The 60,948-nt window shown below is 42.1% G+C and overlaps 2 protein-coding genes across 3 annotated transcripts; both read left to right on the top strand.

Moving 5' to 3' along the window:
- Positions 1 to 2,449: 2,449 nt before the first annotated feature.
- susd1 (sushi domain containing 1) lies at positions 2,450 to 42,863 on the top strand. Its single transcript, XM_034171289.1, has 15 exons — positions 2,450 to 2,789; positions 4,104 to 4,244; positions 7,390 to 7,545; positions 9,599 to 9,751; positions 10,415 to 10,594; positions 15,453 to 15,632; positions 19,514 to 19,693; positions 25,527 to 25,691; positions 31,124 to 31,218; positions 31,626 to 31,812; positions 31,910 to 32,003; positions 33,260 to 33,503; positions 40,419 to 40,458; positions 41,104 to 41,197; positions 42,795 to 42,863. Exons 1-15 carry the CDS (start codon positions 2,732 to 2,734, stop codon positions 42,811 to 42,813), a joined length of 1,986 nt encoding a protein of 661 aa, XP_034027180.1. The 5' UTR covers positions 2,450 to 2,731; the 3' UTR covers positions 42,814 to 42,863.
- Positions 42,864 to 43,044: 181 nt separating this feature from the next.
- On the top strand, positions 43,045 to 54,911 carry zbtb26 (zinc finger and BTB domain containing 26). Of its 2 annotated transcripts, none has more exons than XM_034171287.1 (2): positions 43,045 to 43,097; positions 53,215 to 54,911. In XM_034171287.1, exon 2 carries the CDS (start codon positions 53,249 to 53,251, stop codon positions 54,554 to 54,556), a length of 1,308 nt encoding a protein of 435 aa, XP_034027178.1. In that variant the 5' UTR covers positions 43,045 to 43,097; positions 53,215 to 53,248; the 3' UTR covers positions 54,557 to 54,911. The 2 variants fall into 2 exon arrangements, with proteins under 2 accessions (XP_034027178.1, XP_034027177.1); XM_034171286.1 differs by having other exon boundaries at positions 43,060 to 43,112.
- Positions 54,912 to 60,948: the final 6,037 nt, after the last annotated feature.

Below are 60,948 nucleotides of genomic sequence, written 5' to 3'. Positions count from 1 at the left end.
CATTACTGAGGTATTACCTAGATTTACAGAATTCGACTGTATCTCACTAGGCGTGCTGACGAAACTTGTAATGTCTACAAAAAGCACAACCTGTTTATTTGATCCTATACCAACAAAACGGTTTAAGGACCTGTGGCCCAATTATTAATCTCTCATTAGCTTCTGGATCTGTTCCTAAATGTTTCAAATCTGCAGTGATTAAACCATTACTTAAGAAACCTAATCTTAACCCTAGTGTATTGAAAAACTACTGGCTGATATCAAATCTATCATTTTGCTCTAAAATTCTGGAAAAAGTGGTGTCACGGCAGCTTGTGGACTATCTTACTGAGAATAATCTCTTTTAACCACTGCAGTCTGCTTTTAGATTACCTTTCACTGCTATGCTGATGATACTCAGTTATACATGCTGATAACTGCTGGTAATCTCATCCACATAAAATCCTTAGAAGATTGCCTTGCATCAGTGAGAAGGTGGATGTTTAGCAATGTCCTGCTTTTAAACTCTAATAAGACTGAAATGATGGTTCTTGGTCCAGTGAGACATCATTTTGACCAGTTAACGCTTAGTCTAGGCTCGTGTGTCATACATCACACTGACAAAGTGAGGAACCTTGCGGTAATCTTTGATCCTACATTGTCCTTTGACCTCCACATTAGAAATACTACGAGGACTGCTTTCTTCCACCTGCGAAATACAGTGAAGTTTCGTCCCATCCTGTCTATGGCTGATGCTGAGACCTTGATTCATGCATTTATCTCTTCTAGATTGGACTACTGCAATGTTCTATTTTCTGGTTTACCGCAGTCCAGCATTAGGGCTCTCCAGTTGGTTCAAAATGCTGCTGCCAGACTTTTGACACGAAGCAGAAAGTTTGACCACATTACACCCATTTTGGCATCTCTTTACTGGCTTCCTGTCACAGTGAGATCAGATTTTAAGGTTCTGCTACTAGTCTATAAAATTGTTCATGGACTGGCACCTCCCTACCTAGCTGACCTTATTAAACCTTACGTACCAGCCCGGGCTTTGTGTTCTCAGGGTGCAGGACTACTTTGTGTCCCTAAGGTGAATAAGAAGTCTGTGGATCATAGCCCTTTCTCTTATCGTGCCCCTGTTCTGTGGAATGATCTCCCTGCATCAATAAAACTGTCAGATTCTGTGGAAACTTTCAAGTCCAGACTTAAGACACTAGCTAGCATACCGGTATAGCATAGTTCTATGCTTTTAACTCTTTTAATTCATTTTATTAGGAAACGGAGCGTGCCGCGGCCTCAACTTCACCTAAAGTCTGGGTCTTTTAGTGAAGCTTAGGGCTAGTGGCCGGTGATCACCTTAGTATTTCCTGTTTTTCTTGTCGTTTAATGCTGGCAAATTATACTGTATTTCTTGTCTTTCTGATGCCTGGTTCTGTTTTTACTCTCTGTTTAAGGTGCAGCTCCATCCAGACATGGGTGTGGTATTTGTGCTGAAAACCCTTCTGTCCTGTGCACCAACAGCATTTCCTGTATATTTGTTTTGTGAATTGTTCTGTAATTTGTGACTGTATCATGGCCCAAGCGGAGGGTCACCCCTTTGAGTCTGGACTGCTTGAGGTTTCTTCCTCAGAGGGAGTTTTTCATTACCACTGTTGCTCTAGGGGTTAGTAAGGTTAGACCTTACTTGTGTGAAGCGCCTTGAGGTGACTCTGTTGTGATTTGGTGCTATATAAATGAAAATAAATCGAAATTGAATTGAAATTGCAAATTCTCCAATCCGAGCTGAAACTATCCAGACTGACTTCTTTGAACACCTTCTGGTCTATTTTACAAGACTGCGAATGAGATTCTATCTGATTCAATAAAGGTTATTATTCTAACAATGAATGGATTTATTTTCATACGTTTAGAATGAGCCCTTCATATCTACATGGGAGTGCCCCCCCTCCCCCCTCGGAGGCTGCCATGTTGATATAGTAGATAACAAGTTTGAGAACCCTATTTTTGGAGGATCATACATGTTGCTTATGATAAGTCAAGGGAGCAAAAACGTGAAGGGAAACAAACTCTTGACCTCTAAGAGTATAACACAATCTAAAACCTCACCATTAGATGACACTAAATCCTACACACTGTAGCTTTAAATGGTAAAATGGTAAATGGACTGCATTTATATAGCAATTTTCCATCTGCATCAGATGCTCAAAGCGCTTTACCATAACAGCAGCTTTAAGGTCATAGACGTGTTTTTAATAAACTTTTTTTTTTTTTTTTTGGAGAGTTTTAAATAATTTCCTTCACTTTTCTCATTGATGATCCACTGGGTCAGGGGATGCCAATATATTAATAAACCAACAAACTCCCTGTCAGGTCAAGTGTCATCACACATCGCCAGCCTAGAAGGCGCCATGTTTTTAAAAGGGCTTCCTCCAGGTTCGTTGGGCCAAATATAGCTGTTATCAGCCACCACAGCATGAGTGTGCAGTTCAGCGGTGCAGCAACGGAGTGTATCATCAGCACATGTGCAGTCGGACTGAAAGTCTCACAGAGTGACAGGATGATGAAAGCCACAAAACTGTAAGAAGGCCATTGAGAGAAGGAGTCGTTTTCCTGACCTCAGCTCACCCACTCAGACAATCCTGGTTATCAAATTCAGTCAGGGTCATCAGCGTCCTTGAGACGGAAACACAGTGTCTTCACAGCGATCAGGAGGATGAGCGCCTGAAGGGGAGAAAACAGGCGCTCAGTGAGGATGGACAAGAGGAACAAAACCGTGATGGTGATGATGTTTATTCTTTGTGCTATTTCAGGTAAGCGCATAAATTTATGTGTCGTAGTTTTTCCTTTGATGTGTTCATGGGACTCGGAGAACGTCAGTATTACCAAAGACATGTAGGTTAGGTGAATTGGAAACTTTAGAATTGTCCAGGTCTCCTTTGTAAAAGAGATCTCAGGTTAAAGAAAGGTTCAGTTTAAATTACAAAGTGATGTGTGGCCGGATGACACACTGGCCACACACACTTAATAATCCAAGATGAATTCAATACAAACTAGAACGGCACTCAGTGTGCATCTGGGAATTAGCAGCATTATTGCATGTCTGTAATTCTACATCTCACACTACAGGCATTTTGTTGTCAAAATGTACGGCACATCTTGGAGTAAAATAAACTCCCTGTCTTCATCACACCCAGGATTCAAGTGTACCGGCTGCTACTCCATGTACAATCTGGGCTGGTCCACTTTATACTTCAGGGAATTATATTTTTAGGTGAGGAATTTCATACCCGCCTGCCTCACCTGGACAAGTCCAGAACCCTCCTCCAGGTGCCAGGTTTTGGCCCCAATGACCTTGACCACAAAGATGAACTTTAACAAATTTGACCTCCGATTGGGGAATTGCAGAACATACTTTCAAGTGTGTGCCAAATTTGGGACAAACTGCCATGAAGAACTTCAACTTTGACCTTTAAATTTTGACATTGACCCCACTGATTGATCTTTGGGAAATCTGTAATTCAATTGGAAATTCTAGAACCCATCTACATTATGAGCGCAAAGTTTGATGGACATTATAGTGAAAATCAAAATTTTGAGCTTTGACCCTTAACCAAAGGGTCAAGGGTCGAGCCAAAGGTCTAGGACCCTGGACCTTTTCACACACCAAGTTTGTTGGAACTCAGGTCAAGGACCTGGGAGGAGTAGTATGGTTGTGTTACACATTTGGTACAACTGGTATAAATGGTACATGTCATTGTATTTTGTATAGCCTAATTGTTGATCTATGTTGCATTATTGTTATTTTAAAATATATATTTATTGTTGGGGAAAAAACTCAAAACATTAACATACAGACTTATTTATGAAAATGCAAAAAGGTATAGTCTAGAGTAGCAGAGCATAGTCTGCCCTAGGTACTCTAGGTCTAAGATATGCCCCCTGGTATAAACTAGCCTGTGACCTTGGCTAGAGCATAATTGGGTGTAGTTTGGCAGGTGGGGGTAATCTGGCCTGATAAACCGTGTTTCACCAAGTTCATTATTTTTGTTGTGAGAAATTGTCTTAAATGTGGATAAATATCACCGTGTAAATATATCAGAGACTGATGGAGTGTTCCCTTGCAGACACAGAGGCAGAGTACCTCACTCGGGATGTATGCACCACATGTCATGCTAATGCTACATGTGAGGACAAGTTTGACGGCTCCGGAAAAGTCTGTAACTGCAAATATGGCTTTGTTGGAAATGGAATAACCTTCTGTCAAGGTAAGAAAAACAAATTTGTAGACCTATGAATTTATGGACATCAACTACAGTCAATGGCGGTTACAACCAAGTTCAGGTGGAGGGGGGCGGAGCCAGATACATTAGAGATCATGTTCTCTCAACAAATGTAATCACTGTACACTGAAAAAGAGAGAAAACCTAAAAAAAAAAAAAACCCCTGCTTTTATTGATTATGCTCAAATTAATTGAGTATGTCTAAATTAAATTAACAAGTTGGCATAAATATTATTTGTTAAGTTGTATCAACTTAATTAATTTGAGTGTTATCAAGTGAAGCACTTTTTATTGTTGGTCTAATATTTTAAGTGTAGTAATTTCTTTTGGCTTGGGGTTGTTACAGCAGATCTGATATGGATCTGCATGTTGATTTGACAGGTTTTATGCCTGATGTCCTTCCTGACGCAACTCTAAATGTACTTAGCCACAGGTCAAATACATGTGGAGAAAACCGCTTTTTAATGCCAATTTTCTTTTTCCTCCACCAAGGAGGTTATGTTTTCGGCCGCGTTTGTTTGTTTGTCTGTCTGTCAGCAGGATAACTCAAAAAGTTTTGAACGGATTTTGATGAAATTTTGTGACAAGAGGAACAAGTGATTCAATTTTAGTGGTGATCCGGATCACAATCCGGATCCCGATGCTAATGCGTTAGCATGTCTATGGCATTTTCAATGTTAAAAGTTAGCAAAAGTTAGACAAAAAGAAATAGATCACTGTGCCAAGGAGGGAATCTCTTTAGGGTCAGTGATCCTATGGCCTTGTTTAGAGAAGTGTTTCAGAAATGTTAAAAAATTCATATATTTTCAGTTTAGTTGAATAATAAATTGAATTTTGTCTCTTATTTGTTTTTGTCTATAAGCACATGCAATATCAATATCAGTGCTCAGATGACAGTAGCTTCTGGGAAAAGTGCAAGTTGCAATAAACTGTGATGCCAAGAATGAAGACACTATGGCAGATACGTATGTAGGGTATGTAAAAAAAAAAAAAAGAATATCGTGGAAAAAGTTCAATATTTTTTGGTTGGGTATTTCAGAAAGTGAAAATTTTATATATTCACATTACATTTACACTAAAATGTTTCATCATTATTTTTTTATTTTGATTTTGCTAATCATAGCCTATAGCTCCAAAAATAAAAGACAAACATATCTCAAAATATTAGACTATTTATTTTCAAGTTTGAGTAACTTGCTATTTATACAATATGAAAACCAAGAATCTCTCAGTCTGGTTCAGTACACACAACAGCAATCACAGGGAAGACTATTGACTGAACACTTGTCCATAAGACACTCACTGACCCTCCACAAGGAGGATAAACCACAGAAGGTTATAGCTCGAAGGGTTTGCTGACTGGAAGGGAAAACTGTGGTTGGAAAAGATGCACAAGCAACAGGGATTACCGCAGTCTTGAGAAGATTCTCAAGCAAAGCAATAACTTGGAGGAACTTCAGAAGTCAGTGCATCAAGAGCCACCACACACAAATGTGTCCAAGGCATTTAATATATACCGTAATTTCTGGACTATAGCATGCACCTGAATATTAGCCGTACCCACCAATTTTAAAAGAAATTGTACATAAATAAGACACACTTGTCTATAAGCCATGGGTCTCCACATTGTAACGTGAGATATTTACACGGAAAGATGTTAGACAGAAACATTTTTTAACTTTTAATGAAATACGTACCGTAAATGCTTTTTTCCCTGAAGATGACACATAAATATTGATGCGCACGTCATTCAGTGTGCGCACGGCGTTACGCAGCATCTCCACTCCACAAGGAGAACTGAGTAATTTTAACTTTTTCTTGAGATTTTATTGCGTGCAGCCAGGATCAGATGGAGTCTGTGGTAAATGAGACGTTAATGAGGCGCTGTGACTTTTTCGACTTGTTGCGCCAAGACAGAGAACCGGTGTTGAAGGGTGGGGGGTGATGGCTTCACTCCGCTGACTGATCTCACGGCTCAACTCTGGAGCAAAGTGCTGGAGAGGGACTTTTCTCCACTAAAATGACCAGGTAAGACCTGATATTTACACTGTGTGTGAATTTACACGCATGAGGAGCGCAGCTTTTAAGAAATCAATTGACAGCATCAATTGACGTATTTCGACTTGCGAAAAAGCGTGTAAAAATCCATGAATTGGCCACATCATTGTAAAAGCTGCAGTGTTCAAAGCGTGTGAAAAAAGTAGCAGCTTATATTCCGGAAATTACGGTAGTCATAATGTACAAAATGTTAGAACAGACTAAGACCGTGTAGATGTACACAGATCTCAGGTCCTGCTCCTGGAAATGAATCACGGACATCAGACAGGGACTGTTTGGTCTCAATGGGATAGAGGAGGTAGCGTCTAGGTCAGTGACTGCAAGCAGCAGAGCGGTGAGTTAGAACTGGCATTTTTAAAACAACATCCATGTTTCCTATTGGTGCTGAGTTGATTAGTTAAAAGGTGGACCCACTGCTTCCTCTTAGAGATTACAGCTGTTATTGATTGGGTGACTCTGCATGAACAATTGAAATCTGACTCTTCATGGCAGAACTTACACAACACTACATTTCCAGAATTCACCGACATATGTGTGCGAAGTTTGACCTGAATTGGGTTGAAAATTTTATTCTCTAACCTGAACTCCAGTGATGTAGACCTTTGCCAAAACAAACCCTTTAACAGCAATTCTGTGGTTGTCCTTCATCCACAAATCACGTCTGGTACAATTTAGCCACACTGACCTGGAATGAGTAGTCTAACAGCAGACAGACATGCGCTCGAGCTCGACACCAATTAATGATCTTTGGCAAAAGCCTCCTCTGGTAAATTCTGGAACCTGCCTGCATATATGTGCCACGTTTGTACCAAACTGGGTTTAAAATGAAATTTGTTGACTTTGAACTTGATCTACATATATGTGTGTCAAATTTCTGGTGTTGACCTTCGTATATAGACCAAGTTTTGTAGAAGTCTGGTAAAGAGTCTAGAATGAACAGACAGGCAGACACACAGACAGACAGATATTTCTTAAATTACAGTGTGAGTGTTACTGGTAATAAAATAGAGGCTGTAAACTGATGAAGTGCAATCTGCCATTAAACCTTTAAACTCTTTTCCCCTTTTTCCAGACAAAGATGAGTGTCAGATTGGAACCAGTAAGATCTGTGGGCCGCACACCACCTGTCATAACACGTATGGCAGCTACTACTGCAGGTGCCTGAGCGGCTACAGTCCTTCAAACAACATGAGCATCTTCATCCCAAACGATGGGACCCATTGTCAGGGTGCGTGCATAGAACACAAGCGTCTTCATTCCAAGCGATGGGAGTCACTGTCCCCTAACCCAAACCCTAACCCGGGGTGCAAGTCTGCAGCCTCCCAAAGCTGACATCAAGTCAGATATTCTCATAGCAAACTTACTGATGTTATCATTAGATAAAAATGACACCTGCTGTTAGGTTAGATCCACAAATATTTGGACATTGACACTTGAAAGCAAATATGTATCAGGTTTGACTGGCAAGGCAGGCTGGACACAAATGCTAGACGCCGATACACAGCTCAATACAGTAAAGACGTTTATTGGAATTGTTTGCTGGGGTCGGTATACAGAAAGGCAGTCCAGGAAGAGCAACAATACAAAAAACCTCAGGCTTAGGCGTGGTCGAGGTGGTCAAAAAACACGATGCGGCAACAGCAGCAAGGCAAAAGTACAAACTGAGCTGGAAGGAAGGCACAAGGCACATCAATCTGGCAAGGGACAAGAGAAAACTGTGAGGCTTATAAAGCACCCAGGTGATGAACTGCAAAAGAAGAACAGGTGGGAGGTGAAACTTCCAGAACCGGGGTGTGGCCAGACAGAGAGGAACACCCACCACCAAGAACCCAGAGAGAAAGACAAGAAAGAGCAGGACAGAGAAAAACCAAGCAGAAGGACAGAGCAAGAAAACAGACCGATAACAAATACCAACAAAACAAGAATAAAACAGAACACATACCAAACAAAAGTCCAAATCCTGACAATATGAAGACAAAGTTAAAGAAGATATTTACATTCACATGAGGTGAAGAATACAATAGAATAGTGTTTATTGTCATTGTATTGGGGGGGGGGGGGATGTGCTCCTGTAGAGCTACTGTACACCTCGAAAGAAAGAGACAAGACATCTTGTATAATATATATATATATATATATATATATATACACTCAACAAAAATATAAACGCAACACTTTTGGTTTTGCTCCCATTTTGTATGAGATGAACTCAAAGATCTAAAACTTTTTCCACATACACAATATCACCATTTCCCTCAAATATTGTTCACAAACCAGTCTAAATCTGTGATAGTGAGCACTTCTCCTTTGCTGAGATAATCCATCCCACCTCACAGGTGTGCCATATCAAGATGCTGATTAGACACCATGATTAGTGCACAGGTGTGCCTTAGACTGCCCACAATAAAAGGCCACTCTGAAAGGTGCAGTTTTATCACACAGCACAATGCCACAGATGTTGCAAGATTTGATGGAGCGTGCAATTGGCATGCTGACAGCAGGAATGTCAACCAGAGCTGTTGCTCGTGTATTGAATGTTCATTTCTCTACCATAAGCCGTCTCCAAAGGCGTTTCAGAGAATTTGGCAGTACATCCAACCAGCCTCACAACCGCAGACCACGTGTAACCACACCAGCCCAGGACCTCCACATCCAGCATGTTCACCTCCAAGATCGTCTGAGACCAGCCACTCGGACAGCTGCTGGAACAATCGGTTTGCATAACCAAAGAATTTCTGCACAAATTGTCAGAAACCGTCTCAGGGAAGCTCATCTGCATGCTCGTCGTCCTCATCGGGGTCTCGACCTGACTCCAGTTCATCATCGTAACCGACTTGAGTGGGCAAATGCTCACATTCGCTGCCGTTTGGCACGTTGGAGAGGTGTTCTCTTCACGGATGATGCGAAGGAGATGTGTTGCACTGCATGAGGCAAATGGTGGTCACACCAGATACTGACTGGTATCCCCCCCAATAAAACAAAACTGCACCTTTCAGAGTGGCCTTTTGTTGTGGGCAGTCTAAGGCACACCTGTGCACTAATCATGGTGTCTAATCAGCATCTTGATATGGCACACCTGTGAGGTGGGATGGATTATCTCAGCAAAGGAGAAGTGCTCACTATCACAGATTTCGACTGGTTTGTGAACAATATTTGAGGGAAATGGTGATATTGTGTATGTGGAAAAAGTTTTAGATCTTTGAGTTCATCTCATACAAAATGGGAGCATATATATATACATCGTACACATTATCTGACCTTTTCTCTGTGTTTCCTCACAGATATTAATGAGTGCAGGATCTCTGGCCTGTGTGGAAGTGGAGCTCTGTGCAGGAACCTGGATGGCACGTTTGAGTGCAGCTGTCAGCCGGGATACAGAGTCCAAAACGGGGCCGACCCTTTTCAACCGCACACAGACACAGCTTCCTGCAAAGGTACATTAGAGGGATTTTTAGTTTGTATTATAAATCAATTAACTGCTGCAGAATACTATTTAGAATATTGTGAAGTGATTCTGGAATAACAACAAAATAAAAACCTTTTCTCCTCTAATATTAGTGTTTTATAGTAACCAATTCCTCAAAAAAACCATTACAAATGAGTTTGACCTTTCAAGGCCACCCAATATGAAGGGTAATGTGACCGATAGAAAGGTGAGATATGAATTTATATTGGCATTATATAGTGATCATATCTGTAACTACTAACTCAAACTGGACATTCTAAATATCATCACTATTCAGAACTGAGACACAACTTTGACTTTTGTCTGTGACCTTGACCTTTGACTAATTCTTATCAAAACTTATCCTTTGCTGACCTGCAACCATTTCACCAAGTTTGGACCACTTCTGAACAAAACCAATGAGTACTGTTCACACACACACACACATGCGCGCGCACACACACGCAAACACAGGGCTGAAAAAAAAAAAAACTCCCGCTACATGCTGCTGACTCAGAACGCTTCTTCCTCTTGCAGCCGTGTACTGAAATGATGGCTGTGGGAATGAAAGACATTTTGCTGGTGTCCCACAGACAGTGTGGATCTGGTGTGTGTGTGTGTGAGACCTGGCCTGTGTTCTTCTCACACTCAGTCACTGACTGCGGCCGCCCCCCCTCGGTGGAGGACACGGTGCTGCTGTCCGTCACAGGCACCACGTATGGCAGCACGGCAGTGTTTGGGTGTGACGAAGGCTTCAAGTGGACGGGTGGGGACAACACGTCTGTGTGCGGAGACAATGGACTGTGGACCAGACCAACCGTCCTCTGTGAAGGTATCAAACACAGGCCTCTGTTATTTTCTCATCCACCTGTCAACAGTATAAAACAACAATAACAACAGCTAGTTGTGAAATTTCCGAGACCACTCCACTAATCAGATGTGTGGTACCATCACACAGACACCTGAAGGTACAGCACTCATTAAAGTGCACATTTCACAGACATGTATCTGGGTCCAGACTCAGCAAGTGCTGAGACAACAAGACGCACAGGAGTCACAGAGTCAGTCAGTCGGAAAAATTTAAGGATCTTGTTGACTTAAAAATTGCACTTATTATGTGGAAGGATAAGCAAGGAACTTTGACAGATGATGTCCAAAATGAATTTAGTCTTGTTTTCAGACAACTATGAAAGTGGCCCTCTGTTTATGGAGTTCAACTCTGGAATGTGCTGAATGAAGAAATTAAATGTTGTACAAAAGTCTATACATTCAAAAGGATGTATAAGGATAAAATTATGAAAGAATATAGTAAATTAGAAGAAAAGTGAATGTAACTTAAAATGTAAGATAATCATGTTACAGTTTTTTACAACCGCTGTGACCCGTTGTTCAATACCTTTAACGCCTTTTCAAAATCCTTCACACAGTTACCACAACATCAGCCTGTGTGGGCTGCACAGTTAACACAATTCTTCTTCTTTTGACACAAAATGCAAACATTTTACATGTTTAAAATTAGTTTCAACTCCTTTTACACACAAGCTCAATCAAGACCAAAACAGTAGGTGTTAACTGGTGAATTTTCAATTGCTTTCACACGGTTTGTCAAAACAGAAAACCTCATGTTCAAAACTAATGGATTGAAGATGACATTGATCATAGCTGATTCCTGTCTCATCCAGCTCAGGTGCTGGGCTTCTTTTGATCACATCATCAATCACATCACCTATATTTATAGGCGGATCTTGTGAGGGAAAAGAACAAAAGGCAAGACAAGGGACAAGGTGGAGGACTTGCAAAAGACAAGTGAGAAAAATGCCTCGAGGTAGAGGTAGAGTTAGAATGTGTGGTGGAGCTCAGGGCTGGATAAGGCATGCAAAAAGATACTTCCCAAGAGGCCTGGCCAGAGAAGACATCAGGTGTGACGTCGATGAAAATATGTGGCCCAATGCTGACGACTAAGCAGATTAGCTTTTTTTTTTCTTCCTCTTTTACAGTGATTTCTTCTGCTCCTTTTTCTTTTTGTGTATTTGACAATCCAGCAATGAATGACAGCTAAATGCTGATTTTTTTTTTCCTCTTTACTGTATTGTAAGTCATTTTCATTTGCAATACAGTAAAGTGTTTGCTGCAAATCCTGTCATTTACTGTCTTCTTCTTTCATAAACATTCTGCAAAGCTGTTCTGACATGGGTTGCTTTTTTTTGCTGAGTGTTGTACAAAAAGAGGCACAAAATTCATGTCCAACAAAAGAAAACTGAAGAACATCATCAGAAACATTAATTTACATGTATAATCAATATAATTACCTGTTGATTGGAAAAGAAAAAGGGAAAAGTAGATTTGACACATGCAAAGTAATTCAGTTTGTGTTATTCCATCAGTTGTGTGTGTTTTTTATGACACTGTGCTGTGACTGACTAAATGTTTCTGTTGGAAGAAAACGTGTCAGTGCTTTGGTAGATTTGGTGAATTGCGTTTATTGTATTTTGGAAGTGTGTGTCTGTGTTTATTAACACTGTGTGAATTTGAGCATGAAATTACCTGTTTGAGGAATTGCGTGTTTCTGGTGTAATGTGCGTTAACAGTTTTGAAAAAGTGTTTAAGGTTCTGACAAACGGGTTATAGCGGTTGTAAAAAACTGTAATGTTAATGATGCTTATATGATGTTGGGTGACTTTACGAGGAAACAGCATTGGGATTGGAATTGAGGTAACAAATGTATTTCTTTTACCTGTTTTAATTATTTATTCTGTTATAAGGAACAGAGAATACAAGATTTATGCTACAACGCAGAGTGTTGCCATCACTGCAAACACACACAGAGACACAGAGTCTCACACCTCAAGTGCTTTATATAAAAGATTAAAAGTGAACCTTGAAACCAGTGATAATTACAATATGTTAACTGTTAACTGCTGGACTCTCAGTCTGTCACTGGACATCATGGCTGTCTGATACACTGACAGTGTGAGTTTTGGGGAATATGAATTCTTCCCAGTGAGTTCTGGGGTTGTAGAAACATTTACTTATCTCGTCAGTGACATACATGTGTCTGGGTCCTCAGTTTTTGATATTGAGGAGCACTTGGGCAATGCTTGTGGAGTCATGAGGTCACCAGACAGAGTGATGCCAATATCTTTGCAGGTGAATAAAAGTCCAGGTCTTTAGGGTCCTGGTGCTGCCTGTCTGTGTGACTTGGATGCTGACCAGTGGCCTAAGGCAATGACTAAATGTCTTTTGCACTATGTGTCCCAGAAGGATCCTTGAGTACTGCTGGAGTGATTTTATATCAAATGAGTAGTTACTAAGAGAGGCTAGGGTGAGGAGTATCACTTGCACTTTGAGGCAGTGTCGCTTTTAACATTTTGGCCATGTGGCACGTTTCTCTGCGTATGATGCATGGATGCCTGAGTTGAGGACCCCAGTAGCAGGAGAAGGCCAAGGGGATGCTCACGTTTCACCTGGCTGCAGCAGATAGATGGTTGTTTTAGAGATGTGGGAATGGACTGGTTGTCTGCCTGGGTGATGGCTATCCAAGACCCAAGGTGGTTCCGTGGTGTTGTGGAGGCAGCAAAGAGCAGCATCGGTGCATGCTCCCAGATTTAATTTGACTTGAGTTCTGGGATTCATCAGGGATGTGTTGTGGTCCCTCTTCTGTTCAGCATGGACTGGGTGCATGAGTCCCTGAGGATGATGCTGTAGAATCAGTTACTCTCAAGAAAACCAGGGAGGAGTTGGAGTTTTGAAGATGACAAGTATCTGCAGTCAACATCAAGATTCAGGCTTTTAATGAATCCCAGGATTCATCCACCAGCAGTGTGTCTGTATGCAGTGGGAGTGTCAAATCTATTGAGAGACTGTGGGAGATGTCCCTGGGTCTTTGGACAATGAGGTTGAGACACATCTGGGACAGTCTTCTGGAGTCATGAGGTCATTGGACAGAGGTCTGTAATGATGCTGATGACCTTGCAGGAAAACAAAGAATCTTATTATAGTTTAAAAAGATTGATTGCATTTTGTGTTGGTTCATCATATCAAGTTGTGATTTTATTTTTCAACTTTGCAAACATGTTTTATACTCAAACTGGCCAATAGAGGGCGATTGTTGCCTCATTGATCCAAAATCTTTCTTTGTCTGGATCACTCAAACTCTTTTCTATGAATCTGGGTTCAGGCTTTTAATGAATTCCCAAACCATCATAGATGTGTTAAAAGTCACTGTCATGATAGATAAATGTTTCAACATATCTATGATGGTCTCTGTGTCCTTAGCCTCTGAGACTGAGAATCACCTGTGAATATTTTGTGGAGTCATGAGACAGAGGTGCACAGTGACGCTCATATCCTTGCTTGAAAATTTAGTTCTAAGAACCAGACGCTTCCTGGTGCACGGTTTGGAGACAAAGTCAGAGAGGTGAGACTGAGATAGTTTGGACATGTGCATATGAGGAATCAAGGGTATATAGGAAGAAGGATGCTGAGGATGGAGCCATCAAGCAGGAGGAGAAGCTGGAGGCCAAAGAAGCAGTTTATGGATGTGCTGAGGGAGAATTTGCAGATGGTTGGTATGAGAGAAGAAGATGCAGAGGACAGGGGGTGATGGAGACAGATGATCTGCTGTGGTTAATCCAAATGGGAACAACAAATAAGACGAACAGGGTCCTGGTACTTCTGGGTTTGCTGTGAGAGACTTGGAGACTCACCAGTGACCTAAGGCGATGAATGGATGTGTTTGGTACCAGGTCTTTCTCCAGAGAATCCTTGGGTGCTGCTGAAACTGTCTAAGGAGATCTCTGTTTGCATTGTGAGAGGACATGAGCAGTGATACTTTACAATCCACGTGGCTGATCCAACATCCAGCTGCCTCATTGCTGACGACTCCAGCATCTGGAGGAAGCCATAAGCTCAAAATGCTGCAGCACGTCTGCTAACTAACACGCGTAGACACGACCACATCACCCCAGTCCTCTACGCTCTGCACTGGCTTCCAGTTCGGGCTAAAATAGATTTTAAAATTCTTATGTTTGTTTTTAAAGCTCTGAATGGTTTGTCCCCACCATACTTAGCTGAGCTGCTGACACATCGGGACCAAAACAGAGTTTTGAGATCTTCTAGCCAGTGTGCACTAGAGGTTCTGAGGTCCGGATACTGTAAATAATAGATAATGTAAATTAAAAACCTTCCATTTTAGAGCAGCTTTTGCACAACCAGCAGCACTCTGACATTTTATTTGGTTCTTATCTGTAAATATTTTGGATGTATATTTTTATTGATGTGTCTCTTTTAAATTGGCTTATTGTCTTAAGTTGTTCTTTATGTTTTTATCTGACTGTGAACCCCTTTGGTCACCCTTTGGGCTGTGGAAAGGGCTATATAAATAAGCTTTGTTTGACTGATTGATAAGGATGCCCAAATAACAAGTAGAAGGATGTGCCTACTTCCTGGAATGTGTTCTTGATCTGGCCAACTGTTGTGAGGAGTGACTTCTCTTCACTAGAGTAAAAAATGTTTCTTTTTCTCCAACACAGAGAATCATCAGAGTCCTGAACATCATCTGAATGTTTTAGGACCTCACTGTAGTACAGCACCGTGGTCATCTGGAACATCTTCAGATCCTGAAATGAGTCAATCAAAAGTGAAGTGATGTGAAAGAATTCATATTACTGCTCTGCTGTTTTGTCTTATAGAGATAAAATGTGGGACTCCTCCTTTGATTGAATCCACTGAGCAGGTGTGGAACAGTAGCGCCACCCCTGGCAGCACTGTGCTCTACACCTGTACAGAAGGGTTTTACAGTGGAGGCGGACTGAACGTATCACTCTGTAATGAAGATGGTCAGTGGACATTTCCGACCATCTCATGCAAAGGTAAATGAAACAATGATCTCAACTAATAAATGGTTTGTTTGTCAGATACGATAATAAGATTTAGGGTTTGTTTGTGTTATATTATGCTGCCACTTTCTGGAAAACTACTAAATATGAATTCTGGACTATATAGCTTTGATTTAACTTTATTTATTACCAGAATGTCTTTTTCATTTATTTGTTTTTTTAGCCTGATCAAAGAAAAAATATTCAATTGATTAATTAGTTAATAATTTATTTTACACAATGTCAAAAAAAATGCTAAATAGTTTCCAGAACTGAAAATGACATCTTCATGTGTCTTGGAAATGGTAAAAACAATTCAAATATAATCACTTTATGCACTCTAAAAAAAATTAACTGTTGTCTCAATGAGAAAAATTGATGTAACAATTTGCATAGATTTTTTTTTAAAATTTCAACTGAAGTTATTTCACCTTAACTAGAGAGGTCTTGTGGCATTAACTCAGTTGAAAGTTGAAATAACTGAGTTGAAATAACAAAAAAAAAAAAAAAAAAAATTGGTACAAATTGTTACATCAATTTTTCTCATTGAGACAGTAGACAGACTTGTGGACAGTTTAAACTCAGTGCTCAAAACCAGACCCGGCGCCACGAGGGGGCGTTTGGGGGCGACGCCCCCTCACGTCATCTACTTCGCCCCCTCGGATGTGAGAGTTATCAAAAATAAAAATAAAAAAGAAAGAAAAAGAAATACTGCAAAATATAGCGCCTCGCAGTTTCACTGATTTTTTAAGTCCAATTTTGCATGCTTTTTTTTTTTTTTTACAGCGCATTGTGCTCTGTGTCCTCATCAAGCAGGCCGGTGTTCTGTCGAGATGACGGGACACCTGTTGCGGCACCGCGAAGGGAGAGCACGCGCATTGTGTTCTGCGTGTCTGTTTATAAGAATCTTCTCGCCCAGAAGAAAAAAGAGCACCAACAACTACCCATAACTGTGTTGTACACTCGGAAAAAGACGTGACAGTGGCGAGGCACCAGTACGAAGAGGCGCGATCAAAGGAACTGTGAAATACTGGTCAGTCACTATTAATAATTTCTTATGTGTCCAACCTCGTAGGTTGATCGTTAAAATTGAATTCGTTAGTTCTAAAAGCCATCATAATTATTTATAGGAAAACGTTCTATTTTTATTTCTCAAACAAATGTTTGGGCCTGAAAACAGGTTGGTCTTATTTTTCTACTAAGGTTTGAACTTTGAGAGTGTTTACACACGAGAGAAAACTGAGAAAATGTTAATGCCTGTTTGAGAAAAGTGTATAAAGTGTGTAGTGAGGGGTTTTACAGCCTTAAAACGTCTATAATAATTGTAAAAAATAACGCTGTCTACTTCACGGATTTCGCCTATTGTGGGCTATTTTTTAAAATCAAATCAAATAAATTTTATTTATATAGCGCCAAATCACAACAAACAGTTGCCCCAAGGCGCTTTATATTGTAAGGCAAAGCCATACAATAATTACGGAAAAACCCCAATGGTCAAAACGACCCCCTGTGAGCAAGCACCTCTCTACAGTGCAAGGTCTGTATCCCAAGAATGCTCCCTGTGAATTTGAAGACCCTGACAGTAACAGGACTGGACTTATGCTGAGCACAGATGCACGGAGGGACAAATGCAAAGTCTTCGCAATACCCGATGGCCATATTTTGGCTTCGAGTAAAAATAATCTGGCAACAGAATGGAATGGAAAAATTCTTGAAATAAGACTTGATACTTAAGCTTTTCAAGATAAAACAGATGTTGAAATTAGTAGAGAAAACGTGTGTGAACCATAGATTGTATATATACTGGACAAAACCTACAGGATGTCACCTGTAGGTTTTCTATAGAGACCCGGTGTTGCCGACCAAACAGTCCCCCCTAAAAATTGGTCTGCCCTGCCTTCACTGCACATGCGTCATTTCAGAGCATCAGCAGCGTCATTACTGATTCACCGATTATCACCTTGTTTCCGCTTCAAACTGCACTGCAGTCATCATTGCTGGGGAGCGATCAGAACACCACATCAGCACGTTTGACTCAGACGTGCTGCTGCGGCACTCTGATCGCTCTCCCACTTAAGCTAACCTTGTCCAACCACTTAAGCTAACCTTGGTTCAGGTGTTTATTAAATCATATTTTGGGGGACTGTGCGGTGGTTCTCCTCAGGATTTACTTTAGTGTAGACATTAAAACTTATCAGCCACTTAATTTCTCAGTATTCGTGCATGATGTGGACTTACCAGATGAAGCTACCGACAGCAGCTAAAAGTGCTAATGTCATTAGCATACAACATTAAATCTGACAAGAATTTAACTCGGCGTGAATACAGCAGCAAAGACATCTTAGGTAATCTGTCAGGATATTTCTCCACACAACAAGTGATATTAATCTAGGTGTTTGTAATAAAATACTCCAAAATGACAGACACAGGCTCCACAACAGCTAGCAGGAGCATCGAGCTGCCTCTGAGATAAAGACGCTATGAGAGGAGAAGACATTCGGCAGAGCCGCTGTCACTCATAGTGACCATGTCCACAAATTTACAGAACTTTGTAGCTTAAAACATCTTAAAACAAAGAAGTTAGGCAAAATATTCACCCCCCCCCCTCGCCCCCCCCCCCCCAGTACAGTTGTCGTGGAGGAGGAAACTAAACCAATTTTTTGCACCAGGCTGCTTATTTCTGCTCTGAATTTTGACATTTTAACATGGCCTCCTATGGGAATATGCTCTGCTTTGGAGCCAGCCTCAAGTGGCCAAACAAGGAAGTGCAACTTTGTGCACTTTCCATAGGGTTTCCTCTGAATGATGCCATCAAAGTTTACCGCTTGGTGTGACCATGTATGTATGTATGTATTCATGCTTGTTTTCCTTTCTTTTATTTATTCTATTTGGTGTCCCCCCACCACCACCACCACCACCACCTCTGCTGTCCTCTTCAAACACTTCAAACCACATCAGTTGCATATGTTTATGATTCTAACGCCAATCATCTAAAAGCCCTGTTGTCATCTTGTTGTAGAAATCAAATGTCAGGAGCCAGTTTTTAAACCTCATGCTAAAACGCTGTGGGACGGCACCTCGCATGCCGGTAGCGTGGTGTATTACCAGTGTGATGAAGGATATTTCACAAGGGGCCACAAAAACTCCTCAGTGTGCACAGAGAGCGGCCTGTGGGAGGAAACTGATCTCTGGTGTAAAGGTGCCAAAAAAAGAGCATGTAACAGACTTTTTCACAGTTAATCTTTTAAAACTGCAGTGTGCAGGATTTATGGGTGTTTATTAACATGAATGAAATACAGAATTCACAGCTATCTGTTTATTGATCAATGAACCTGGTTATGAACAATGAATCAATGTGTTTTCACAAGCTTACAACAAGTGTCTCATATATACATGGGAGCAGACCCCCTCATGGAGGCCGCCATATTGACACAGTAGCCCAGAAGGGACATACTTTACCCCACCTTTTGCGTTTTGCAGTGAGGCTGGAAGACTGAAGAAAATACAAGCAAAGTCAGTGCTTACGCCTCTATAAACTGCCTACTGGTTGTTTTGTTGCTTGCACAAGCTAACAAGTTTGAGAAGGCTCATTTATGTGAAATAAAGAATCATATATATACACATATATATTGTTTATCACAAGAGAAGGTCACCAAAGAAGCAAAAATGTCAAAGGAATCAATTACTGATGACTGCATCATGCAATCAGCAACCTCACCACTAGATGGTATTAAATCCTACACACTGTAGCTTTAAATGCACATTTATTTTTGCTGTAAAATGTTTGTAGTTTTCACATGGAAGCCAGACACAGAATCCAAGTCCAGACTGCTGTTTGTGTGCTAAATGTGCATTTAATTGATGTCTTTGCACAGAAGTAAGCTGTGGCGCCCCGCTAACCCCTCGTCATACTAACCTGCTGTGGGATGGCACCAGCAGACCGGGCGCTGTGGTGCTGTATGAGTGTGTGGATGGATTTTACCTGCACAGTGGGGATAGTGTTTCCACGTGTTTAATATCAGGAGAGTGGGCGAAAGTATCAGTGCAGTGCAAAGGTAGAGTGATGCACAAGAATGTGTCCAACTGTGGGAGTTGCACCTTGAAAACTTGATTTTATTTTAATGTAACACAGTTTTAAGTGGAATTTACACATGATGAGTGGGTAACAGTTACTGATTTATTTATTTATTTGTTCAAAAACAAGCTAATATACCCAGATAAATTTACTTTGAATTTCAGTGCTGAAATGATTGAAATTAAGTTTTAAATCCATGCCCACGGTTGTTTCACTGACCATTATTATCCTCATGTTTTTGGCTGTTTCTAGTTTTCAAATTAACCAAATCTTAAGGAGGTTTAAAATGTTAAAGTTTAGCACAGTAGCAAAACAAAACCAAATATGTCCGTTAGAACAGAGTTAAACATTTAAAGACTAAAAGTAAATATAAGCCATATCTGTGGAGATATTAAAAACAAAACAAAATCTGTCTGTCGTTAAAAGACTCAACACAATTTGACTGATATCAAAACTGAATGTTTTGTTTTGAAAAACATTAAAACAAATCAGTCAATCAAAATTAAAATAAATCAGTGATTTTAAATTTACAACTACAGTGGTACTCAGAGTACATACCGAGGCCTTTATGTATTCTTCTGGCTCTGTCTCTTTATCTGAACCTGCCCCAGATTGTGCATACCAAGCCCAAACGTTCTAAGAAAGGTCATTCTTTTTTTAACTATTTAAGCCATTAAAAACCATACAGGCAGAAACATATTAAATCACAGTGCAAATTTACTCAGTGACATGACCTCCCTGAGTTACAGTATGTAAGAAAACCACAAAAAAAACAGTAAATCATCTACTTTAAGAATGGCAAACTCAAAACTGCTTGATGTTTTTCTTGACAAATTAGTTACATAACTAATCAATTTAGAAAACCCTGTCAGATTTTTTTTGACTGACTGACTGATGAGTGCAGCTCTAAATGACTTGTAGAATGCTACGTTTTAACTAGCGGAGTAACAACACACTAGTGCCACGATATGATACATATCAAGATACATAATTACATAATTGTTCACAGTATAATGCTTTAACTTTAAAGAAACAAAATTATTCTGAAGTATAAATAGTGATCTTTGATGTTATCTCTTTCCTATTTGTATATTTTATGAATCATTTATGATTCTTCTGCAAAAGATCATTCTTTATTCCATGCAGTAGGTGATTTTTCATGGTATATTGCAGCAGATAACAGAATATTTACAGAGGAATCCTTCAAATGGTGATACAAGCACCACATTTGGTAAAAGTACACCTTAGACATTACTCTTTTGAAAAAAACGACGGGCCACTTGAATTTTCAATAGGCAGCCATGTAGGGGTCAATTGAAGAATTACATAGGGGTCAAAATATAAAAAATGCTCCAGTCATATTGAAAATTATACCATATTTGTCTGATTGTAAAGATTACAAAAAGGTATAGTTTGGACTATCTATGACTGAATTCTATACAGTTATGGGGTAAAAACAATAAGAATGGTGACAACGTTCAGTTTCAGTTTGTACGGGGGTCAAAAGTTAGAGTTGCTCCAATTTTCTTCAAAGGTGATGCAAATTATTGGTTGAGATAATAGGTTTTCAAAAAGGAATAGTTTGCACCATGTATCATGCTTAGTTATCACGTTACGGGGTAACATATGTCACATGTCAAAGAATTGTTATGTGTCGGACGCAGCCCGGAGAACCGACCAGCGTTTGAAGGACCCAGTATAAAATAAGCAGAGCACGGTACACAAACTCAACTGCAGTGGAAGCTGATTAAATGACTAACATAACAGCTCAATACAATAAGGTGTGAGGGACACCACATTTATTGACTGTACAAATGTTAGTCACAAAACCTAACGTACCTCAGGAAGTGTGCTGACGAGCGTGAGACCTCACCCCCTCCTCTTTCACAGACCATGCATCAAACCTGGACCTTCTCTGCATCCACTGATGATGAGATGGCTCTCGAGATGACGATCTCACCCGTCTGGTCACAAGGTCGAGTCTCTGGCAAATACACACTGTGTACTCCAGACTTAAATGCCACCATGCTCCAATCCGTGTAGATGCACCACAGCTGTGAGTCCTGACGAGCTGCACATGATCAGCCTCAGGTAATCAGGGTGAGGTCCTGGTAACTCAGCCACACAGCCACTCAGTCCTAAACGCAAGCCACCTGGAAGGAAAAACAAAAGACAGGACAGAAGACAGAAACAAAAGGCAGCCAGGCCCCCCCAGCCATACAACAGTACCCCACCCTCACGGGAAGCCTCCCGGCGACCACACAAACCTGGCCCAGGAGAAACACCCCCCTCCAGGGACCATGGCTGGAAACCGTATCCGCATTCATCTTCCAACAGAATCTTCATCTAACAGAACGGTTGATGTCTTCTCCTCTGGCTGCATCTTTGCCTTTGTTTCTGTCAGTCAATTAGCACAGGTGTGGCCAGGAGTTCTTGAACCTGTGCGGTCAGCCTTTGTCCAACCATGTTCAAAGTCTGATTAGTCATAAAACAAAAAACACAAACACAAACAACCAAACCACCCCCCCCTCCCCAGAGGACCGTCCCATCAAACCCCGGGAAGGGGAGAAAAGAAAAACAACCCAAACTCAAGCTTGCAAATAAAAACGCTAACACCCCCCCCCCCCCCCCCCCGACGACATGTAGGGACCAACACCCCCCAGAGGACATCCCGCCAGCTCCAGGAGTAATAACCACAGCCGAGGTCCCTCTGGGATCCAACGTCACCCACGGGGACTCCCAGCGCCTCCCAGAGGACCGTTCCATCAACCCCAGGAGACGCCTCCCCTCATGACCAACAGACCCAGCCCCGGCCGTCCACGGCTAGATGGACCCACAGCCCTTTCCCCCCCAGAGGACACCACAGTCACACCCTGAGGGCGGAAACTGGGGGGAAAAACAAAAGGAAAGAAAAAAAAACATACAAACAAAACAACCCCAACCCCACCCCCTCGGTGCAGTGGAAACTGGAAGCACGTCCAGCGTCACCAACCATGACTATACCCCAGAAGCCAACCAGGAGGAGTGGAACAGCGGCTAAGGCAGACGGCACAAAACAGCGCCACCCCTCTGACTTCCAAACCAGCCACCAGCTGCGGGTATATCCCACTGCCCCAAACCTCAGCCATGCCGATGGCAGACGGCTCAAAGGCGCGCTGAAGCCGGAGGTGGAACAGGGAATCAACAAACAAAAAAAAAAAAACAACAACACCCCGAACCCCCCCCCCCCCCCCCAGGTGCAGAGGTTACCTGGGAAACGCCCAGCATAACCAAACTGCACCACTCCAGCAACGCCGACACTACGGCTCACACGGCTGGAGTCAGAGGAGAAGAGAGGGCATAACAAAAAAGAAAAAAAAAAAGAAAAAAGAAAAAACAACCCAATTACCCCCCCCCCCCCCCCAATCACCCCCCAGGGGACCATCCCATCAAACCCTGGGGAGCTGAAACTAAAAGAAAAAAAAAAAGAAAGACTAACAGACTAACATAAAGTTGCTTGGGTCCTTTTCATGCTCCAAACAGAACTGCAGGGTCACGACCCCAGACACTAATAGTGTAAAAAATCCCACACAAAAACCAACTCAAAAAACACCCACAAAAAATGAACCAACACAAAACTAATAAGTGATGTATACCATTAAGCTCAAACAAATGGAACACACCTGTTCCAACTTAAGAGCTTAACGGTAATGTGACTCAGTCACCAACAGAGGGAGCCAGAGTGCTAAAAATAAAAACCCCCTTTGGTAACAGAGAAAACAAACTCAAGCTGCTTTTCTGTGCGCAGCTGTGTGTAACACACAACCAAAAATGTGCTTCAACTAAATAACGCCGGAGCTGACACAACAGATGCAGTAGTTATCTTCACCCGGGGAAACGGGGCTACAACTGTAACACAGGAAGCTCAGCGACCCGTGCCACAGAGCTCCGCCGTGCGCGTTCACCCATTACAGACACACTCTTGCAGCTCCCGTTTAAACCTCTTATCCGGTCGAAGTGTGACGCAAAGCCATCGCCAGTCACACTCCACCACGACCCTCGGATAAGGCACAACACAGGAACACGGCTGCAAGAGCGCTCAAATCAGTATTCAGTAATGGGTTCTCAAACACGCACCATCCGGGCGGAGAGCACCCGCAACTGATCCGGATAACTTCTGAGCGTCTGCTGCCGCCTTCCCGGCACGTTACCGTCTCTGCTACCGCTGGGTCCGTGATGTTTGGCCAGAGACTACTGTTATGTGTCGGACGCAGCCCGGAGAACCGACCAGCGTTTTAAGGACCCAGTATAAAATAAGCAGAGCACGGTACAAAGGATAACTAAATTTAATGACATAACAGTGAAGTGGAAAATACAACAAATGAGTGTGCGGTCTGGCGTGGTGGATTACGGTGCGCTCCTAGCAGCACAAACGGTCCGGAGCCAGAAACTGTTCAGACCCAAGGACCCCGCCGACAACCCCCAGGTGGCCGCGACAAACCGAGTCTGTGAAAGAAGAAATCATCATGTGAGTCCACACTCCACACACAGAGAGACCGCTCAAAGGTGTACACAAACAGCAAACACTTCCTGGCTTAATTACTAATCAGCTTCCCACCCTGCAGGCATGGAACACCCAGTTCACAAACTCAACTGCAGTGGAAGCTGATTAAATGACTAACATAACAGCTCAATACAATAAGGTGTGAAGGACACCACATTTATTGACTGTACAAATGTTAGTCACAAAACCTAACATACCTCAGGAAGTGTGCTGACGAGCGTGAGACCTCACCCCCTCCTCTTTCACAGACCATGCATCAAACCTGGACGTTCTCTGCATCCACTGATGATGAGATGGCTCTCGAGACGACGATCTCACCCATCTGGTCACAAGGCCGAGTCTCTGGCAAATACACACTGTGTACTCCAGACTTAAATGCCACCATGCTCCAATCCGTGTAGATGCACCACAGCTGTGAGTCCTGACGAGCTGCACATGATCAGCCTCAGGTAATCAGGGTGAGGTCCTGGTAACTCAGCCACACAGCCACTCAGTCCTAAACGCAAGCCACCTGGAAGGAAAAACAAAAGACAGGACAGAAGACAGAAACAAAAGGCAGCCAGGCCCCCCCAGCCATACAACAGAATTCAATGGACGTCACCATTATTTGACCTTTACCTTAGAGACCAAGCATTCAACACAGTCAAAACTATTCCAATTATTAATCCAAGTAGCTCAATCAACAATTTGCACCATTTTTTACTAAAATTGGAGCAACTTAAACTTTTGACAACTGTACAAACTGAAATTGACCTTTGTCACCATTCTTAAGGTTTTTACCCCATAACTCCATAACATTCAGTCATAGATAGTCCAAACTATACCTTTTGGTAATCATTATGATCAGATAAATAATGTGGTATAGTTTTCAATATGATTGGAGCATTTTTAGATTTTAACCCCTGTGTAATTCTTCAACTGACCCCTACCTGGCCGCCTATTGAAAATTCAAGTGGCCTGTCGGTTTTTTCAAAAGAGCAATGTATCAAAGCTTGTATCAGTATTGTTTGTTATTTGCTGCAATAGTATCACAGTACTCATTTGAAAAAACTAAAACAAAAATAAGATTCAATACAGGCATCACAACACCATCATCGTGATTCATGATGTATCATTACAGACATAGTTTTAATAAATGCTTGCACTGAATTCAGATGAGGATAGACATGGATATGTGATGATTTATCATCAAAAAATTTGTTTTACTTTTAATGTTGACTTTTGTTCATAGGCTGGATTTTGTTTTCAATCTGTTGCTTTGTTTTTCCAGCTAAATGTGGGCCGGTTCCACTTCTCACAAATGCAGAGGTGGTTTGGGAAAACAGTAGCATTGTGATCCACCGCTGTGTGGACGGATATCACAGCTGGAGGGGCAACAACGCTTCCGTGTGCAGCAACTCTGGGATGTGGCAGAAAGCAACACTGAGGTGCATTGGTGAGTAAAATCAAGGCGACGGTGTCCAAACCCTTGTTAGGATAGAATAGATGCTCATTGTCATTGAATTTCTGCAGTGAAATTCTGGTGGCACTTTTCAAACAATTATACACAAAAAACAACACAGCAGCAGCTTTAAAAAAAAAAAGCAATGACCAGCTTCACAGGATGGCAAGACCTTCTTAAAATACCAAAAAAAAGGGGGTGCTTAATAAATTTCTAAGGTGCTTAATGTTTAGTGAGGTAGGATAATTTTAGGTATTAGATATTTAGATATTATTGATTGCACATGTTGATATCTCTTACTGAATGTATGTGTTTGTGGGAGGGGGACGGGTTTGGGTGATGGAGGCTACAGCTCGTGGGAAAAAGCTGTTCCTTAGCCTATTAGTCTGTGTCCTTATAGTGCGGTGCTTCTTCCACAATGGCAGAGGAGCAAACACGGAATGTCCCAGGTGATATTGTCCTTGCAGATGCTCCATGCCTTCCTCTGCAAGAGCTCAGTTAGTGAAGCTGCCCGCAGCATTTCTTAGAGAAAATTAAAAAAAAAAAAAATTAAAGGTATACTGCCACTGAGTTTTTAAGATTTAAGTCATGAAAAGAATTTTCTTTGGAACCACTATAATTTAATTTATTTGCCTTTAAATAGGGGATTCATAATATGACATTGCCAAAAAGATCAAAATTTGCATTGTTGAGAAAAATTAATAAATAGTTCCCCTGAAGGGGAAAATTTCAAAAGAAGAGACAGCCTTGAACTACTGACAGCAGTGACCCATACAGTCTATTATAGCAACATCATTGATCACGTGGGGGCTTCCCCCAACTTGTGTGATGGATGCTGGGAAGCACATGCCAACAGCCAATCAGAGTACAGAAAGGCCAGTAACATCACTGGCTGCTCTCTCGAACAAAATTATTCAAAATGGCGGAAAAGGCTCCAAAACAGCTGCCTTTCTGAATAAAAGTAACATGTTTCTCATATGTTTTGTAAAAGTTAGAGAGAAATTAAACACTTCTAAATCTAACAGCATTGTTTTTGAAACCAGATAACACCTCTGAAGTGATTTAAAAAGACATGCTATGAACGTCATCAGCACAGATCGCGTTAAAAGGAAAATGAAATATTCATTGTGGGATTCCCCCAGGTAAATATGTTCTCTTCTTTGAAATGACCTGTAATTTTGCAACACATTTCAAAAATAAACAGACGTTATAATGCTTGGATTTCAGTAAAAACAAATTTTGTCCATTTTCTGAAATTTGAATGGCGGTATAACTTTAACAGAGCGTAAAAGTACAAAGAAGTGGAAATATTTTGCTAAAATCAAGAACTCCTGGAGGTATGATGATCGTCCTTCGGCTGCGAAGATGACCACGACTTCTACGAATCACAGTGCAAAGATGGATGATTAAGCCAATCTTCGCCTTGAAGAGTCTCTTGCAGTGGGGACATGGGATGAGCAGGACTGAGCCAAGGGCAGAGGTGGAACTATCAGTGATTTTCCTTCTCTGCCAGCATAGCTCTTTCTCCCTGATGCGTCTCTCCTCGAAAGCAGTCACGCCAGATATTATGAGGGAACACCAGACAGGATGGTCCTCAGCAGACTTTTTCCAGGATGTATACGGAATGCAGCAAAGCTTGGGGGATGCCTTCAAAGTGTCTTTGTAGCGTAGCACTTGCCTATGAACAGCTAGCCATAGAGTAGTCTTTTAGGGAGACGACAATCGTAAATGTGGTAGATATGACCAGACCATCGAAGCTGAGAATGTATAAGGATGGCATGAATGCTCTCCATCTTAGCCCACTGGAGCACATCGGTGTCTGGGACTTTGTCGTGCCACGTCACATGGAGTAGGATCCTAAGACATCTCATATGGAAGGCGTTGAGCTACTTGGCATGACAACTGTATACGGTCCAAGTCTCGCAGGCATATATCAGAGATGGCAGAACTACTGCTCTGTAGATTTTGAGATTGGTGTCAAGGCTCAGTCCTTTGTGCCCCCATACCCTGTCCCTAAGCCTACTGAAGGCAGTGCTAGCTCTCATAATTCTGTAAGCCACTTCCTCATCAATATTAGCAGAGCGTGAAAGAGTACTGCCAAGGTATACAAACTTGCCTACCACATCTAGACTCTGACCACTGACAGTGATGTGGGGCTCTATATAGGGAGCTGCAGGGGCTGGTTGATGGAGGACCTCAGTCTTTTTGGTTGAAATTGTGAGATCAAAGTCATCACAGGCTTTAGCTAACCGGTCCAGGCTGCGCTGCATTTCCGACTCTGAGGTAGTGTTCAGTGCACAATCATCAGCAAGGAGGAAGTCACAAGCTGTCTCTTTGTGAACTTTTGTCTTTGCATGCAGCCACCGAGGGTTGAAGAGTTTTCCGTCCATACGATAATGAAAGCCGACACCAATGTCGCCGTCACGGTAGGCGTCTGTCATCATGGCTGAGAACACCATGGTGAATAGGGTGGGAGCCAGCACACAGCCCTGCTTGACTCCATTGATGATGGGAAACGACTGGGAGAACTCTCCATTGTCCTGTACTTTTGCATTCATGCCATCATGAAACTGCTGTACCATTGCGATGAATTTGCGAGGGCAACAGTACTTGGACATGATCTTCCACAACCCCTCACGGCAAACAGAATCAAATGCTTTGGTATGGTCCACGAATGTGGTGTACAGACCAGCGTTCTCCTCCTTGCACTTTTCTTGGAGTTGCCAAGTTGCAAAGATCATGTCGATGGTACTTCACCCCATATGGAATCCACACTGGCTTTCAGGTAGCAGGCCGCATTCCAGGTGTTCGATGGGGCGATTGAGCAGAATGCGGCCCAAGATCTTTCCGGCAATGGAGAGCAAGGAAATGCCACGATGGTTATCACATACAAATCTGTTCCCTTTTCGCTTGTAAGGGTGGACTATGGAAGCGTCTTTAAAGCCTTTCTTGAGACCACATCAGATTGAACAGACTTGTGAGGGTCTCGACCAGTTTAGGTCCTCCAGAAGCATACATTTTGGCTGGAATGGAGTCAGCACCAGGTGCCTTCCCACTAGACATGGACTTGATGGCTTTTGATACTTTTGCTTCAGTAGGAGGATCAGTGAGAGTCTTGTTCACTGGGACTTGTGGCAATCTTGCAATAGGTTCTTCATTAATGGTGGATGGGCAGTTGAGGATGCTGTTGAAGTGCTCCGCCCAGCACTCGAGGATCCTCTCCTTCTCCGAGATAATTGTGTTCCCGTCGGCACTGAGGATAGAGGACATTCCAGATGAAGTGGTGCCATACATGGTCTTAAGGGCGCTGCAGAAGTTTTTCATATCATTGCTATCTGCATAGGCCTGAATGGCAATGACCTTCATACAGAACCATTTGTCACGCATATGAAGTAACTCGGATTGGGCAGCTTGCTTGGCCTCTCCGAGCACAGCTTTCTTCGAGGATGAGGAGAGATCACTGAGAAGTGCTCTGTGGAAATGGCATTTTTCCTCCAGAATGGACATGATATGACTATTATTGTCATCAAACCAATCCTGGTGTTTTCGGGTACTAGAACAGACAACAACGGAGGCAGTAGTGTAGACAGTATCATGAAAATGCGCCCACTGAGTTTCCACATCAGCCTCTGGGTTTGTGTTGGGAGTTAATAAATTCTTATCAAGTTCCTCAGCCAGTTCATGCTCGATGAGATCATTCTTAAGTTTGAAGACACTCAACCGCTTGGGAACTCATGACACCTTGTGGCCTTCTTGGTGGAGTGATGCGAAGATTCATCTTGGAGATCAATACACGCTGGTCAGTCCAGCATTCAGCTCTGCACATGGTCTTGGTGACCCTAACATCTTGTCTGTCCCTCTGCCTGATGATGACATAGTCCAAGAGATGCCAGTGTTTGGAATGGGGGTGCATCCACAATATCTTGTTACGGGTCGGAAGATGGAAGACTGAGTTGGTGATGAGAAGGTCAAGGGCGGCACAGGTCTCAAGTAGTTAGAGTCCATTGTTGTTACACTTGCCAACACCATGCTTCCCCAGCAGGCCTTCCCATGACTTGTGGTGTTAAAATCGCAGAGAATGATGAGCTTATCTGATCTAGGTACAGCAACAATAGCATTCTTGAGATCCTCGTACAATCTTTTCTCCACATTGTCAGGGTTTGTCATGGTGGGGGCATAGATACTAATCAATGTGACAAATCTATTCATGGGAAGAGGCATGCAGGCAGTCATCAGGCGATCATTTATCCCCTGAGGGGGAACTGCCATCTTATTGGCCAAGTTGGACTTAAAAGCAAAGCCAACGCCTGCCTCGTATCAATCGTTTGATCCGCACCCGATCCTGAAGAATGTATAGCTGGCAGACTTCTCAATCAGTTGTCCTTCCTCTGTGCTGCAATCTCCACATTATATTGGGCTAGTTCACAGGCAATGAGGGCTGTCCTTCTCTCACCCTCCAAACACGGCGAGTGGAGTTGATTCCAAAAAGCTCTATTTTGGTCTCATCTGACCACATGACCTTCTCCCATGCCTCCTCTGGATCATCCAGATGGTCACTGGTGAACTTCAAACAGGCCTGGACATGTGCTGGCGTGAGTAGGGGGACCTTGCTGCCCTGCAGGATTTAAACCATGACGGTGAAGTGTGTTCCTAATGTAATCTTTGTGACTGTGGTCCCAGCTCTCTTCAGGTCATTGACCAGGTCCTCCTGTGTAGTTCTGGGCTTTCTCAGAATTACCCCATGAGGTGAGATCTTGCATGGAGCTCCAGACCAAGGAAGAGTGACAGTCATCTTGTGTTTCTTCCATTTTCTAATAATTGCACCAACAGTTGTCTTCTACCAAGTTGATTTCCTGTTGTCCTGTAGTCCATCCCAGCCTTGTGCAGGTCTACAATTTTGTCCCTGGTGTCCTTAGACAGCTCTTTGGTCTTGGCCATGGTGGACAGGTTGGAGTGTGATTGATTGAGTGTGTGAACAGGTGTCTTTTATACAGGTAACAAGTTCAAACAGGTGCAATTAATACAGGTAAAGAGTGTAGAATAAAATTAACAGGTCTGTGTGAGCCAGAATTCTTGCTGGTTGGTAGGTGTTCAAATACTTATTTCATTCAGTAAAATACAAATTATTTATATTAAAAAATATTTTCTGAATTATTTTTAGATTCTGTCTCTCACAGTTGAAGTGCACCTACGATAAAAATTACAGACCTCTCCATTCTTTGTAGGTGGGAAAACATGCTAAATTGACAGTGGCTTAAATACTTATTTGTCTCACTGTAAATACAGTCTATTCCTAGATGTATTACAGCCCAGGAACCAAACACTGAAATCAGAATCAGAGTTTTGAGACTGAAGCCACCTGTACTCGTCAAACACGGCGGCTATTTTATAAAACATTTAGTTGCATCATCACTCTTATCTTACAGAAATCAAACCAGCTGTCAATCACGTGTTTGTTTTGAATGAAAATTGTGTGCAGTGGAACGCAGAGAAGTACGAGGACGACACCGAGGTCTATCAGGTAAGACATCACCCCAACACGACAAGAGTGCGTGTGTGTGTCTAAAGATGGTATTTATCACTATGCTTCCGCTGCTCCCTTGTTTCCCTCGGGGTCCCCACAGCAAATCCGAGGTGGATCTGCATGTTGAATTGGCACAAGTTCTACGCCAGATGCCCTTCCTGATGCAACTCCACATTACATGGAGAAATGTGGCAATTTTCAAGATGATACCCCCTATCATTTTCCACTTATCATGTTCACAAACTGGAAGGGATGGACTCATTCATTCACCCACTACATTTTACAGTGTACATGCTAAAACCTGCAAAAAAGTTCATAAATATATTAAAATAAACATGGAGGAGGCAGCAATTCATTTTGGAGGATCTTTCTTTTTAAGCTGCCCTCTTCTTTAACAATCACAGGTAACATATTTTGGCTCCAGAGATTTCCAGAGATCCTTCCATCACAAACGAAAACAGTTTCTCAGCTCCAAATCTGACCAGCTGCAGCTGTGCCTGAAGCTGCATCCACTCACCAACTACAGCATCTCCATCACTGCCGTGTCTGCCAGGTTCACCGCCACCGTCACCACAAACACCAGTTTAACAGGTACCACTGCAAAGACGACCCCAAACCTGCAGAAATAACTCCACACACATAAACCACTTAGGTCAAAAACTACACACTCTGCTCTCGACCTTTGTAGCCCCTCCAGCACCAGTCGTCTACTACACAGAGTTTGAGTCTCCTGCGTCAACTCTGAGGCTGCACAGATCAGCAAACACACTGGACCCCATCAGGTAAAAACCACATGCCTGACGCTTCGAGTAAGTCCAAAATGATGGAGGTGAGATTGTTTCTCTATTTGTGTTTTCATGCATAGAAATTAAAAAAAGAACAAAAGTAATCAGAGATTTCTGATGTCCGCCAATCTGGCTCACCTCCAAAATTCAGTAGTCTTCCATGCCCTAATATCTATCTGTGGTGCAAATTTGATTAAAATCTGTGCAATAGTTTTGACGTAATCTTGCTAACAGTAATCCTTCAAAGCATATATAAAGTGAAATTTGATCCAGAATCCAGATTTGGATCTGGATCACCTCCAAAATTTAATGGAGTCTTCCTTTGTCTAATATCTATTTGTGGTGAAACTTTCGTCAAAATCCGTGCAGTTGTTTTGACATAATCTTGCTAACAGTCAGACAGACAAATAAACACAGATGATTTTATTACATCCTTGACAGATGTTAAAAAAAAACAAAAAAACAAAACAATTATTCACTGAATCTGACTCAAGTAGGCAGTTCTCAAAAAATGAGTGACTATGCTGGAAGGAGACTTAGTGAAGGAAGCCACCAAGACACCCGTACAAGTCTGGAAGAGTCAGAGGCTTCAGTGGTTGTAGAAACTGTGCATATAGTGCAACTTTTGTCTGTTGCATCAGCTGTTATACAGCTTCATGATGAAGTGGTGCAGAGGAGGATTTTCAAAATTGCAGCTGCTGTGTGCCAGAAGACAAATGGTGAAACCAAGCCTGGATTTGATCTGTTTTCCTGTTTTACAATCCTCTCCGACATGAAGCTGGTAATGGGGATGCAACATGTCAATGTTGCACCATTCCCATTTTATTCGCTCACATCCAAAGAAACCTGTACTTCTTTCAGATATGTCATGAGTGTCTTGGTGGCTTCCCTCACTAGTCTCCTTCCAGCATGGTCACTCAGTTTTTGAGAACTGCCTGCTTGACACAGATTTAACATACAGTACCACACTGTCTGTATTTCTTAATCATCCGCTGACTTGTTTTTTTAAATGGCTGTAAAAGTGATGATTTAATACTAATACTAATTTATAATTAACTCCTTTTTTGGAATGTGTCACAGGCCTTTAATGCAGGAATGGATGTATATTAACAAAGGAAATGAAGGTGACAACGCAAAACAATGCAATGAAATAGAAGTCAAAGCAGTTCTAAGGATCACTATGCTTTGGAATTTTTTTATTTACTTTTTGGGATTTGTGTTGTACTATGAAAAGAATGTTCTTTGTTTTTCAGTATTTACCAAGTGTTAGTGCTGCCTGTAGAGCAGATTCTGGTGTTTGACTGTTCCTCAAGTCCACAAACTGTCAGCAAATCCCCAATAAACTACCTCAGAGCCCAGATCCTCGTCAGACACATCGGGACTGAGATGAACTTCACTGTGGGGGACGGACTCTACTACGGAGGAGTCTTTAACGCTCCACTGCAGAACGGAATGAACTATTACATCGTCCTACGCACTGTCAGCCAGTGGAAAACAGTGGGTGTAACCACATGCTACTCAACCAATAATAAAGCTACAGTGTGCAGGATTTAGTGCCATCTAGTGGTGAGGTTGCAGATTGCATTATGCCATCGCCGGTCATGATTTTGTTTCCCTTCATGTTTTTGCATCTTTGCTGATGTGGATTCACGCTCGCTTCTCCTCCTCTTGTGATAAGTAATGTCTATGATCCCCAGTTTCACAGAAATGAAGGTTCGTAAACTTGTTAGCCACTGAGTTCTCTTTTTTCTTCAGTCTTCTGGCCACACTGCAAAATGTGAAAGGCAACTACTGTACCAATATGGAGGTGCATGATAGCAGCCTCCATGATGGGGCCCGCTCCCATGTAGATATGAAGGGCTCATTGTAAGCTCATGAAAACACTTCAGTTCATTTCTGCAGATGATTACACACTAATGGACAGGCAGATATGAATGCTACGTTCCATTCCAGCTGATAAACGCCCTTAAATTCTGCACACTGTAGCTTTAAATATCATGACAATCTTTGTGAAACTGCTTTTTGCCAAGAGGTGGGAGATACAAGGAATTTTGGTATCGAGCTGATACCAAGTAAATACAGTCCCAGTATCGCTGATATCGATACGATACTTTTTCATATTTACGCTTCATAGATCCAAAGGATCCAAAAGACCTAGGATAGAATTTCGCCAAACATTGTACGTGACAACAAAATACTTTAGTATCACAATCAACATTTTTGTTTAAAAAATTATCACTCAACACAACTTAAAACAAAATCTCCTGAGGTAGAGTGCTGGCAAACCACAATACAAGGGTGCGCTGCTCTGTGTTGTGTGACAGCGCAGCGCTGCTCTTACAGAGAGTAGACTTTGATGAATCTCTGTGCGAGCAGTCAGTGCGTGCGGGAGAGAAAAAAGCTTGAGTATCGATCTTTTTACATGAGGATCATTCAATATCAATACCAGTGTTGGTATCGATATTATCGATATTAGGATCGATCTGCCCACCTCTACTTTTTCCATTTGTGTACATTATCGTGTGAAGATCTCCAAGGTTCCAAAGGCAGTTAGTCAAAAATTATACAACTAGCGGGGTCTTCAGAGAGTGCAGACCTCCACCAAAGATGTGTCAGATCTGCAGTGGTGACTCCCCCAAGCATAAAGAGAGACGCCCATCATTTTGACTTTGATATTTTTATTTACAGTTTTTGTCAATCGCTTTGACACTAGTGTCAGAACCTTGATGTCATTTGTCACAACTCTAGATACAAAACTGAAAACGGTCACCATTTGTACCACGGGCTGTCCAACGTTCAAAACACTGCATTGTGTTTTCATATCTTTAAAGAAAGATTGCACTCAAAGAATCATTGGTTCAAACACCTCATTCATCGTGAAATACCAGAGGGACATTTCTTTAGATCACACACACACACAACATACACATAGTTTCACTGTTTAGTTGTTCGTACAACCATTAAATATTGTCGTACAAACTATGTGATACATGTGCTGCACGTAATGTCTCTATAAAAGGATCAGTAGAGAGAAAACCACAGACACAGTGGGATCATCAATGACAATATGTCCAGAACTCTGCTGCGAGGCTTCTGACACGCACCAACAGGAGAGCCCACATCACGCCTATCTTGGAATCCCTCCACTGGCTCCCTGTTGCCTCCAGAATTAATTTTAAAATCTTGGTTTTGACTTTCAGAGCACTACATGGTCAGGCTCCTGATTACATTGCTGACTTGATTCAGCCTTACACCTCAGCCCGCAGCCTCAGATCTGTAGGTCAGAACCTGTTGATGGTTCCTCGAACCTCCTTTAAAACTCGAGGAGACCGATCTTTTAAAGCCGTAGCACCTCGTCTCTGGAACGAACTCCCTCTGTCCCTGTGATCCCTGGACTCTGTTGAGATGTTCAAAAAGCAACTAAAGACTCTACTTTTTAAACAGGCTTTTCATGGCCAATAATCTTTTAGTACTGAGTGTTTTACTGTATATTTTTATTGTTTTACCTTGTAAAGCGCTTTGTGACCCCTGTCTGTGAAAAGCGCTATATAAATAAAGTTTACTTACTTACTTACTATTGAAGAAAGCTGGAATTTATTGATGAATACAAACTGAATGACAACATAGATTGAATGAAAGCTGTTGGGAAGGTGTCGTAGCACGGACCCACAACAGGGGGCGCAAATGAATGGACAATGAATAAGCCAAAAAGGTAACAATTTAATGTTGCGATAATACACAACGAAACGTACTGTAATCTGCACAGTCAATTTAACACCAGGTGACGTGTGGGCAGGCTCGAAGATAGAAGACCCCCGACGAGAGAGAAGCCGCGTCCCACACGGCTTCCACCACCAACGGCCTGAAGAACACCGGAGCCGCCAAGTCCCGAGTCCCCAGGTGGCCTCTGTCTTCGGCTGTCGACCCTGGTACTGCTGGCAGAAAGCAGAAATATGATGAGTGAGTGTGAGTCCGCACACTCAGTAAATCCACAGTTAACGAGGGAGGAAGCGCCTCCACCTCCAAGCACACACTCGTGCAGCTCCTGTTTGAGCACTTATCTGGGTGGGAGGTGTTGCGAAGCCGTCGCTGAACACCTCAAACGCCACCTCCACAGACGAGTCTCACCGACAGGAAAACGGCTGCAAAGAAGAGTTTAGACAGATACACAGTCTTAAGTTCACAGAGAAATTACCTTGGTAATGGTAGTCGATTTCTCGGCGGGGAGGTGGAGTTGCAGTCCGGCTTTTATGGTGGTGATGATGAACGAGTGACAGCTGGTGCAGAGGATGAGTGACAGCAGTCACTTCTTCTGGGTCTAGCGCCCTCTCGTGCTTGGAGCCTGCACTCCAAGCAGGGCGCCCTCTGGTGGTGGTGGGCCAGCAGTACCTCCTCTTCAGCGGCCCACACAACAGGACCCCCCCCTCAACGGGCGCCTCCTGGCGCCCGACCAGGTTTGTCCGGGTGTCGTGCGTAGAACTCGGCCAGGAGGGCCGGGTCCAGGATGAAGCTCCTCTTCACCCAGGAGCGTTCTTCAGGTCCATACCCCTCCCAGTCCACCAGGTATTGGAACCCCCGGCCCTTACGACGGACATCCAGGAGCCTGCGGACCGTCCAAGCAGGCTCCCCGTCGATGAGCCGGGCAGGAGGCGGCGTAGGTCCAGGTGCACAGAGGGGCGAGGTGCGGTATGGCTTGATGTGGGACACGTGGAATACAGGGTGGATCCGCAGTGAAGCCGGGAGTCGGAGCTTCACTGCGGCCGGGTTGAATAAGCAGAGCACGGTACAAAGGATAACTAAATTTAATGACATAACAGTGAGGTGGAAATATACAAACAAATAAGTGCGCGGTCTGGCGTGGTGGTAATTACGGTGCGCTCCCAGCTGCACAACGGTCCAGAGCCAGAACCAGTTCGGACCCAAGGACCCCGCCGACACCCCCCAGGTGGCCGCGACAAACCGAGTCTGTGAATGAAGAAATCATCATGTGCACATTGGCATGCAGTGTACAATCGTCTGACAGTTACAGTAAGAGTAGCCTACAGTACTGTAATGTTTACTGTAGTGCATGCTGAAGACTTATTGGTTCTCATTGTGGAAAGTTGTAATGATTGAGGCCACAGTTGATCTTCTAAGGTTTGGTTGTATCATTCTCGCTGCCTCAATCATTGTCACACCATGATTGATGACATGATCTACAACCATTGCTCTAATCTCATTGGAGACTCTTTGCCGTTGCTGTCTTGGTCCTTGTCATTGACCCCATTCACCCACACCTCTCAAACGGGGCCCATGGCCTCCTCTCAAACGGGGCCCATGGCCTCCTCTCAAACGGGGCCCATTACCTCCTCTCAAACGGGGCCCATGACCTCCTCTCAAACGGGGCCCATGGCCTCCTCTCAAACTTGGCCTATGGCCTCCTCTCAAACTTGGCCTATGGCCACCTCTCAAACGGGGCCCATGGCCTCCTCTCAAACAGGGCCCATGGCCTCCTCTCAAACTTGGCCTATGGCCACCTCTCAAACGTGGCGTATGGCCTCCTCTCAAACAGGGCCCATGGCCTCCTCTCAAACTTGGCCTATGGCCTCCTCTCAAACTTGGCCTATGGCCTCCTCTCAAACAGGGCAGATGGCCTCCTCTCAAACAGGGCAGATGGCCACCTCTCAAACTTGGCCTATGGCCACCTCTCAAACAGGGCCCATGGCCACCTCTCAAACTTGGCCTATGGCCTCCTCTCAAACAGGGCAGATGGCCACCTCTGAAACTTGGCCTATGGCCACCTCTCAAACAGGGCAGATGGCCACCTCTCAAACTTGGCCTATGGCCACCTCTCAAACAGGGCCCATGGCCACCTCTCAAACTTGGCCTGTGGCCTCCTCTCAAACAGGGCAGATGGCCACCTCTCAAACAGGGCCCATGGCCACCTCTCAAACTTGGCCTATGGCCTCCTCTCAAACAGGGCCCATGGCCTCCTCTCAAACAGGGCCCATGGCCTCCTCTCAAACTTGGCCCATGGCCTCCTCTCAAACTTGGCCTATGGCCTCCTCTCAAACTTGGCCTATGGCCTCCTCTCAAACAGGGCAGATGGCCTCCTCTCAAACAGGGCAGATGGCCACCTCTCAAACTTGGCCTATGGCCACCTCTCAAACAGGGCCCATGGCCACCTCTCAAACTTGGCCTATGGCCTCCTCTCAAACAGGGCAGATGGCCACCTCTGAAACTTGGCCTATGGCCACCTCTCAAACAGGGCAGATGGCCACCTCTCAAACTTGGCCTATGGCCACCTCTCAAACAGGGCCCATGGCCACCTCTCAAACTTGGCCTGTGGCCTCCTCTCAAACAGGGCAGATGGCCACCTCTCAAACAGGGCCCATGGCCACCTCTCAAACTTGGCCTATGGCCTCCTCTCAAACAGGGCCCATGGCCTCCTCTCAAACAGGGCCCATGGCCTCCTCTCAAACTTGGCCCATGGCCTCCTCTCAAAAGGGACCCATGACCACCTCTCAAACGGGGTGCTTGTTCCCTGCCATTCCTTGGACCACTTCTTCCTTCTCTTCTTTCTCCTACTTGTCCTCTATGGTGCCCACCTGCCTGCTCCATGTTGTATCACTACAGATGTTGTGGTGGATGCCACTTGTTTATACCCACACCACAAGGTCAGATCAATCATCAGTAAGGAATTGGTGTCACAGGTGTTGTCAATCATTGTCGTGATCCTGACACTTTCATGATCTGAACATGCTCATCCTGAGGAGCCTGATCCCTTCAGCTATAGTGGCCCTTAACAGCAAGCCCCACTGATCAGTCTGTCTGCCATTGTATTCCTGCTTGTTACTGTTGTTATTAGTGTTATTGTATATGTCTATGCTGTCTCTTGTGCTGTGCTACTGTGATGTTGTTACTGCCTACCCTGTGATGTGGTATTGTGTTTACTGCATTGTCTGTCTTACATGCAATGTATTGTACAGTTGGAGGAGACAAATTTCCCTACGGGGACCAATAAATCTAATCTAATCCTCAGTTTCCATAATGCAACAGTTACTTGTCATTTTGAGCAGTTGTATCAATTGATAGTTAGATTATTGTAATGAAATGAACAGACAGTCTTCTCAAATGTAATGTGTGAATTACATTTTGAAATGGTTATACTTTGATGTGAGTACTAACGGGGACTAGAAGGAGAGAGCATATCTCACCCATATTGGCCTCTCTTCATTGGCTTCCTGTTAATTCTAGAATAGAATTTAAAATTCTTCTTCTTACTTATAAGGTTTTGAATAATCAGGTCCCATCTTATCTTAGGGACCTCGTAGTACCATATCACCCCAATAGAGCGCTTCGCTCTCAGACTGCAGGCTTACTTGTAGTTCCTAGGGTTTGTAAGAGTAGAATGGGAGGCAGAGCCTTCAGCTTTCAGGCTCCTCTCCTGTGGAACCAGCTCCCAATTCAGATCAGGGAGACAGACACCCTCTCTACTTTTAAGATTAGGCTTAAAACTTTCCTTTTTGCTAAAGCTTATAGTTAGGGCTGGATCAGGTGACCCTGAACCATCCCTTAGTTATGCTGCTATAGACTTAGACTGCTGGGGGGTTCCCATGATGCACTGAGTGTTTCTTTCTCTTTTTGCTCTGTATGCACCACTCTGCGTTTAATCATTAGTGATTGATCTCTGCTCCCCTCCACAGCATGTCTTTTTCCTGGTTCTCTCCCTCAGCCCCAACCAGTCCCAGCAGAAGACTGCCCCTCCCTGAGCCTGGTTCTGCTGGAGGTTTCTTCCTGTTAAAAGGGAGTTTTTCCTTCCCACTGTTGCCAAGTGCTTGCTCACAGGGGGTCGTTTTGACCGTTGGGGTTTTTCCGTAATTATTGTATGGCTTTGCCTTACAGTATAAGGCGCCTTGGGGCAACTGTTTGTTGTGATATGGCGCTATATAAAAAAAATTGATTTGATTTGATGTTAAGTTGTGTCATTTTGAACAGGTGATTATAGTTCAATGACCAAATGATCTTCGGTGAACTGTATCCAAGACACTGGAAAAAGTTTTAGGGTTTTGAAAAAAGTGCATTTTGATCATTGGTTGTAAGTTTTGTATCTAGAGTTGCAAAAAGTAAAAGTGACATCAAGGTTCTGAAACTAGTGTCAAAGTGATTGACAAAAGCTGTAATATATATATATATATATATATATATATATATATATATATATATATACACACACACACTGTTGAGATTTGGTTTCAGTTTGAGTTTAAAGAAGATAATTTTGGAAATTTTATTGAAGAGAAGACTGAATTACTTTTTTTAATGACCTAAAGAAATTAAAATGTATGAATACTATTTAAAAGCACTGTGCAGCACATATTCAGATATTTTTGTTAAATGACCTGAATCTTTCCTTCTAACTTTTTCTTGTAGGATATAAAAAGTTCGTGTGTTCTGTGGGCTAAAATAAAAGGTAATCACTCTCAGATTAGTCTCACATGTACTATTATATTCCATACATTTGGTCTAGTGGTTAAAGGCGTTGGGCTTCAAACCAGAGGATCCTCGGTTCAAATCCCAGCCTGACTGGAAAATCACTAAAGGCCCTTGGGCAAGGTCCTTACTCCCCTAGTTGCTCGCGGTGTGTAGTGAGCACCTTGTATGGCAGCACCCTGACATTGGGGGTGAATGTGAGGTATTATTGTAAAGCACTTTCAGCATCTGATGCAGGTGGAAAAGCGTTATATAAATGCAGTCCATTTACCATATATGTATTACTGTACAATGTGATATAATACAGATAGTGAGTCATTGTTTAAAATGAAATGCTTTATTTCATCAGCTAAAACATCTAAATTCAAATAGGATAACGTTCACTGTTAGTGGTGCATAAGATATTTATATTACGAACACAAATTTTAGGAGTTCATTCCCAGCCTTTAGAAGACCCCTTACCAAAAAATAGTACTGATAAGTATATAAAAAGTAAACTGGAAGTATACTTGAAACATACTTGCATGTACTACTTTTTGGTAAGGGATGCCATGGACAGCAAGAGAAAAGAGCTTTAATGAAGTGAAATAAACTGTTTAAAGTATAATGTTGTCCCCTGTTTCAGGTACAAACTACATTCTGAAGGTTTCAGCGCTGTCTGCTGCTGCTTCAATAGGACTTGTTGCTTCAGTCATTTTCGGAGGATACGCTTACAGCTGGTATGGAATGAACACATTTAACATGTTATACAGTATTAGGCAATAGAACCTGGGGGTATGAAGACATAAGGGTGGCAGCAATCTGACAATCTGACCACAGTAACCTTCTCAGAGATGATTATCTTCTGGCTGACCTTGTCAGAACAATTCTGGAATCTACCAAAGTGTGTGTGTGTGTGTGTGTGTGTGTGTGTGTGTGTGTGTGTGTGTGTGTGTGTGTGTGTGTGTGTGTGTGTGTGTGTGTGTGTGTGTGTGTGTGTGTGTGTGTGTGTGTGTGTGTGCCACATTAGGTCCTAATCAGGTTGAAAATCAGATTCTTTGACCTTTACAAAAATTAAGTAATTAAGAGCATTTTCAAGGTCGGCCTTCACTGATATACAAAGTATGTAGAAATCAGCTAAAGGACCTGAGGACAGGGTCAAGAAACAGACTGGCAGATATGACCTTCACCACAAAGACTGACCTTTGGTAAATTTGACCTGTGCAATTCCAGAACACACCTGCATATGTGTGTCACCTTTGGTGGACTTTCAAGTGAAGGAAAAATATTTGTTTGTTTGTTTGTTTGTTTGTTTTTTTTAATCTTGGACCCCAATGACCTTGACCTCTGCCAAAACTAATCCTGTATGGGTTGACCTTCGTCCACACACCAAGTTTTGTGGAAATTTGAAAAAGGGCCTGGGAAGTAAAGGAGAACAAACTGAGAAACACTGTTCAAATTATAGCCATTATAGAAATTATAGAAAATAATAGCCAATTCTTGCTCGGTTATACCAGAGTAAGTGAAATATACAATTTTATTTTCCGTTCAATTCTAATTGGTGACAAAAATAACATCAAGGAATTCCCACTGGATAAAATCCAGCTTTCCAGTGATGTCAAGTTGTTTACTGTCTACAATTTCAACAGACCATTAGTAAAATTAGAGCCGTTTTTAGACTGAATTCAACATTTCAAGATTATAACTTTATGAATTCAAGAACACCTAGGTATAACAATAACATTGTAATATTATGAGAAATATAGAGGGTTTTTTTTTTCTTTTTTTTTTTTTTTTCAAATAGAAAATTGGAACATTGCAGAAGTAAAGCTGCATGAGCAGAAGAGAAGGTTGTAACTTGAGGAAGAGAAATGTAAACATAATTTTTCATGAAAACTGAGGACTAACTGGTTGTGGATATAGTGTGCAGGATTAAAGAAGATTATCAGTTAAATTACAGTTACGTTTAACAGATAAATACATAAATACATTGTCTTCTGGCAAATCAGCAGCAGTTTATCATATATAATGTTTTTAGAAGACGTAAAACAACGTTGTGGAAGAAACATCCTATTTTTGAGAAAGACCCATTCATACTTACAGTAAAGAAAGATTTGACATTTGTTTAACATCAAATTAAAAGTATTGTTTTGTTTTTCTTTTTTCCTTGGGGGGGGGGGGGGGGGGGGGGGTCCTGAATACTTTGATTTTAATGTTGATTTTTTTTTTTTATCATCCACACAGACCATATATCTAATAATGTTTTGTACTATAATTCAAACCATGCAGTAATGATATTTAAGTCCTGATTGCTTTGTTTGTTTGTTTTTTTTCCAGGTTTCTTAAGAAGACGTGATCTTTGGCACTGATGATTCGTCTTTTTATTTATCAGTTTCATTGATGAAATAAAAAATCATTGTTTTTCTACACTTTAAAAAAAATTAAAAAAAATGTTTACAAAAAATAAATAATTTCTGATCTGCTGTATGTATTGTATTATTTCAATGTTTTCCCTATGTAAGCGTGTGCGTGCGCGCGTGTGCGTCTGCTGGTTCATTAATTCTGGCTTTACATCCGGATCATTAGGATCAGATCCGGACGGAGATTCTAGAGCCCAAGAAGAGAATCCATTCTGAACAGGTCTGTGTACAACAGGTACACGTTACGAAATACTCCAATAAGTATTTTAATTCACTTGTGGTATTTACGAAAATGTTGTTGGAGCGTCGAGCGTTAAAGTTTAGCAAGCTAGGTTACGGCTAGCTAACATTAGCAGCTGATCGAACTGACATTCCTTTCTCTTTTGTATCCAACCGCTAATGTTACAAAAGTTAGCGCGGTTGTATTTTTAAACAGATCGTTGGTTATAGCTGTATTCGTAATGTTAACGTTGCAGGGAAGCACTGACACTTCTAAACTAATCGTTATGCGGCCATGGGCTGTGAAATAGAACCGACCGCCATTCCCCGTTGAAAAAGTGTTGATTTTTAATTCGCCTTGGTTGTGGTAAACCTTGCCATTAGCATGTAACTAGTAAAGCAATGTAACGTTAGTTGTCACGATCGTATTTAATTCGGCTGATGATATGTGTCGTTTTTAGCGACGTGTAACGTTATTAACTTGATTGTACTTGTTTCCACCGTTCAGACTGATTTGCGACTAATATAATGTGGTTGTCTTAAATTGTGACTTTTCTGAATGGGGTTTGATCACGGGGTCCCACCATGCAAGGGGTATAACTACTTAGTTCAGTGGGTATGACAGACGAGGTGATCAAAAGGAAAAATAACTGTTTTATTCATTAAACAGTTTAAAAACATATCAGTGAAAATACCATTCTTTTGTGGCTGCAAATCGCATGATTTTGTCAGTTTTATCTGATTTACCTCTTTCAAAATTGTTTTCTTCGAGTTATTTGGCTGTTGTTGCCATTGCACGTGTAAAGCTTCTTATGCTTCAGGGTCATAGGTCACACAGTATAAACAAATTGAGCATTCACCAAGCTGCAATACTCGAGCCTGAATTTGTGCCCTGATGCAGAAGTCATAGTTCCTTGACTAGCCGCTTGACGCTGGTTCCAAAACAGACCACTTTCCCACAGGATTCTGTGTTAGAGTACAAATAAACATGCTTACAGGCTTTGTCCAGTATATAGTCTATGGCAGGGGTTTTCAGAGTGTGGGAGAGTGAGCCCCCACAGAGAAGAATAACTGCCCCACCACTGACACACATACACCCAATTTCAATATCTTTGTGTTTCTTTTTATTCTTTTACACATCTTAAACACATTTTAAAAATATGTTTTTAATAAACTGTCTATGCATTTACATATTTTATAGTCTTTGTAAACATTTTAAAAATGCTTTTAAAGAACTGTCTATTCTTTAACAGATTTTACACCCTTTTCAAACATTTTAAATGGCACAAATCTAACTCCATACCGCTGAGCTCTTACAGCCGGCTGCGCTGCAAGTCAACACCAGTGTAATTTATGAAGAACGCAGGACGTCTCATTTTGGGAGGGGAAAAAAAAAACATTTTAGTGTGTTGTCTGTGTTACAACGTTTGAAAGAGGTGTCATTTGATTTAAAACAGGGATTCGCTTTGAAGTTATTAATTCTGACTGGACTCTGTCTCGGCAGAGAGCCGCACAGCGTTTGAAGCTGTGCAAACGGAATGGAGGACAATTCTCATTTCTTTCCTCCAACAAGACAAGAGTCCCAGTTAGTGACTTTAATCCACACAAAAGTGACTCGCGATTGACATTTTTAAATGGCTTTGAGAGGGGTTAAGAAGCGGGCTTGCCACTTCTGAAGAGCAGCGAAGCAATGAACCAACAAAGCAGCGGAATGGAGCACTGCTTTCAAGCTTCAAAGCAGAGCCATTACAGAAGTGGTTGATTACACACCCGTTGCAGGGTCTGTAATCAAGGTAAATAAATTATCATTTTCCAGATAAAATGCCCTCAAAAACAACAGGCGCTGTGAAGGACTGATAAGGGACTCGTTAAGTGAAAAGGCTATTGATGTCAGTGGATTAAATAATTTCTTAATGATCCTCAAAAAGAACCGGTTCGTGATACCCATCCCTCCCGCCCCCTGGGGGGGCGCGCCGCACAGTTTGAAAACCACTGCTCTATGGTATTTACAAGACATTGGAAAGGCAACAAATTCCATTGCAAAATCACACCATTATATGGAACCAATTTCCTTGTTTTGAACCACTTCATGTTAAGCTTTCCTTTAACCCTATTCAGGACTTTTGGGGTCCATTGGACCCCATGGCAATTGCTTTCTCTGTATTGTGCTTACTAAAGTCCTGAATAGGGTTAAAGTGTAGGTGGCACGATATGTAAATTTTGTTTGTGTATTTAAGACTAAAATTAAACAACAGTTCAAAATTTATCCTTTCCTGGAGCGCAATTACTGAAGAGATAAATATTCAGATTTTGAACAGCCCGCCACTAAAAACAAAGAACTTCCCAGCGACTACTGACGTTGGTAGAAGAAACAGGAAGTGTCGTCAGTGCCGGAACCATTATCTTAATAGTCCCATTTATGTTTTTTTAGAGGCTACTGACAGCCCCATTTCCACCGAGTGGTTTGGGTCAGTGATGCAGTTTTTTTTTTTATACGTGTCGGAACGCTTAAGTATAGTAAAACATGCGCACGGTATAACAAAATGTGCATACAGTATAGTAAAATGAGCGCACAATATAATAAAACGTGCATACAGTCTAGTAAAATGAGCGCACAATATAATAAAATGTGCATACAGTCTAGTAAAATGAGCGCAAAAATAATAAAACGAGTGCACAATATAACAATGTGCATACAGTATAGTAAAATGAGCGCAAAATATAAAACATGCATACAATATAGTAAAACGTGCACACAATATAGTAAAATGAGGGCACAGTATAATAAAGCATGCATACAGTATAGTAAAACATGCGCACAGTATAGTAAAAACAGCGCACAATGTCATAAAATATGCAAACATTCTCTCCACATGCAAAACATTTTGTGATGACACTTTCAAGGCTCTGTACACTACTAACGTACAGTACATTAACTGTATTCAAAGAGCTGGCAAAAAAAAAGTATCACACAGCTCGATCCTTCGCTGTGTTTACATTTGATTTGGGCTTGAATCAGCAGGTGCTGTTCTTGTGATGACGTAGCAACAACATGGCCGCGGCTAAGGGCTGAAATGGAGCACAGGCTTCAGGCAGCTGTAGTTTATCCTTCACCTGTGCACTTATCATCAATCATCAATTTTATTTATATAGCGCCAAATCACAACAAACAGTTGCCCCAAGGCGCTTTATATTGTAAGGCAAGGCCATACAATAATTACGTAAAAACCCCAACGGTCAAAACGACCCCCTGTGAGCAAGCACTTGGCGACAGTGGGAAGGAAAAACTCCCTTTTAACAGGAAGAAACCTCCAGTAGAACCAGGCTCAGGGAGGGGCAGTCTTCTGCTGGGACTGGTTGGGGCTGAGGGAGAGAACCAAGAAAAAGATATGCTGTGGAGGGGAGCAGAGATCAATCACTAATGATTAAATGCAGAGTGGTGCATACAGAGCAAAAAGAGAAAGAAACACTCAGTGCATCATGGGAACCCCCCAGCAGTCTAAGTCTATAGCAGCATAACTAAGGGATGGTTCAGGGTCACCTGATCCAGCCCTAACTATAAGCTTTATCAAAAAGGAAAGTTTTAAGCCTAATCTTAAAAGTAGAGAGGGTGTCTGTCTCCCTGATCTGAATTGGGAGCTGATTCCACAGGAGAGGAGCCTGAAAGCTGAAGGCTCTGCCTCCCATTCTACTCTTACAAACCCTAGGAACTACAAGTAAGCCTGCAGTCAGAGAGCGAAGCGCTCTATTGGGGTGATATGGTACTATGAGGTCCCTAAGATAAGATGGGACCTGATTATTCAAAACCTTATAAGTAAGAAGAAGAATTTTAAATTCTATTCTAGAATTAACAGGAAGCCAATGAAGAGAGGCCAATATGGGTGAGATATGCTCTCTCCTTCTAGTCCCCGTTAGTACTCTAGCTGCAGCATTTTGAATTAACTGAAGGCTTTTCAGGGAACTTTTAGGACAACCTGATAATAATGAATTACAGTAGTCCAGCCTAGAGGAAATAAATGCATGAATTAGTTTTTCAGCATCACTCTGAGACAAGACCTTTCTAATTTTAGAGATATTGCGTAAATGCAAAAAAGCAGTCCTACATATTTGTTTAATATGCGCTTTGAATGACATATCCTGATCAAAAATGACTCCAAGATTTCTCACAGTATTACTAGAGGTCAGGGTAATGCCATCCAGAGTAAGGATCTGGTTAGACACCATGTTTCTAAGATTTGTGGGGCCAAGTACAATAACTTCAGTTTTATCTGAGTTTAAAAGCAGGAAATTAGAGGTCATCCATGTCTTTCTCTGTAAGACAATCCTGCAGTTTAGCTAATTGGTGTGTGTCCTCTGGCTTCATGGATAGATAAAGCTGGGTATCATCTGCGTAACAATGAAAATTTAAGCAATGCCGTCTAATAATACTGCCTAAGGGAAGCATGTATAAAGTGAATAAAATTGGTCCTAGCACAGAACCTTGTGGAACTCCATAATTAACCTTAGTCTGTGAAGAAGATTCCCCATTTACATGAACAAATTGTAATCTATTAGATAAATATGAGTCAAACCACCGCAGCGCAGTGCCTTGAATACCTATGGCATGCTCTATTCTCTGTAATAAAATTTTATGGTCAACAGTATCAAAAGCAGCACTGAGGTCTAACAGAACAAGCACAGAGATGAGTCCACTGTCTGAGGCCATAAGAAGATCATTTGTAACCTTCACTAATGCTGTTTCTGTACTATGATGAATTCTAAAACCTGACTGAAACTCTTCAAATAGACCATTCCTCTGCAGATGATCAGTTAGCTGCTTTACTCCGTACTCTGGATGGCACTACCCTGACCTCTAGTAATACTGTGAGAAATCTTGGAGTCATTTTTGATCAGGATATGTCATTCAAAGCGCATATTAAACAAATATGTAGGACTGCTTTTTTGCATTTACGCAATATCTCTAAAATTAGAAAGGTCTTGTCTCAGAGTGATGCTGAAAAACTAATTCATGCATTTATTTCCTCTAGGCTGGACTATTGTAATTCATTATTATCAGGTTGTCCTAAAAGTTCCCTGAAAAGCCTTCAGTTAATTCAAAATGCTGCAGCTAGAGTACTAACGGGGACTAGAAGGAGAGAGCATATCACACCCATATTGGCCTCTCTTCATTGGCTTCCTGTTAATTCTAGAATAGAATTTAAAATTCTTCTTCTTACTTATAAGGTTTTGAATAATCAGGTCCCATCTTATCTTAGGGACCTCATAGTACCATATCACCCCAATAGAGCGCTTCACTCTCAGACTGCAGGCTTACTTGTAGTTCCTAGGGTTTGTAAGAGTAGAATGGGAGGCAGAGCCTTCAGCTTTCAGGCTCCTCTCCTGTGGAACCAGCTCCCAATTCGGATCAGGGAGACAGACACTCTCTCTACTTTTAAGATTAGGCTTAAAACTTTCCTTTTTGCTAAAGCTTATAGTTAGGGCTGGATCAGGTGACCCTGAACCATCGTTTAGTTATGCTGCTATAGACTTAGACTGCTGGGGGGTTCCCATGATGCACTGAGTGTTTCTTTCTCTTTTTGCTCTGTATGCACCACTCTGCATTTAATCATTAGTGATTGATCTCTGCTCCCCTCCACAGCATGTCTTTTTCCTGGTTCTCTCCCTCAGCCCCAACCAGTCCCAGCAGAAGACTGCCCATCCCTGAGCCTGGTTCTGCTGGAGGTTTCTTCCTGTTAAAAGGGAGTTTTTCCTTCCCACTGTCGCCAAGTGCTTGCTCACAGGGGGTCGTTTTGACCATTGGGGTTTTTACGTAATTATTGTATGGCCTTGCCTTACAATATAAAGCACCTTGGGGCAACTGTTGTGATTTGGCGCTATATAAATAAAATTGATTGATTTTACAACTACCCTTTCAAGAATTTTTGAGAGAAAAGGAAGGCTGGAGATTGGCCTATAATTAGCTAAGATAGCTGGGTCAAGTGATGGCTTTTTAAGTAATGGTTTAATTACTGCCACCTTAAAAGCCTGTGGTACATAGCCAACTAATAAAGATAGATTGATCATATTTAAGATCGAAGCATTAAATAATGGTAGGGCTTCCTTGAGCAGCCTGGTAGGAATGGTGACTAATAGACATGTTGATGGTTTGGATGAAGTAACTAATGAAAATAACTCAGACAGAACAATCTGAGAGAAAGAGTCTAACCAAATACCGGCATCACTGAAAGCAGCCAAAGATAACGATACGTCTTTGGGATGGTTATGAGTAATTTTTTCTCTAATAGTTAAAATTTTATTAGCAAAGAAAGTCAAAGTTAAAGGAATACTCGGCTCAATAGAGCTCTGACTCTTTGTCAGCCTGGCTACAGTGCTGAAAAGAAACCTGGGGTTGTTCTTATTTTCTTCAATTAGTGATGAGTAGTAAGATGTCCTAGCTTTATGGAGGGCTTTTATTATAGAGCAACAGACTCTTTTTCCAGGCTAAGTGAAGATCTTCTAAATTAGTGAGACGCCATTTCCTCTCCAACTTACGGGTTATCTGCTTTAAGCTGCGAGTTTGTGAGTTATACCACGGAGTCAGGCACTTCTGATTTAAAGCTCTCTTTTTCAGAGGAGCTACAACATCCAAAGTTGTCTTCAATGAGGATGTAAAACTATTGACGAGATACTCTATCTCACTTACAGAGTTTAGGTAGCTACTCTGCACTGTGTTGGTATATGGCATTAGAGAACATAAAGAAGGAATCATATCATTAAACCTAGTTACAGCGCTTTCTGAAAGACTTCTAGTGTAATGAAACTTATTCCCCACTGCTGGGTAGTCCATCAGAGTAAATGTAAATGTTATTAAGAAATGATCAGACAGAAGGGAGTTTTCAGGGAATACTGTTAAGTCTTCTATTTCCATACCATAAGTCAGAACAAGATCTAAGATATGATTAAAGTGGTGGGTGGACTCATTTACATTTTGAGCAAAGCCAATAGAGTCTAATAATAGATTAAATGCAGTGTTGAGGCTGTCATTCTCAGCATCTGTGTGGATGTTAAAATCACCCACTATAATTATCTTATCTGAGCTAAGCACTAAGTCAGACAAAAGGTCTGAAAATTCACAGAGAAACTCACAGTAACGACCAGGTGGACGATAGATAATAACAAATAAAACTGGTTTTTGGGACTTCCAATTTGGATGGACAAGACTAAGAGTCAAGCTTTCAAATGAATTAAAGCTCTGTCTGGGTTTTTGATTAATTAATAAGCTGGAATGGAAGATTGCTGCTAATCCTCCGCCTCGGCCCGTGCTACGAGCATTCTGGCAGTTAGTGTCACTCGGGGGTGTTGACTCATTTAAACTAACATATTCATCCTGCTGTAACCAGGTTTCTGTAAGGCAGAATAAATCAATATGTTGATCAATTATTATATCATTTACTAACAGGGACTTAGAAGAGAGAGACCTAATGTTTAATAGACCACATTTAACTGTTTTAGTCTGTGGTGCAGTTGAAGGTGCTATATTATTTTTTCTTTTTGAATTTTTATGCTTAAATAGATTTTTACTGGTTATTGGTGGTCTGGGAGCAGGCACCGTCTCTACGGGGATGGGGTAATGAGGGGATGGCAGGGGGAGAGAAGCTGCAGAGAGGTGTGTAAGACTACAACTCTGCTTCCTGGTCCCAACCCTGGATAGTCACGGTTTGGAGGATTTAAGAAAATTGGCCAGATTTCTAGAAATGAGAGCTGCTCCATCCAAAGTGGGATGGATGCCGTCTCTCCTAACAAGACCAGGTTTTCCCCAGAAGCTTTGCCAATTATCTATGAAGCCCACCTCATTTTTTGGACACCACTCAGACTTATCAACTTTTATTGTTCAGGATTTTTTAAACTATCAACACTTCATGATTTTTAGTGATTATTTGTGCACATTTTTTGGTGTCATTCAGAAGTGAGACTTTTATTTTTAATTTTTTGAGTTGTGATGTGGCTTTTTTAAGCATTTTTCAACACAGGCCCATATGGATCACAGATCAACTATGATGGCTATATAAAGGGTGTCTCCAAAAAAAAGTACCCAAAAGTACACTGAAATATGAATACCAGGAAATATTGATATTGATTGGTTTTTCTATGCTGTCAAAATACTTTGGGGTACATTTTTTTTTAGACACCCTATATATATATACTCAACAAAAATATAAACGCAACACTTTTGGTTTTGCTCCCATTTTGTATGAGATGAACTCAAAGATCTAAAACTTTGTCCACATACACAATATCACCATTTCCCTCAAATATTGTTCACAAACCAGTCTAAATCTGTGATAGTGAGCACTTCTCCTTTGCTGAGATAATCCATCCCACCTCACAGGTGTGCCATATCAAGATGCTGATTAGACACCATGATTAGTGCACAGGTGTGCCTTAGACTGCCCACAATAAAAGGCCACTCTGAAAGGTGCAGTTTTATCACACAGCACAATCTCACAGATGTCGCAAGATTTGAGGGAGTGTGCAATTGGCATGCTGACAGCAGGAATGTCAACCAGAGCTGTTGCTCGTGTATTGAATGTTCATTTCTCTACCATAAGCCGTCTCCAAAGTCGTTTCAGAGAATTTGGCAGTACAGCCAACCAGCCTCACAACCGCAGACCACGTGTAACCACACCAGCCCAGGACCTCCACATCCAGCACGTTCACCTCCAAGATCGTCTGAGACCAGCCACTCGGACAGCTGCTGAAACAATTGGTTTGCATAACCAAAGAATATCTGCACAAACTGTCAGAAACCGTCTCAGGGAAGCTCATCTGCATGCTCGTCGTCCTCATCGGGGTCTCGACCTGACTCCAGTTCGTCGTCGTAACCGACTTGAGTGGGCAAATGCTCACATTCGCTGGTGTTTGGCACACTGGAGAGGTGTTCTCTTCACGGATGATGCGAAGGAGATGTGTTGCACTGCATGAGGCAAATGGTGGTCACACCAGATACTGACTGGTATCCCCCCCAATAAAACAAAACTGCACCTTTCAGAGTGGCCTTTTATTGTGGGCAGTCTAAGGCACACCTGTGCACTAATCATGGTGTCTAATCAGCATCTTGATATGGCACACCTGTAAGGTGGGATGGATTATCACAGCAAAGGAGAAGTGCTCACTATCACAGATTTAGACTGGTTTGTGAACAATATTTGAGGGAAATGGTGATATTGTGTATGTGGAAAAAGTTTTAGATCTTTGAGTTCATCTCATACAAAATGGGAGCAAAACCAAAAGTGTTGCGTTTATATTTTTGTTGAGTATATATATCAAGTGTAATCTCCAGTTCTAAAGGAAGTTCCACTCGTTTTGTGCCTCAATCACAGTTTAACCCTGATGCTGGATCCTGGGCAGTTCTACAGTAACAGAATTACAGTCTGACCTAATCTGTAGTCATTAGATGCAGTATGTCCAGATTTTGCTGCTGTTGTAATTCCGTTGCCATTGAATTGCCCTCCTGGACTTTTCCCTAGGAACACTACATTGCAGTTCCCCCTGTAAGATACCTACATGTTTTTCTAAACAGGGGCATTGTACCCTCATGCTTTTGGCAAACTAACCTCTTGAAGACCTTTCACACCAAAAATGACTCAGAAGCTGGTGCCAAGCAAAACTGCAGGCACCATTGCTGCACGCTGCTCTATTATACACACACCCACCGCGCATCATCAGCACAAAGCAAATTCAGCTTTGACCACATACCACCGTGACGAATGCTCGCGGGGCCAATAGAAATGAGGCGTCTAGCCCAGCATGGAAGATAACAAAAGAAGCTTTTGTATGTCATAGCAGAAAAAGAGCTCATGCTTGTTTTACACGGGGTAGTTTTCCAAATAAAAATCCTTACAAATGCACATTCATCAGTTACTTCTTTGATGCAAGTTTCATGTTTAACTAGAAATGTCTGTTTTGAAGTAAAGTTACGTTAGTTGTGTGTGCGTGCGTGCGTGCAGCAACTTACTGACTCCCCTAAATTTATTTTTCTCAATTGATATGTGTAAAAAAAAAAAAAAAATAATAGTAACACATTTTCCACTGTGTGACTTCTTAGAATTGACAACATGATCTCATTCCGACTTACACAGGTCTCCTACTGTTGTTGCTGGTCTGAGGTGCACGATGGCCCAAAACCAGGTGATTCTACAGTTTCGTTTTGCCACTTTCGGTGACTCCATGCTGCAGAAGATGAATCTCTTACGTCACCAGAGACGCTTTTGTGATGTCACTGTACGCATTAACCAGTTGGAGGTCCCAGGTCACAAGGTGGTGTTTGCCGCTGGCTCTTCCTTCCTAAGGGATCAGTTTATCCTTCAGCAGGATTCTGGGGAAGTCCAGATCTCCCTTAACCAGGAAGCTGAGGTCGGGCGGCAGCTGCTGCTGTCCTGCTATACGGGCCAACTGGAGTTTCCTGAACTGGAGTTGGTCCATTATCTGACAGTGGCCAGTTTTCTTCAAATGGGTCACATTGTAGAGCAGTGCACCCAAGCTCTCAGTAAGTTCATCAAACCCCAGGCACCGCGTCTGCTGGAGGTGGATGTGAATTTAAGGAAAGAGAAGAAAGATGAAGGTTTGTGCTCCCATCCTTCAAGAGAACAAGTTCGATCTCACGTGCAGAACGTCCATCAGGAGGTGGGACTGTTGGAGCAAGTGGAGGGTAATGACAATGAAAATATTGATGATGAGGAGGAGGAGGAGGATGACGACGTTATTGTGCAACCAAAAAACCCCCTCCAGATCTTGGGGAGGCATTCTAGGCAGAGTACAGAAGACAACGATATTGCCATAGTAAAGGTGGAATCTGTTTCTGACGTACCAGAGAACTCCATCAGCGGCCATTTTCCTACCAGCCCCTCTGCTGCTCTCCACTCTCCTGAGCCGCAACACTCCCTTATCAACTCCACTGTAGATAGCCGTGGCAGCGAGGTGGTGGTTCCGCCAATGTCTGGCTACCCACTGAGCCCACCATCTGCATCTCCTCCAGCAGAGAAACACAGTGGGCACCAGAGAAACTACGACAAGCCTCTCCAGTGGTACCATCAGTGTCCAAAGTGTGCCCGGGTTTTCCGCCAGCTGGAGAACTATGCCAACCACCTTAAGATGCATAAGTTGTTCATGTGCCTACTGTGTGGCAAGACCTTCACTCAAAAGGGCAACCTGCACCGGCACATGCGTGTCCACGCAGGCATCAAACCCTTTCAGTGTAAAATCTGCGGTAAGACTTTTACCCAAAAGTGTTCCTTGCTGGATCATCTAAACCTGCACAGTGGGGATAAACCTCACCGCTGCAACTACTGTGACATGGTGTTTGCTCACAAGCCTGTGCTACGCAAGCACCTCAAACAAATCCATGGGAAGAACAGTTTTGACAATGCAAATGAAGGCAGCCTCCATGACGGAGGGCTTGACTTTGATTTTGGACGAATGTGAGGCTCTGTAGACCAGATTGTCTAAATCCCTTTGGTAGCCGTAGCAGAGATTTTTTTTTTTTTTTTTTTTTTTTCCCCCCCACAGGTGACACTTTTGGCCTTATTCATGTGTTGCGTTATTGTACGTCTCCAACCTCAAAGTTCAGATTCTGTCCGATCACAGCGTACTTGGACTGATGAGAATCCGTCTGCTCCAAGTCAACAGCTGGTAGCCATTGCTCCATTCAGTGTTTATCATCAGCATGTTTCAAAAACATATTGATGCTCTGCTTCGCTTGGCGCTTCACTCCTTGTAATGTCCGTCTAGATCAGTGTTTCTCAGACTTTTTCAAAACAAGAACCACTGAACTAATAAATAAAACAGCTCAGATCACCTACATCCCCTAATATCCAATTCAGTTTATTTTATTTGTATAGCACCAAATCACAACAATGCTGCTTCAAGGCGCTTCACACAAGTAAGGTCTAACCTTACCAGCCCCCCTGAGCAAGCACACAGATGACAGTGGTAAGGGACAAACTTGACGAAAACTCAAGCAGACCAGACTCAGAGGGGTGATTCAGATTTTACAAGAATTTCTTAAACAAAAGAAATGGAAAGAACAGAAAAAAAAACAAATAATTTACATGAGTTGAGATTCTGAAAATGATAAATATATGCTACTATGTATTGGACTTAAGAGTCATTTCAGACAGTTTGAGAAACATTGTTCAGTTAAAAACAAATTTAAAATATATTTTTCCACTATACTCACAGACCACTAGGGGTCTCTTGCGGTCCACTGTCTGAGAAAGGCTGGTGTAAATTTCTAATAAAAGCAACTTGGATTGCAAGTAAGGTTTTTTTTTGTTTGTTTTGTTTTTGTTTTCCTTCCCCTTCATGATGTACTGCAGATGTACATGGGATCGACTTTAAGTTACCTTGACACTTGCACGATTTTGATCCCTGCACTGGCACGCAATCTGGCGTGCAAAAGCGTAAACTTGTAAACTGTGGATGGCTGCGTACAAGTGCGCAAAGAAAATTCGGAAAGGTTCAAAATCTCTGGCATGCGTTAATTTTGTGAACTACATGTGAACATTGTGCAAACTATTCAAAAACAGTGTCGCCGAGTCATTGCGTCAGCGCATCAAAGTGCAGCTCATCTAAACGATTGTGATGAGATGTTAAACATATACACTCAACAAAAATATAAACGCAACACTTTTGGTTTTGCTCCCATTTTGTATGAGATGAACTCAAAGATCTAAAACTTTTTCCACATACACAATATCACCATTTCCCTCAAATATTGTTCACAAACCAGTCTAAATCTGTGATAGTAAGCACTTCTCCTTTGCTGAGATAATCCATCCCACCTCACAGGTGTGCCATATCAGGATACTGATTAGACACCATGATTAGTGCACAGATGTGCCTTAGACTGCCCACAATAAAAGGCCACTCTGAAAGGTGCAGTTTTATCACACAGCACAATGCCACAGATGTCGCAAGATTTGAGGGAGCGTGCAATTGGCATGCTGACAGCAGGAATGTCAACCAGAACTGTTGCTCATGTATTGAATGTTCATTTCTCTACCATAAGCTGTCTCCAAAGGCGTTTCAGAGAATTTGGCAGTACATCCAACCAGCCTCACAACCGCAGACCACGTGTAACCACACCAGCCCAGGACCTCCACATCCAGCATGTTCACCTTTTTGTTGAGTATAATAAACATAATTTTACAGATACTCATGAGAAGAAATTAAAATGCAACTATTTTACCAAGCCATTACAATATAAATATTAGAAATAATTACCTTTGAGACTATTCCAAATGCGTTCTCCACCTCAAGAAGCACACGAAACAAGCAGCAGCTGTAAAATAAATAAATAAAAATTCCTCTGATTCTGGAAGGGTTAAATTCATACAAGTGTCAAGGTGGCAGTATGGTACGTGCATGTATATTTAGGAAAATACAAGTACTGGATTTGGAATTCGTTACCTGTAATGCTGAATGACTTGGATCAAGTGGAGGAAAACTTTTATTTGATCGGGACACATCCCTATAGTCTGCGCAATACCAACACCGTGGACAAATTCCTTTGCCCACATAGCAAAATGAATGAAGTTTTCAGGCGGTATTTTCTGTTGTAACAACGCTGTCAAGGACACACAAACATATAGTACGTTTGCTTACATTTTGTGTGCATGCAGTGGATTAATAGGCCCCAAAAAGTTTTAGTATCTGTTAAACCCTGATTGCCTTTGTTTTATTTTAACTTTTGTTAAGATGCCTGTACCAACTTGAAAAAAAAAAAAAAAACAGGAGTGGGGAAAGAGTGTTTCAGTGTACTTGACCTCAGCTGGGTCCTTTGGTTTTACTTTGAGCTTCTTCTGGATGTCAGAGGTCCTCACTCTGTCCCTGAAGCTGACTCTCATCACCCTGCAAAGGAAACTCATTTTGGCAGCTCGCAGCCCCATCTCATTCTGTGAGTCACAGTGCTGAGAGCTGGAGTGTAGACTGACTGAATGAGAGTTTATGACGCAGTTCTTCACGACAGTAGTCTGATACAACCGATCTACCTGTCAGTGTCTTGCATCGTCATTCCTTCACTTGAGAACAAGACATCAACAAAGGGGAACTCGACACTTGGAGCAGAAACACACACCCGACCTAGAAGAAACATTCCGTGGAGTGCTGAATCCTCTGATTTTGAGGTACTGTTGTCTCATCCTAGTCACTGCATACATGACTGCAAAAATATGCTGGAGGTCACATTCTGAATAAGTCTGAGAACTACAGAACATCATCCACCAAAATCACAGATTAGACCTTCATAATCGACACTCTCCAAGGTGGCGGGTCAAAAAGGAGTCAAGCTTGAGAACCCTGTCCCTTCCTGACACCAGGCCTGAGGGAAGTTTTCTACCAAGTGACCAAGTCTACGACCTCCGTGGGGTCCGGTTAGGCTCGACCACCAATGGTAACATGGAGTTGCCACAGAGTGGGCCTGCTACCATCACTAATGGGCATTATGCAGATTCCAACTGCAGATTTTTTTTTTTTATTATTTATTTTTTGGGTAAAAGTGTATTCTTCTTTCATCGAATGTCAGTGTCCATTTCTTTCTTTCTTTTTTTTTTAAGCTGCATTGTACATTGTCAGATTTTTGTATCACAATACAAAGTTGCTCTAACGAACTTCATTTGTTCATATACAGAACGTGTTTGAGCACAGGGCCCTTTTAATGTTGTATCTTCCCGTCTGTCAGTGTGAGGACTGGTCACCTCAAGTGTATGAATATCAGCTTCATCCTGATTGGTTTAACTGGAGAATAAACCATTATTGGAATAGTTTTTAGTAGAAAGTATCACTGTTATTCTGGGCTTCTTTCTTCTTTTTTGGGGGGGGGGTCCTGAGGTATGATGTGGATGCTGTCATGTTGTACTTGAAAGTTGAGCACTGAAATGTAAATTGTTATAACTGCATATCATTTAATTAACAAGTTAAATGTTTGTGGCTTTTCCTGATGATAAAATATTGAAAAACCATCTGTATGTCATGTGGATGGTCTACTGTAGCTTTTTTGTTGTTCCTTGCTTGTAGGAACATATTAACATTGGATGAGGACTTAAAGAAACTTGAACGTGTTACTCTGAGGTTTTTTGATGGCGAATCCTACTTTGTTTTATAAAAAATGGGATACTAATCTGCATTATAAAGTGAAATGCATTTTTTTTTAACACTGATTTGTTCTCATGTCTTAAGGTACATAACATGTCTGTCCTCTGTGTTATTACAATACAAATAAAAAAATACAGATTTAATGTTTTTAACCATCCATTGTCTGATTGTTAGCAGGTTTACTTTTATTTTTTAATCTTTTTATGTCTTGCAGTGTGTGTGTGCGCACAATGTTACTAACAATACATGACACATTTCTCCCTCAGTAGAGGACCTGTTTAAATTTTAGGATTACTGGAAGAATATATTTACATACACTCAACAAAAATATAAATGCAACACTTTTGGTTTTGCTCCCATTTTGTATGAGATGAACTCAAAGATCTAAAACTTTTTCCACATACACAATATCACCATTTCCCTCAAATATTGTTCACAAACCAGTCTAAATCTGTGATAGTGAGCACTTCTCCTTTGCTGAGATAATCCATCCCACCTCACAGGTGTGCCATATCAAGATGCTGATTAGACACCATGATTAGTGCACAGGTGTGCCTTAGACTGTCCACAATAAAAGGCCACTCTGAAAGGGGCAGTTTTATCACAGCACAATGCCACAGATGTCGCAAGATTTGAGGGAGCATGCAGTTGGCATGTTGACAGCAGGAATGTCAACCAGAGCTGTTGCTCGTGTATTGAATGTTCATTTCTCTACCATAAGCTGTCTCCAAAGGCGTTTCAGAGAATTTGGCAGTACATTCAACCAGCCTCACAACCGCAGACCACGTGTAACCACACCAGCCCAGGACCTCCACATCCAGCATGTTCACCTCCAAGATCGTCTGAGACCAGCCACTCGGACAGCTGCTGAAACAATCGGTTTGCATAACCAAAGAATTTCTGCAGAAACTGTTTCAGGGAAGCTCATCTGCATGCTCGGGGTCTCGACCTGGCTCCAGTTCGTCGTCGTAACCGATTTGAGTGGGCAAATGCTCACATTCGCTGGCATTTGGCACATTGGAGAGGTGTTCTCTGCACGGATGATGCGAAGGAGATGTGTTGCACTGCATGAGGCAAGTGGTGGTCACACCAGATACTGACTGGTATCCCCCCAATAAAACAAAACTGCACCTTTCAGAGTGGCCTTTTATTGTGGGCAGTCTAAGGCACACCTGTGCACTAATCATGGTGTCTAATCAGCATCTTGATATGGCACACCTGTGAGGTGGGATGGATTATCTCAGCAAAGGAGAAGTGCTCACTATCACAGATTTAGACTGGTTTGTGAACAATATTTGAGGGAAATGGTGATATTGTGTATGTGGAAAAAGTTTTAGATCTTTCAGTTCATCTCATACAAAATGGGAGCAAAACCAAAAGTGTTGCGTTTATATTTTTGTTGAGTATAATACTAAAACCACATCCTCATTTAGCTGCTCCCGTTAGGGGGCGCCACAGCACATCATTCGTCTCCGTCTCACTCTGTCCTCTGTATCTTCCTCTGTCACACCAGCCACCTTATGTCCTCCATCAGCAGCACATCCATGAACCTCCTCTTTGACCTCCCTCTTCTCCTCCTGGCTGGTGGCTCCATCCTCAGCATCCTATTTTCTATACATGTGTGGACAAAATTGTTGGTGCCCTTTCATTAAAGAAAGAAAAACCCACAATGGTCACTGAAGTCAGTAACTTGAAACTGACAAATGTAATAAATTAAAAAAAAAAAATACTGAATATGAATGAAAGAAAATCTGACATTGCATTTGAATTGTGATTCAACAGAATCATTTACAAAAAAAAAAAAATTAAACTGGCCTGGACAAACATGATGGTACCCCTAGAAAAGACTGACAATAATTTGACCATAGAGACATGTTGAGCTACGGTGATTCCTGTAGTTGGCCTCACATGTGTCTTTAAACTTGTAGTTGATCAGTCTGTCTACTTAAAGGGTGAAAAGTCATCACTGTGCTGTTTGGTATCATGGTGTGGACCACACTGAACATGGACCACAGAAAGTTAAGGAGACAGTTGTCTCAGGAAATTAGAAAGACAGTTATTAACAAGCATGTTAAAGGTAAGACTGTCTCCGAGCAGCTTGATGTTCCTGTGACTCCAGTTGCACGTTATTCAGAGGTTTAAGGTCCACGGGAGTGTAGTCAACCTCCCTGGACGAGACTGCAAGAGGAAAATTGATGAAAAATTGAAGAGACATAGTATGAATGGTAACCAAAGAGCCCAGAACAATTTCCAAAGAAGTTAAGAGCTGAACTCCAAGGTCAAGATACATCAGTGTCAGATCCCACATCTGTCACTGTTTGAGCCAAAGTGGACTTAATGAAAGCCGACCGAGGAGGATACACACCACTGTTGAAAGCAAATCTTAAAAAAGCGAGACTGGAATGTGCCAAAATGCATATTGACAAGTTGCAAGCTTCTGGGAGAATGTCCTTTGGACAAATGAAACAAAACTGGAGCTTTTTGGTAAGTTACATCAGCTCTGTGTTCAGACACAAACATGAATCATGCAAAGAAAAGAACCCTGGAGCTGCTGTGAAACATGGAGGAGGCTCAGTTATGTGGTGGGGCTGCTTTGCTGCATCTGGCACAGGGTGTCTTGAATCTGTGCAGGGTACGATGAAATGTCAAGACTATCGTGGCATTCTGGAGCGAAATGTGCTGCCCAGTGTCAGAAAGCTTGGTCTCAATCACAGGTCCTCCAA

Source organism: Thalassophryne amazonica, chromosome 5, assembly GCF_902500255.1.
Source record: "Thalassophryne amazonica chromosome 5, fThaAma1.1, whole genome shotgun sequence".
Taxonomy (NCBI): domain Eukaryota; kingdom Metazoa; phylum Chordata; class Actinopteri; order Batrachoidiformes; family Batrachoididae; genus Thalassophryne; species Thalassophryne amazonica.
This window is presented reverse-complemented; position numbering and strand designations above follow the sequence as displayed.

Bases quoted from the DNA above. Each gene is read 5' to 3' on its own strand.
- susd1 (XM_034171289.1), top strand. From the start codon at position 2,732: ATGGACAAGAGGAACAAAACCGTGATGGTGATGATGTTTATTCTTTGT. The intron at 7,546-9,598 runs GTGCGTGCATAG...GTTTCCTCACAG, and splicing joins CGATGGGACCCATTGTCAGG to ATATTAATGAGTGCAGGATC. The intron at 33,504-40,418 runs GTGGGTGTAACC...TTTTTCTTGTAG, and splicing joins CTGTCAGCCAGTGGAAAACA to GATATAAAAAGTTCGTGTGT.
- zbtb26 (XM_034171287.1), top strand. From the start codon at position 53,249: ATGGCCCAAAACCAGGTGATTCTACAGTTTCGTTTTGCCACTTTCGGT.